At 40.1% G+C, this 69514-nt stretch overlaps 1 protein-coding gene across 1 annotated transcript; it reads left to right on the forward strand.

Moving 5' to 3' along the window:
- The first annotated feature begins 2878 nt into the window (after positions 1-2878).
- tgm2b (transglutaminase 2b) lies at positions 2879-32147 on the forward strand. Its single transcript, XM_088937380.1, has 13 exons — positions 2879-2957; positions 15456-15635; positions 17903-18133; positions 21494-21612; positions 22102-22230; positions 22761-22938; positions 24019-24154; positions 24496-24599; positions 25159-25398; positions 26260-26535; positions 27571-27731; positions 28279-28415; positions 29790-32147. The coding sequence occupies exons 1-13, from the start codon at positions 2948-2950 to the stop codon at positions 29935-29937; spliced, it is 2049 nt and encodes a 682-aa protein (XP_088793506.1). The 5' UTR covers positions 2879-2947; the 3' UTR covers positions 29938-32147.
- Positions 32148-69514: the final 37367 nt, after the last annotated feature.

Below are 69514 nucleotides of genomic sequence, written 5' to 3' on the forward strand. Positions count from 1 at the left end.
GTCCTTGGGAACTGTGTTCCTTTGGGAACTGTTCTGCCCTTGAAAACTGTGTTCCCCTGGTAACTGTTCTGCACTTCCCAACTTGTGCTGCCCTGCGAACCGTCCTACAGGCGCTCTGTGTTGCCTGTTTTACCTAGAGGAACTGCAGGTTGTTCGTTGTTTGAAAGTTTCATGGGCATCAGAGACCCACATGGGGTTAACCTGCCCTAACGGTTCCTGATTGGCTGATGATGAGTAACCATGCACTCTGACCTTAGGGTTGTAAACCAAGCTTGAATTACACATTCCCTTGGAATCTCAGACTTTTAGGTGCTGAAATGACATTTGTTAAGGTGGTTGATGTGTACCAACTTTTGGGAGCTGCTCCTTATCAGGACACTCTATCAGCTAGAAAAACTGGTTTTCCTAACTCCAACATCAGAACTACAACTACAGAAACTAAAATTATCCTGCAGCTAGGATCTCACCTTTCCCCTTCTCTCAACGACAGACTAATTTTCTTCTAAATTCTCTCTATTCATTGTAGGTCTCATTTCACACCTCTCTTCACCTATCCTGACTTCACACTACCTGATTGGCCACTCTGTCTGTGCTCTTTTCAGCATGGAACAAACCTATTAAATCTTAAGTCTTTAGTTACTTATTAAATTTAAAAAAAATACTCTGTTTTTTTCATACATTCCAATATAATTGAAATGTCTACATACCTAAAACAAGTGACAAATTGTAGGATGCAAGTGGAAATGGGGGGACAGAATTCAGAGTTGAGGTTCAACACTGCACCAGTTGGACATTAGCAGAGGGGGTATAAGAAGTCTGGGGACCTATAGTAGTATTCAATGGGGCTGCAGATGGTTTGGACACCAGGGGCGGGGAGGGAAGAGAATGAGGAGACTAGACCCAGTGTAGACTGCTTTTGTGTGCTTTCATCCTCTGGGCAGCACATCAGTGATCAGCGAAAAAGAGATTGGAGAAGGGGGTCGAACATTCAGTTGGTTGGGCAGTAAAGGAAATGGAGAGAAAGGGGAAGAAAGTGGGAATTGTGGAAAATTAATCAGGAAGGGAGAGAGAAAGTGAAATGGGAGAGGAAGGGGACACAGTTGTTCTGGAGATGTCTGTCTTTGGAGATGCAAGAACACTGAGAACTAGAAAAAATGCATGCAAGGGGGTGCTAAGCAGGTAAAATATTTAGACATAATACAATGTAAATACAAGATTACAATTTGAATTCTTTCTGAACTTCTGTTTAACAGCTCCATTAATACAGAACTTTATCCTTCCACTTTCTGAGGCATGGTGTTGACTTCTTCCTTAGAGAACACCTAAGTACTGTAACATTCTCATTTTCTAGAAATTTCCCATTATTGTCCTGATTAGGGCCAGATGGGTCAGATGTCTCATTCCTTTCTAATTTGGCTTCACCTGTGACATTACCAAAAAAATGTTTTCATAATCCTTAAAGATAAATCTTTTTCAAATATTTTAGTGAAGCTCTAAAACAGTTTTCTACTGTGCTACAATATTGACCTAAAATGAGTCATGTTGACACAAAAAAAGCTTTTTTTCCCCAATTGGTACAATAGTCAGGTGATAATATAATTCTGTGCCTAAACACAAAATGCACACTTCGTATTGAAAAGGATCACAAAAATTAAATGAAGCCATAAAACAAAGATTTAAATTCTTTTTAGATTAAAAATGAACAGCACGAGAAATCAACAGTAATGCTGGTGTTCACGGACTTAGTACTTAGTACTTAGTATAGGTATAGGAAAGCAACAAAGTTGTTGTTTGCACAAAGGTAACCATTGCCAGGCATGAATTCAGGGGGATGCCAAATATGAACCTGAACACTTTTTCACATTCAGATAGCACTTAGGGACTTGTCAAGAATGTGGTAGTGGTTAGTTACAATAGTATAATTAAATGAATTTTCTAAATAAAATCACCCTTTTTAAATCAATCACACCTTTGACTTCAAACCGAGCTGCATGCGTATAACAACTCCATCATATTGTAACGCTTACGGCCGACAGGCACTGTGTAAGAGCCGGCGTGTGTTAGTGTGGATAAAAAAACTGCATATAATAAAGGGGATTTATCCTGTGTGTTGGTTTCACAGAAAATCCGTCAACTATTTATTCTGGCTATCGACTCTCGAGTCATTAATTGCACTTATTTGTTTTCATTGGACGAAATATTAACCAGTCGTCTCCCTTATATTATTCATTACTTCAGGACATGTAAGCACGCAAAAATTAAAAAAAAAACACAAGCAGACAATCAAAATGTAACAGATGTTATCAAGAAAACAGTACTAAAACACGACTGGGACTTAAAAAGAAGCAAAAGCAGGTCAGTCTTCTTGAGCAATTGATGTATCATTGACAAATATCACTTAATTTACAGCTTTCGGTATTTGTAAATTTAAAATTAGTGTTTTGTCACAGGTCGCGGCGTGCCACTGGACAATGATTTTCTCTGATTCATAAAAAAATCTTTCATTTAAAATTTGGTATTGCGTGAAAAAAAGAAGTTCGTGACCCTCCTAAAAACGTGAACTCACTCTGGTCTTCCCGGCTGAACGTCATTGTCGTTCACTCATTGACCACATTCGGTCACTGAAGATGGGAAGAGAAGTTAAAAACGTCGCCGCATGGTGCTGCATGTGCATCCGCCTTACGCTCTTACCTACTTTTTTACTTAAGAAAAGGGTCACTTTGAGGAAAAAGAGGTGGATGAGAAAAGACGTGTTTGAGTGAAAAAAATGTTTCCTGAAGAAAAAAAAATGTTTTCCTGGGGTTAGATGGGATGTGTTTGTTGCTTAAAAAATCCAGTGACGCGTGTTTCAGACGCGCTTATAAAGCGGACTTTGGTCTCGCTGTGTCCATAGCAGCACTGCAAGCGAACACAAGCGAGCGCATCTTCCACTCTCCACATTTCAGCCATGGCACCAGGTAAGGCTCAGTTTGCGCTTAGCCTGCAGAACTTAACAATATGTAATAGTAAGGTATGATGCTTAATTGATGTCGTGATGTGTGTGTTCTCAGAAAAGACTTTTAACAGTATGTGGACTGAAATCCTCAAAAGAAATTCAAGAAAAACGTTTTTTCCAAAACTTCGCAAAAGGGCATTTTGTTTGTACATACTGTAGCTTCAGAGCAAAAATTTTGAAAGCTGAACTTTTTGGGGTGTCCCTGGATGTATTTTGTTCAATTAAATGTTTGAAATAATCTAATGTACAGTATTCTGACAACTCCACAGCTCTGCAGGGAGATTTAGAAAATAAATCCTGTCTTCTGTCGTGGGTTTGTGCGTTATGTGGATCCGCGCAGGCAGGAACAAGGCAGAATTACCGGAGTGTGTGTATTCGTAAAACTCATGGACTGACTGCCTTATGCACAGTTTACACTACTTTTTCCAATGCATCGTGAAAACTTAATATAGCTTTTATTACTGTAGCAACGTACTGTAAAGATATATGCCTGTTTTATTTATTGCAGAGCCACTCTAATGTGAAAACCTGGATGTTGTTTTCCTTGAACTATGCAGCCTTTTATTTATGGTCTTCGAAAACAAGGGAAGAAGGCTCCACAGCCGAAACCTTCTTCTTTACCTGTTCCTTTCTAGTCATTATTATATTAGTAGAGAAGTAGTCGTCTTTTCCCGGGGGTGAATAAATACAAAAAAGAAAGCAAGAACACATGTCCAAAATAAACAAGTCAGTACAGTTAAACGGCAGTTGCAAGATTTGTAATTAAATATGTGCATGCATCTATCTGTCTACATTTTTTTGTAAACATTTACAAAGTAATTCATACATTTTAAACTAATGATGAAAAATCTAAGGATAGCTTAGCACTGTAATGCAATTTTAAGTCAAAATTCAGTAGAACAACATGCAGTTCCACTGCCAATAATTAAAGGTAATGAACTTTTCAAGTGGGGATATTTGCAGCTGTCCATGATATTTTAATTTTAGCATCTTATAATGTAATGATTGGGCGCACCGGTGAAAGGAAAAACAATATAGCAAGAAATATTGTTTTTAATCACACCTCCACCTCCAGTAGGTTGTTTAAAGGAAAGTTTATAAGGTCATAGCTGCTCTGGGCATGTACTGTACATGTCATAGCTCAGGGTCTTGTACTGGCACTTCCTGGCTGTGATGCCTGTGGTGACTCTCAGACAGATAGTGATGTAATATCCACACAATGTGAGATTCTGTATTTGTGCTTGGGGGGAAAAAAAAAGTTCCTTCTTCCCTTTTAAAGTATGCACTACGTATTACTTATTTAGTTTGACCTCATACAGTCTTGTGTTGTCATATAATGGGTCTGACCAAATGCAAACCACAACATAAGGTGATAAGAAAGGCCCTTCACTCCATCTGGATCATGTAGTTACTAGTTACAGCTGTTTCTTGAGAGAAGCCAGAGTTTTGGCTTCAACCAAAAGTTTCACAACTTGTTCTAGACTCACAACTCTTTGTGTAAAGTAATGCAGGCATATTAATTTTGTGTTGGACAATGCAGATTCCTGCACCAAGCATTTTTTAAATAAAGCAAGGGACTCAAATAAGTTCAGAGAGGCAGTCTGTATTAATATTGCATCTTGTTTGTTTAGCAGAAAATCAAAAGAATATCTTTTTAGCTTAAGGTTTTTGTGAGTACTTAAGCCATTTGTAGCAAAATGCAGCTTAGCAGAACAAAGTTATTATAACAAAACATTGCAGAGGCATTTTAGGAAGTGTAAGTCCAGTTTAATATCATTGTAACTCAGTCATTAAAGGTTGACAGAACATTTTAATACTGTTGAAAAGTAGTAACTGAAATTGCATGAAAAAACATCTGAATGCCAGATCTCTTTTGATGTACGCAAAGTAATCTTCTCGGGAAATGCCTTCAAGATTCAGGTCGTAAGAATAGTAGTTGCAGAAGTGCCAGAATTAAAATACCTGGAAAAAAAAGTTTACGCCTGTTTGTTTTGTTTGTCCTTTTAAATACCTGAAATACTTTAAAATAATCTTTCTTTAGGAAAGAAAAATCCATTGATCCAATACTCTAAGTCAGTGTGAAAGGTTAGCTAAAAATGGGTGTTAGGTTTCATGCCTGCTTTGCAAAACATATTTTAAATGCCTAAGTGTTGCTAGATCTGTTGTAGTTCTGGGTCCTTCAGGCTTTTATTAGCCCTGGAAAATGGCAGCTGCAGCACCAATTAGTCTGCTAGCTTCCCTGAAGCTGTGTGAGATGAGAGATCAGATGAGAGCCGTCTGCGCTTGGGGAAATTCATGAGTCCCCGGGAGTAAAAAATACTCTGACCGCTTAGCTTCTTGAGTAAAAGCTCTGGTATGTTGAAAACAAAACATGAAATACAGGCGGTCCGCTTGGTGAGATTTGCGATGCTGTCTCACAGCTCTAGGAACCTGAGTGTAATTCTGGCCTGGGGTGTCTCTTTGCAAGGAGTTTGCAAGTTTCTTTACGGGTTTCCTCTAGGTGCTCTGACTTCCCAAAGACATGCTGGCTGGGATACCTGATGTCTCTCAGTAGTCTCTGTGTGTGTGTCCTGCACTAGAAAGGTGCCCAGTGTATGGTGCAGTCCCACTCTGGGAGATGGAAATCTGTCTCTTTTGGTCGTTTCTATTGGAAATGCAAAGATTTTCCTGCTCCAATTAATGTATCAATAATGATTGAGCACTCCTGTGTAAATTTGGGGCGGTTGGCCTGCTGGTACATGTGCATCGTGATACTTTGAACAAGATCAGTGTCCCAGCTAAAACAGTGTAAAACACTCGTGAAAATTCCAGGAAACCTGGACACAGTTGAAATTATATTTTCAAAACATACCTGTTTTGAAGAAAAATTCCAGTGGGTTTGAATATACAGTTGTATGCAAAAGTTTGGACTCCCATGGTCAAATTGCATGTTTCACTGAATCTCTTTAGTGAAAAGAACACAATCGCTACAGGTTACAATCGTAAACATTACGTATTTCTGCACAATTACTGTTTATTTGCTGAATTTAACCAAAAATAAAATTAAAACAGTGTATGTGGCATGTGCAAATGTTTGGGCACCCTGTTAATCACCTCCTTTGCCAGAAATGACATCTTCCAAATGTTTATTTTTGACAGCTGAGTGTCTTGCTATTCTTGCTTTAGAATTCTTTCCCCCCCTCTTCCTTGTAGAACTCTTCTAGTTCAGAAATATTCTTAGGTTTTCTTGCATGCACTGCATGTTTGAGATCTCCCCACAGATTTTCAGTAATAGTCTGGGGACTGTGAAGACCTTTCCAAAAAATTTAATCTTTCATTTCTGTAAGGTACTGTACTTCAGAATCAACCATTAATTAGTTTTGGATTGTTTTCTTGCTGAAATATCCAACCTCTTTTCAGCTTCAATTTCTTCACTGACTGTGGAACATCAGCTTCTAGGATTTGTTGAGATTTAGTTGAATCTGTTCTTCCTTCCACCAGCACAATGTTTCATGTGCCACTGACCACTACACAACCCTGAAGCATAACACATCCACCCCCATGCTTAACAGTTGGCAAGGCGTTCTTTTCTTGAAATGCTTCACCATGCAGAGCATTTTGTGTAACCAACCACTACTCCGGTGCCAGATTAACCTTTCTGCAGGCCTTTTGCAGTGATATGTGGGTTCTGCTTAGCATATCTGACCAGTTTATGAGCAGTTCTATCAGAGATTATCTCTGATTATATCAGAGAACAACTTCCAGATGTTGCCTTGACTTCAACAGTTCCCCTTAACTTCCATTTCTTAATGATGTTTCTGACAGTGGAAATTCCAAGCTGGAAGCATTTAGATATTTTTTTATAGCCTTCCCTTGCTTTGTAAGAGACAATTATCTTTATCTTCAAGTCTTCAGGCAGCTGCTTAGAAGAACCCATGCTTGTTGAGAGTAGACGACATCCTGTGAGGTTAGAAGGGTCCGAGTATTTATTCGACTCTGGAATTGTCTTCAGCTGGCGTAATTTAATGCCTAAAGAGTCAATCAAGTTTTGAGACCTTAAAAGAAAGTATTAATGAATTGACTGTATGGATGTCCAAACTTTTGCATATGTCACATTCACTGCTTTATTTTTTCAATCTGTTAAATTCAGTAAATACATTGTGATTGTGCATTAAAATGTACAGAAATATGATTGTTTGTACCCTGCAGTGGTTGTTAACATTTTTTCCCCACTTAGAGATTCTGTGAAACATGCAATTTGACCAGGGATGCCCAAACTTTTGCATACAACTGTACAGTAGACACGTCAGTAATATTAAAGTTTCTATTTTCCTCCATGTTTAAATCCCTTATGTAGGCTCCGTTCAGTTAAGGCTCGCTATACCTAGGATTAAATGTCAGATTTTTGGTGACTATCGTTTGTGTCGCTGCTCCATTGTTAAGCAATGCCCTTTCTTAAATGCAGCGGGAGACAAGTTCTTTGATTCTCTTTAAATCTAAACTCAAAACTCATCTTTTTACCAGGGCCTATGTCTGATTGCCCTACATTCTATCTATATAACCTGTATACTCTTGTTTATTTTCTCTTTTACTTTTTTTTTTCAAGTGTCTTTTGTGATACTTCTCCTTTTTGTCTAAAGAAGAAAAATCGATGAGAGGTTTGTTGTCAAGAATCTCGTATACTGTGGTCAGACACGACAACCCAGACTTACCACTTAGTGCCTACATACTTGCACTGTGCGGTTCAGATTGGTAACTTATTTTATTTTGCTGCGTTCTCATTTTTTGTTCATGAGAGCATCTTTCATTTGTGCCGTATTTATTCAGAAGGGTTTTTACTGAGGTAATCTTTTTACTTTACTGAGTCACGTACAGTGTTTTGCTAAAGAATACTTCAATTCAATTCATTTTTATATAGAGCCTTTCACAAAAAGGTTACCCCAAGGCGCTTAACGACAGCAGTGGTCTAACCAGAATGTGAACTTGCAACCTTAACCACTCCTCCACACTACTGCCTGAGCCAATGGGAGCAGAGAACAAATAAAACTCCCACTGTGAACCAAAATTATGTCCTGTGCTTTTATAGGAGAAAGCGTTTACTGTAAGCCTGGTAATGACAATCATAAGTAGGTATATTTTAGGTTTTTCTTCCTCTTAATGAATAGAGTCACTGCAATGCCAATTAATCATTTGCTAAGGCAATGCTGAGCAGGAGATGTAGCTAAGCTGTGATAATATTAGAGAGCACAGAAATGAATGCATGCAAAATGTTGGTTCATAAACTCTGCACCGTCTTCCTGTGTTGGCTACATTACAGGGTTTGTAAAGACCTATTTCAAAGGCCCTGTCCATAAAACTTTTCCATTACAGCAGCGCTTCCTTCACATTGGTTTTCATTGGCAAGAATCTCATTTGGAAACGGATTGCAATGGAAGAGAGTTCTTTCATGGCCTCATCCCGGGGTCCACCATTCAGCCCAGCTCCTGTAAGACACAGCCATTAGCCAGAGCCAGGAGTGTATAAGCAGAGACTCCTTTCTTTCCCTGCGGCAACACCGCACCCTCTGTAGTAAATGGATTTGATGGGAAATTTTATTTTTAATTATTCTTATACTTATAGTGTGCTTTTCTGGAAACTCCACTCAAAGAGCTTAACAGGTAATGGGGACTCCTCTCCACATCATCATCAATGTGCACCAGTACTCTTAGTGGGGAGGAGAACAGAGTAATGTAGCCAGTTCAGAGATGAGGATTATTAGGAGGCCACAACTTGTAAGGGCCAATGGGAAATTTGGTTACACCCCTACTCTCTTCAAGAAGTGCCTGGGGATTTTTAATGACTATGGAGATTCAGGATGTCAGCTTTACATCTCATCCGAAAGACGGCACCATTTTACAGTGTCCCCTTTACTATACTGGGGCATTAGGACCCACACAGACTGCAGGGTGAGCACCCCCTGCTGGCCCCTCCCACCTCTTCCAGCATCAACCTTAGCTTTCCCAGGAGGTCTCCCATCCAGGTACTGGCCAGGCTCACACCTGCTGAGCTTCCAATTGTGATCTGCAGGGTGATATAGCTGCTGGCTGAAAAGATGTACCTGGTTGCAGGTCTAGTATTGGTAAGGCATTAGAAATAAAACCCTGCAAAAAACTGCTTTACGGTCAGCAATACTGCAGTTGCCATACCACACTGTGATGCAACCTGTCAGTGTGCTTTCGGTAGTGCATCTGTAAAAGTTAGTGAGGATCTGGGGACATATCTTAGCCTTCTTCAACTGTCTTGGGAAGTACAGGCGCTGTTGCACTTTCTTGATCAGACAGGTGGCATTGAGAGACCATGTGAGGTCCTTGGTGATATGGACGCCAAGGAATTTGGAGTTACTGACCCTTTCCACTTCAGTCCCATTGATGTGGATAGGGGCATGTCCGTTTTGCAGTTTCCTGAAATCAGTGATCAGCTCCTTGGTTTTGCTGACGTTGAGGGTGAGGTTGTTTTCTTCACACCACATTGTAAGGAGATTGACCTCCTCCCTGTAGGCCCTCTCATCATTTTCTGTGATCAGATCTACAACTGTGGTGTCATCGGCAAACTTGATGATGGAGTTGGTGTTGTGTTTGGCCTTTCAGTCGTGGGTGTAAAGGGAGTAGAGTAATGGACTAATCACACACCCCTGGGGGACCCCAGTGTTCAGAGTTAGTGTGCAGGAGGTGTGGTTTCCAAGCCTGACAGCCTGAGGTCTTCCTGTCAGAAAGTCCCGAATCCAGTTGCGGAGGGTGGTTTCGAGACCCAGTGCACTGAGTTTCTTGACTAGTTTCTCTGAAATGATAGTGTTAAAAGCTGAGCTGTAGTCAATGAATAGTAGTCTTACGTATGTGTTCTTTTCATCCAGATGGGATAGGGCAGTGTGTATGGCAATGGACATTGCATCATCTGTGGATCTGTTGGGCCGGTAGGCAAATTGGTACAGGTCCAGTGTGTTTGGAATGGTGTCCTTAATGTGCTTCATGACCAGCCTCTCAAAGCACTTAATGATGACAGGTGTTAGTGCCACTGGTCAGTAGTCATTAAGACATGTCACTGTGGTTTTCTTCGGTATTGGGATGATGGTGGTTGTCTTGAAGCAGGTGGGGACTACGGCTTGTGCCAGAGACATGTTGAAAATGTCTCTCCCCTCAACAACTGAGCTGGGGATACTCTTGTTGATTTTTACCATTAATACAAAATAGTTGTAATAGCAAATTGAATTCTTCATTTCAGTTTTTCTCTCTGTAAATGTTGAACTCTGTTAATGGCAATTTCACAGCCTGTCTTCTTTCAGTACTAAAAAAAGATTAGGCTGATTTTTTGCACGAATCTTTCCAACTCTTTTCTTTTTCTTAGGAAGAGGGATGAAACTGGGTCAGGTTTGGAAGGGGAGGTTATGGTTAAGTATGGTAGAATATATAATAAATGCCAGTGCCTGTCTCATCTCATGATGACTCCGAGGTTATGATAAAACTGAAATGATGATGAAATAAATTATGAAGCACTTGTGTGTGCTTAAACAAGAGTAATGTTGGCTTTTCGGCTCCATGCCGTTACAAGTGATTCTTCATTACATATTAAAGTGAATTCCAATTTCACTGCCAATTAAGACATTAACAATCAGTTATGTAGTTAGTGTTGGCTGGATTCAAGGTTTGTAATAGCCTGGAAAAGCCAAGGCAGACTACCCATTTTGGAACATATTGTAACTTGGTATTATAACCTTTTTGGTATTTTGTATTCAAATCGACCTCTCTGGATGTATTTTGTTTTCTTTGTAAAACAGCTTTGAGTAATGTTGCTAATAAGGGATCTAGCATGGGTGTATCGCTGCACTTAGCACAAGCTGCCAGTTCCAGGCATAAGTGTCCTGTCAGAGTGGAGGAGTCTGAAGCATTAAAGAGCTGCTTGTGCCTCAGATGGGAGTTGGCTGTTTTCGTAAGGTTACTGTGCAAAGCAGCAACTGACCTTGGAACTAACATTTGTTCTTCCAATAACAGAAGCCTGGAGTGTTGGTGTTAAGAAAATGGATTAGGATATGTTTTGGTCAAATGCCAGACCTGTTTCAGAGTCACAACACAAGTTTAAGAAGAAAATCATCTGTTAATGTACTTGGTTTGGGAAGTCAGACTGAAAGGAAATGGGAGACTATGAACTGGGGCAGGACCAAACTGCACAAACAGCTTAGTGTAACCCCTCAGGCGAATCTGAAGTCCCTGTCACTGTTTTGCGACTGAGTCAACAGTCACCTTGGCCCAAGTAAGGAATCTTTAATAAAAGTTTGAGACATGGTGAAGGGGGGATTTAATAACTTTAATAAATCTCAAATGGCAATGAAGCTCCTAGGTCTTACTAATGTATGTCACATAGTTTACTGTATATGGGGGCTAAGCAATGAAGTGAGATACTGTATACATTCATATTAATAGATTTCCTTCATATTGTCCAATTGTTTTTTTTTAACCTAGTCTTTCCCCTTATGCAGTATACTGTATAACAAGGTTCATATTAAGACAACTGTGCTATTGCAGTGATATATGTTACTAATGGTGTCTTGTGTTACTCTATATTTTTTTAGCTTGAATGTGTATATCTGCAGATTTCAAATTTAAGAATTACTGAGTCAAGTGATGTTTCTCATAAACAGTCAGCATTGGGCAGAAGAAAAATAATTACTGCTCAGGATTACTTCCCTCAGGAATTCTGTCCAAAATATTTCAAGTTTCTGTTCATGATCCTTTGAATAATGCCATTTATTTAATTAATAATTTTGAAATGCATTACAGTAGCAGGTCCTGTAGCCGACTACGCCTCCTAGCAATTTTAAATGAGGACTCTTCTCCCCACACAGATGCTCAGATCCCCCAGAGCAACCAGCACAAGATGGGCAAGGTTTAGCCTAATGTGCTCCTTGCAGCCATCATAAGGTATCACTGTACATGCACCAGAGAGATAGAGATCACTTTATTGGCCATACACAATTCCTTGCATTAGGAATTTGTCTTTTCGCATACCCCAGCTTGCTCTCCATGAGACACACAGACAGGGAGAGAAGCTTGGGGTCAGAGCGCAGGGTCAGCCATTTAAACAGCGACCCTGGAGCAGTTGGGGTTAAGGACCTTGCTCAGGGGCCCAACAGAGTAGGATTCCTCTGCCGGCTGCAGGATACGAACCAGAAACCTTCCAGCCACAGGTGCAGATCAAGAGCCACAGTGCCACCGCTCTGCCCCAAAACAAAATAGTATATTGTAGCGTATTCTTGGGTTTGTGCCCTTGGGGCTCCCGCCCCAGTTTCTCCCTCATTGCATGGGCTCGAACCCGGGTCTCCGGCATCATTCAACAGGGGTCTTGCCGGCTGAGCTAAAGAAAACATTAAACACTGCAACAACAATGCAACTACCCAGTCCAAACAACCATGAGAAAAAGGACAGTCACTGACAGAAACACAGTTCCATACTGGATCTCTCCATCTCGTGCCAGGATGAGTTTTTTTGTAATGGAATATCTCTCTGCCACACAGAAGAAAGGATGCAAACTGCTTAATACTTTGGCTAGCTAGCTTCTTCGTTCATTCTGACAGTCCCAGAGAAGTACAGTCCCCAGTCCTGCCCTCTACACAGTCTCAGGGGAAGGGAGGAAGAGAGAGCACCTTCGTCCACTGGCCAAGGCTTATATGTCCTCATTCTGGCCAGATCTCCAGGACTTGAATGAAGGGCTGGGAAGGCCTGGGTGATCACAGAGGAGGGCGGTAGGCAGACATAAACAAGTGGGGGGCTTCTTGAGGATGGCCTGTGTGCAGATAACCAGGCGTCATGGTGTCTCTCCTTCCTTTCTCCTTTCTCCCCCGGTCTCAGCTGGCTCCAAACCCTCACACCTCTAATGACTATGTGGTAATTGGGTGTCCAGGCAAACAGTGTGTCACTCAGGCTGTTAGGGCTGCCGCCTGCTATACTGTCTGTGCGGGAAAAAAAGACAGGGTGTATTTAGAAGGAGGGGGAAGCAGACACAAGAGAAAAAAAGACAAACACTGACAAAAACATTGGTCATTATATGCAGAACTTAAGTAAATATAACTTTCCAAGCCACTGCCCTACTCCCACTTCTGTGACACTTCTGTGTTTTTTCCAAAACAAGTGCACAGCCCTCTGTAAATGACAAAGCAGGGGGCAGACCTACTGCAATTAATTCATTTGCACTAATGTATCTTTTCTAACGAATTCTCCTCTCCAAAAGTGTCACATCTCTCTGTCAATTTCATGGTTATCATGTTTCAAAATGTTCTGTTTCACAGTTTATAATGTAGTCTTAAAGTCTTTTGTTTTTTTAACAAAACAAACATTTTAAAACAGCAAAAGAAATTTCAACCACAAAGTTTTTAATTAGGTTTTGTGGTTTATTTGTCCTGCAGCTACACTCTGGAACATTGGTATTTAATGTTGCTTCTTGATGTCAGTGACTGAATATGAGCACAGAGCACCCAGCAGAGACATTCCAATTTGATAATTGGTCATTTGTCCACCAACTGTCAGGAAGGAGACTTCACTGGTCATATGAGAGATTGTGCATTGAGGTTTTGACATTGCAAATTATTTCATGGACAATTTACACCAGGAATGCACAAATGCTTAGGCTTTTAAAGAGTCTTGGTAATTATATTGCTTTTTTCTGGCTATTCTCAGACACTCAAATTTAAACTAAATCTTTGAGGAAAACGGGAAAACAAATCTTGCGAAAGTGCTCCAAATCCACTTGTTACGCAAAGTTGAATCGGAAACAAGTCATGCAAAACTGAATTTCAAAACTGAAATTCAAAGAAGGAGTTTTCAGCCTATTTATAAGGTGTGAGTTAGTGGATTTCAACTACTGGGTAGATGTACTATATAATAAAAGCTGCAAACGAGATGAGCCCACTTGGCCCATCTTGATTGTTGGGTAGTGTAGTGACTGAAACCAAAGTTTTATCTGGTTATTGTTATCTCCCCAAAGAAAAGGGGAGCCTGTAAATAGGTGTTCACTTTTCTCTGACATAATGAATTCATTTTCAGTTGTGACCCCATGTCCCTGTTTTTCTGCCCAATCTGAAGAAGTATCCTGGGTTGACCCTAATATTATAATGTGGTATGGTGACCAAAGCTGAGCCGAGCACCTTATTCTAAACTATAAACTTTCTAATGTAAAATCCTTCCATTTTCTAATTACTTTATCCACTACAGTGTCATGGGGGTGCTGGAGTCTATGCTGGCAAGCAACAGGTGCAAGGTAGAATACACCTTGGATGGGATGCCAGTCCATCACAGGGCACACACTCATGCCAGGACCAAGTCAATTAATGTATTAGTATGTCTTTGAACTGCTACGTTAATTGGCTTCTGTGCTGTCTAGTTAAGAAGATGTGATAAGGCTTTCCCTCTCTAAATCCATGTTAGCCATCTCTTAAAATGCTCAGGTTTTGTACATTTTCTCATTTATGTATTTAGTTTTCCTAACATCACCGATAACAAAAGCAAGACTGAAAGCTTAACTAGCTCCTGGTTCAATTTTATCCCCCTTGTTAAAAAAACTGGTGTTAAAAATTGCATTTCTCCAAACGGTGGTTGTAGTTCCATTCCTTAGATTTAAAATATCTTAACAAAAGGTCTATGAATAACATTTATTATTTCCTTACTCAGATACCATTTAGGCTCCAGTGACTTACAGGTTTATTTTAAGTCGTTCAGCCCTTTAGATCTTTTGAGTCTGCTATCTCTTGCTGGAGGCATGTTATTGAGGTTTTGTTGTAAAGATCCAGATGAAATATTTAGTTGTTATTATTTTATTTACATCTGTTACCATCTTAGTAGTAGTATTTTATTCTACTATGACAGTGCATTTTTTGTTGAAATACTGGGGGAAAAAAAGTTTCCATTATTTTTTGCCTGTGCTGAAATGTTCTCTTCTGTCTCTGCTGTTTTTTATTTATATGCACCTGTATCTTTTCTGCCTCTTTTTCTCTTTTTGAGCCCACTTTCCAATCTGGAGAACTTTATCCTTACTCTTTTTTTTTTCTTCAATAAATCCATTTTGGCCATATTTTCCCAGTCTTTAATTATTTGATTTAGGATAGAATATGTTGTGAGCTATTGTTTATGAATTGTAACCTTCCTCTTTTGACTTTGTATCCATCTGTTCCCTGTTTGGAAACCATGCATCTATAAACCAAATTACGTTTCTTTTGCTTTTTCCAACTATTTGTTCCACTCAAGTTCTGATCTCTGACAAACGGCTGCTGTGGAATAATGAAATAACAAGGCAGTTGAGCTCGGAATGACGGCCTTTTTGCTAAATTTGGCTTATAACCCTTTGCCACTTTGTAGAGATTGAAGATGCAATCATGCTTTGTAGTTTTCTGTGCAAGGATTAGTTTTGGTGTCTTTGGAAAAATACGCTACTCTCTGCCCGTCTCTCTCGTCTCTCTCAGCTTTGGACGTTGAGCGTTTTGACCTTCAGTATGAGTTCAACAACACGGATCACCGGACGGACCTGAATGGCGTGGACCGCCTGATTGTGAGGAGAGGCCAGCCTTTCACCATCACTCTACATCTTCGCTCCGGGACCTTCCGGCCAGGAGTGGACGCCTTCAGCCTTGTTGTTGAGACAGGTACGCTTGCCTCTCTCAGGTACTGCACAGGAGGCTGTGCCAAACTGTAGAATCATCTGAGCAGTGCTACTGTCTTTCATCACAAAGATACAACTACAACATCTTTACGTTAAAAAACCTTTGGGCACCTATAAAAGGAGGCTCTGAAAACTGTTAAGGTGGCTTGGAGGTAAGGAGGGAAATTATTTTTTCTAAAAAAAAATGCTATTTACTGTAAATAAACACCACACCTTCCTTGCATTATTTTTCTCTCTGCACTCACCAGTGTACCAACATCTTATAGGACAAACCGCTTGCTCCCACACACACAGGAAATGTGTTGTCCCAGATAGCAATTTCCATGGTGACTGGACTGTGGAAATGTTTATAGAGGGCTGAGAAATGAACTTGCAGGTGACCTTCCTTTGGAGTTTTACAGAAAGAAAGCAAACAGCCCTTTGCTGGACTGTAATGGTGGTAATGTGAACTGGGGTGTGTTTGAAGGTCCTGTCACTTGGAGCAATTCCCAGATGGAGCACAATGGAATTCCTGCGTCTGTGTTTCAGTTACAGCCCGCTGCAGTCACAGAGGGAAGAGCAGTCCTCTCCTTTAGCTGATTAAAAGCACAAAACGTTTTTGCAGAAGAGCGAATAGCAAACCGTTAAGCTTTTTTTAGCACAGTTCTCTTCTTTCACCATAAAAGGGAGAGTCATGGTTTCTAAGTTAGCCTGCAGGATGCCCCAACCCAGATGTTACCATTTAAACGAATGGTAGTATCTGAAAAAACAACAAAGAAATTCTGTGCAATGCAAATCTCATTTCCAGCTAGACATTTTTTCAATTTGTGCTCATTTTTACTGCACAACTTTCTTCATGTTAAGTTGAGCTATTTCCACAGTTTGCAAGGCAGGGATTGTAAAAAACACTTAATTCACACACAGTCCGTTAAAGGAATAAATACTTACTCACAGTGTGGAATTCTCACTAGCATGCCTGGACTTTGTCACTACACCCTTCACACTCCGTGTCAGTGGCTTATGCTATCTCATTGTAGATCTTTCTAAAGATTAGCAAAAACTAAATTAAGCAAATAAATTAAACCATGTAAAACTCCAATTCCAGTATAGATAGCGCATGTCTGGAAGTAAAAACATCATGTGTGCTGAGGATTTATTTGAGCAGTACAGCCAAGTTGTGAAATCAATCTGTAACAGTTACTGCTGTGCTGACGCTCGTTTGTCAGAGAACATCTGTGATCTTGGTGCATCCTCGCATTTCTTTTAAGACCTATCTAATAAAAACCTCATCACCTAAAAACTATACCCTCATGAACATAGACATTTATAGCCTTGTAAAATTAATTATCTGAATTTAAATAATCTTTTTCTGCCACTTAAAACAATGAGATTTGATATTGTATGGCCAGAGAATACAGGCCCTATCTTCAATTTAAAGCTTCTAAACAAATCACTACGATTTCAGTTCACCATACACCAATATATTGAGATAAGCTCACTTTTTGGCAATATGCAGTTTCTTAGATTGCTAATATGCAGTATTAGAAATTTGTCTTTTCACATACCCCAACTTGCTCTCCCCAAGACACACAGACAGGGAGAGAAGCTTGGGGTCAGAGCATTGGACCCCAGCCATTTATACAGCGCCCCTGGAGCAGTTGGGGTTAAGGGCCTTGCTCAGGGTCCCAACGGAGTAGGATTCCTCTGCCGGCCATGGGATACAAACCGGCAACCTTCCAGCCACAGGCACAGATCCTTAGCAACAGAGCCACCGCACTGCTGTATTAATGTATGCATCTGAAGCAAAGTTTAATTAAACTTACATTCTGTGTCCTCATCAGTGCCCATATATATTAAGGTTTCAATTAATACAAAATTCTAGACAAATGTTATTGATCTTAAACTAAACAATTAAGCTTATTGCTTATTGTAATGCACCAGTAATTTCCAATTTTTTTATTTTAAGTGAGAAGGTCCCTTATTCATTTCTGACTGCATTAAATATGGAATTTCAAATAATTGTGCTGTGGCTTTAAAGTGTTCTAAAGAATGGACCACACCTACTGTATGCCGTTTAGTGATCTAAGAATCTAAATTGTTTCCTTAATTCCTATAAATAAAACACTCCACTTGTGAAGTAGTGCCCATTGGTGTTTATCTTGACTTCACTCATTTGAATGGCATTCATGAGGCCTTGAGCAGCTTCCTGTGTTTGCCCAGACTGATCCAGGAGGGCAGTTCTAATGAAGCCCTTTCTCCCTTGGTTTGCAGGCCCATGTTTTTCCCAGGCCAGTGGCACCATGGCCACCTTCCCTGTAGGAGAGTCTGTTGACCGCAGCCAGTGGAGTGCCACAGCGTCTAGCTGTGCTGGAACTGAAGTCAACCTGTCCATCTGCTCTCCCCCGGACGCTCCCATCGGCCTCTACTCTCTCATCCTGCAGGACAGGGACACTAGTGTCCCAGCTGGGAAGTTTGTGCTGCTCTTTAACCCCTGGTGCTCAGGTGAGCAAGGCTTGCTGACTGAACTGATCTCCCTCTGCAGTAGGATTGCAATCTGTGATCTTTGGGTCTCTCAAGACATAGGAAAGTGCAGGGTATCCAAAGGTAAAAAGGAAAACCCATCACATTCACAAGCCCATTACACTTTCAAATAATTCAAAGGTAAAACAAAATTGATATCAAGAACTAGACTGTGCAGCTCTTCTAGACACCACCTTTTATTACATAAGAATAAAATGTGTTTTTGATGGACGCTATTTCAAATGAAAATGATTATTAGAATTCAACACTTTAAGGATATTAATATTTTTTGTACAAAAGGAGTAGTTTTGAAGTTTCATACAGACCTTCCCCACACATACACTGGGAATGACCTTTAGGCAAGAGAAACCGCAGTGGTAGACATGCTTAATGACAGCCTTCTTATCCAGTTGGCACATTTACAAGAGGAAATGCTTGTATATATCTTCTCGTTTCAAACAATTAAGACAGAATGAGGCAAGCAGAGGTGAGAAAGCCACTGGGGAACTGAGATCATAATATGTTTTGAAGTATATTTTGAAACTGTACAGGTTCAGCCCAAAGCCAAAGTTGACAATTTCCTGAAAGCAGACTTTGAAGAAATGAGGCACAGTTAAAAAAGCAAAATGGGATAGGATATACAGTATATGAAAATGGTGGAAAATTGATGGCAGCAGCTTAAACAGTTTGTTACATTAACAGAACAATGAGTAAAAATTTTAGTGAGTAAATTTTAAAAGCAAAAAAATAAATTTGGTGAAGTGCTTTATATTTTTCCATTTCTTGAACCACTGTTTATTTTTAATGATTAAAAAACAACAGTTTCTGGTAAAAGAAAAGGAGAACTATGAATAGAAGCACATGTAAAAATGGATCTGGTCTTAGAAAGACCAAAAGATAAATTGAAAGGTAAAATAAATGAGGTTATTTCAGCAAAAGAAGCTCATCAATGATGAGATCAGATATATCCAGGACAATAATATGAAACTTCTTGACAGTGAAAGGAAAATGGCTGATGTACATGATGAGTGTTTTGCTCAGGTGCAAGTAAGGAAGAAGTCAACAACATGCCTAAGGCAGTGGAGGGACAAAGATCTGTATTGGATACAGCAGTTTCATCGTAGAAGAGGCAGAAGAGTTTTGGTACTGAAAGCACTCAAGATGAATTAATCTCCAGGGCCTGATTGTGTCTTGCCAGTTTTGCTTAAGAAAATGAAATGCTATCCAGAAGCCTCTAACAGAACTATTCCAACGGTCGCTCAAGACAGTGCCCAAGGAGTAGAGAATTAGAGAAGTAGTAAGTCCATCATTAAGCAGATTGATAAAACTGAGTCCAGTATCTATAGCCCAACATCTGACTCTTCTGACTTGTAAGGTCAAACAATTATTAGAACTAAACCAGAAGATCGGCTGCATGAAAATAACATCCTAGGGAATAGTCAACATGAATTTAGAAGAGGTACCGGGGAGGACAAAAAAATGGATACATCTAATGAAAAATTATTTGTCAATGAATTACAATACATGTTTCACATTCATTTCAGTAGGAATTACCAGTATGTTTCTGCTATAAAAGATGTTTTAAAATCAACACTGTAATACTGTAAGTGAATTTCTAAAGCAACAGGAGAGATGTAACATATTTTAATAGAGATCAAGTAGTTGGTGCCTGAATTGCAAGTGTGTCACTCATAGAGGGAAAACAGCATCGGGAAAGAACAGTGGTCGCAAGTTGAAGCTCACAGGCAGGGATTGATGGACACTTAACAGGATTGTTAAAATCCACAAAATCAGCCTCGCAAATGATCACAGGACAGCCTATACCTCTGTGACCCAGTCTTAAGATACCCTGTATGTCATGAGATTCATGTCATGAGATTGGTAGGACTACTATTCGGAAACCACTTGTAACCAAGGCAAATGCACAGCATCACATAATCTGGTGTAATGAGCACAAAACACAGACTTTTGAGCAGTGGAAGAAAGTAATGTGATCTGATGAGTCATCTTTTACTCTTTTTCCCAAGTCTGCTTGGGTTTATATTTAGGGAACGCAAAAGGAAATATTTAACTCGCACTCCCTGTTCCCAGCTGTCAAAAATGGTAGTGGATCTGCTATCTTGTTATATGCCATCTCATGAGAGTCCATGAGTCGTATTATTCCTCTGCATGATAGAATTAATGTCAAGGAATGCAAAGCCATTTTAGGTGACCTGTAGTGTAAACATTGTTTCCAATGTTCCACGGCGATAGTTCCCACATAATACTACTAAATGGATCAAAAGTGGTTTCAAGTCCAACATCTTCCATGGCCTGTCCAGTCACCAGATCTAAACATCATTGAACCTTCATGGACAGTTGTGGAACACTGAGTGCAGAGATTTTCGGCTTCTTCATCTTGAAGAATGGTCCAATATCCCAGTAGAAACAGTTCAAAACCTGTATAACAGTATTCCAAAAAGGACTTTAGGCAAATCTCAATCCTTCTGAAAATCTAAATACGATGCATTTTTTAAGAACTCTTTAACAAGTTGTTTAGGCAAGACCTACAGGAGGAGGACAAAATAATGGAAACACCAAGCAATATATGAGTATTTATTAATAAGGAGTTTGCTTACACTTACATCATGTAGGAAATGTGGGCAAGTAATTAAAAAGACAAAATTCTAGGCTATCTACTGTAGTTAAAAGCAGATAAAAAAAAGCATTTAAAATGGAAGTTCCCGATCCTGATCCTGGTGGGCCAGTATGCAGGTTTTCTAGTTCTGTTTAAAACCAAAGCAACCAAATTATGGGGAGAAGCTGTTAAACTGACCCATGTAAGCCAGTAATGGGCTGATTCAGGTTGTAACATGTCCAGCTTGACTGAAAGTCTGTAGATGCACCAGCCCTCCAGGACCAGGATTGGATCCACATGTTAAATTAATCTTAAATCTCAAATTGATTGGCTCCATGACTCCATGACATATGACTACCTTCATATGTGCTAATAGTAGTCTTGCAAATCCACAGTTACAGATGTGTTATACTAACACGCACAAAAGGAGTTGTTGCAGACAACAAAGGAAAGGAAGGTTGTATTTTTTACAGACATTAAAGGCCTTTAAAGGTTAAAAATGGAATTAACAATGAAAAAACATCAAAAGGACCAAAAGTAATTTTAATCTTCCGCTTGTGTTATAAGCAGTTTCCACAGCACATTTTGGGCCCCAACTGCAGGATTATGCCCTGACCCTGAAATTCTGAAGACCTGGCAAATTAAACATCTTAGAAATCAAAATGTTAACGTGATTTCTTGTAAAGATTCTATATAGTAATTGTTTGCATGAATGTTTTTCACAGAGGATACTGTGTATATGGCTGATGAAAAGAAACTGGAGGAGTATGTTTTGGCCCAGGATGGTCTTATTTTCCGGGGCAATTACAAATTCCCCGTTCCAACCCCTTGGAACTTCGGACAGGTAACATGATAGCTAAAATAATTACAATGTCATAAATATGGGCTCAGTACACCCTCTCAATGTGTAAAATAACCAAGTAATAGATAAAACGCACATTAGATCAAAATTCCAGCTAAACTGTTTAAAATTAATTACAAGTATTAAATTAACAATACTTGTTATGCTATCCTGTAACAAGGTGGAATTTCTGCTAAATTGGGATCTAGTGAAGTTCCAGAGAGTAAAATGTAAAAGGCAATAAAATAAACCCTGAAAATGTGAAAATGCTGTGAAGTCGTAATTATAATGGTGGTGTTCAGGTGTGGGGCAGGGTGAGCATCCTTTTAAAAATCCCCATGTCAGTGTTTTAAGAGTCAGCCTGTTAGCCTGAGGAACTGCTAACAGGTGTGGGGTGAAAGTACTTTGGCTAATTCACCTATTTAAGGGGGGGTCAGCCAGTTGCTATAACCAGAGTACCTTGTTGACTCTGTCTGTGCTCACTCTTGTCAGTTCGAACCCGGGATCCTGGATGCCTGCCTGCGCATTCTGGACATGAATCCCAAATTCTTCAGGAATCCAGAGCAGGACTGCTCAGGGAGGAGGAACCCTGTGTACGTCACACGGGTTGTGAGTGCAATGGTGAGCAGTACCTTATGACCATGCTTGTGACTCCTACTCACCCACCTCATGCCTTCCTGCTTCGAACCATGAACTCATGGGCACACCCTCTGCACTGTGCTGTACTCTTTTTCTGCAGTGGGCCCATCACGGTCCTCAATTTCCTCCCGTTCTCTTTAAGACTTGGTTTTCAATAGCTGGGATAAAACAATCCATAATATAATCATGGCTTAAACACATTCCATCAGATATCTGTTTGTTAAAATGAGTGAAATCTGTGTTCCCAGTGTATTGATGGGAGTGCATTTATTGGACCAATCTAGATGATACAGGAAGTAGCAGAGATCTTGCAAGGTTTTGTCCTTAATGCCATCATCTAACATTCTGTTGAGGTCTGTTAGCGGTGGAATGAAAGCCATTCATGTTGAAAGAAACTAAACCTGTATACTCTGTAGCCAGAGTAGAGGTACTACACTTCAGTCAGTTTAAATCCCAGAGTATAAACTGAATTTTCTGTAGATATTAAACTGAGTGACTTTTCTCCATTCTAGATCAACTGCAATGATGATAAGGGGGTCCTGTATGGCAGATGGGACAACAGTTACTCGGACGGAGTGAATCCCAGCAGCTGGAATGGCAGTGTGGAGATTCTCCGCAACTGGGACTCCATGTCCTGCCAGCCTGTGAGATACGGACAGTGCTGGGTGTTTGCTGCTGTGGCCTGTACGGGTAAGCATCTTCATGGCTTTACTGCACTGGATAGACTGGGGAAGATCCTGGCCATTCATCACAACCAGCACAAGTGTTAAGATAAGATCGCTTTATTTGCCAATTTGCAATTGCTCTCCATGAGATACACAGACAGGGATATGATTAAGATAAGATCACTTTATTGGCCATATACAATTTCTTGCATTAGGAATTTGTCTTTTCACATACCCCAACTTGCTCTTCCTGTGACACACAGACAGGGAGAGAAGTTTGGGGTCAGAGCGCAGGGTCAGCCATTTATACAGCACCCCTGGAGCAGTTGGGGTTAAGGGCCTTGCTAAGGGGCCCAACAGAGTAGGATTCCTCTGCCAGCCACGGGATATGAACTAACAACTTTCCAGCCACAGTCGCGGATCCTTAGCTACAGAGCTACCGCACCACCCTAGGAGCAACTAGTGCTTGATTAGCCTTAAAGTAGTACTGACGGTTCCTAACATCATGCTGTAAATAAATGAACAAGTGCAAGTATTTTACATACATTATATATATTAAATGGCTGGCGCAGCAGTTAGCATTGTTGTCTCGCAGACCAGGAGCCCCAAGTTCAGTTCCCAGGGTACTGTGTGGAGTTAGTACGTTCCCCCCATGTTTGCATGTGTTTCCTCTGGGTGCTCCAGTTTCTTACCACTGCCCAAAGACATACAGTACTATGATGATTGGCTTCTGGGAATATTGGCCCTGGTGCGAGTGTGTGCATGTGCCTGTCTGCCCTGCAATAGACTGAAATCCAGTCCCGTTGCTTGCTGGGATAGGCTCCGGCTCCCCTGCGACCCCATGCTGGATGAAGCTGTTAGGAAATGGATGGATGCAGAGAAAAAAATTTGACCCAAAATGCTAATCTGGAACATTGGGGGTACAAAATATGACACAATAGAGATATTTACCATCATTATTTTGAAATATACTATATTATTCCAAATGATGTAATATTTTAATAGCTAAAAGATTTTTTGCTGCATGTACTATGTATTGCTGTATTTATTACATTGAAGTTAAATAATGAAGCAACATCATCTGAATTTTGGAACTGTTTGGCAGTTCTTCGAGCTCTGGGAATCCCAACTCGCGTCGTCACCAACTACATGTCTGCTCACGACACCAATAGCAACCTCGTCATTGAGCGCTACTTCGATGAAAATGGGAGTCCGCTCAAGAAAACCCGAGACATGATCTGGTAAGGAGGTTGATGAGTTCCGCAGAATTGCAGAATCACACTGGACTCTGAAATTGTCTTATCTGCACTGGATCTCCACAAACACTATAGGAACATAGTTTATGTACAGTACATTTAAGAACATTCAAGCTAAAAATATGCCAAACAGTATTGTTGAAGTTTCAGTAGGTATTGTTCTATTCTTTTCACAGCCAAACTGGCAAAAATATTGAATATGAAAAAATTGAATATGTTTGCTTCAAATGTCAGTCATTCCTGAAGGACAACATGTAGACAGGTTGTAAAACAAAATGGCTTTTCTTGTACAGGGGAGGTCCTGTTAGGCTTGTGTGTCATTGCAGGAACTTTCACTGCTGGGTAGAGAGCTGGATCAAGCGCCCAGATCTAAGTCCAGACTTCAGTGAGTGGCAAGCTAGTGACCCGACACCCCAGGAGAAGAGTGAAGGTACTGATGACGATGAAGCCTGTTTTATATAGCACTTTCCAAAAGCACATTTCACAAAATCAATTACAATGTGGATACCGAAGATGCTTTTTGGGATCAAGTTTTCATGCTAGACATTAAAGCTTTTTAAGGAATGAGAGCCTGATTAATTTTGGGATGGTGTTAAGAACAGAAGAATGACCACTGTTCTGATCAGTTTGGTCTGGAGGGTTCTGTTCATCCACTGTGAGCTGGGGCTCTGTGCATAGATGAACGACACTGACACACAGCAAACCAGATCATCAGATTTAAGTCATGAAAGGAGGAGTAACTGGGTAAGCAGATACTGGGGAACCAAGCCATTTTTCTTCACCTATGCATGTACCAGCTTGATTTTCTCTGTACAGAGAAAATCGATGTATGCAGTTCCTGCTGAGTACTTGGAAGTTAGTTAGACATGTTTGTCAAGACTGGAACCTGCTGAATATAAAGTTTATTTTTGATTCAGGGGAATTTTAAGAACTTGTTAGAGTTGTCCTTGGACTGCTGGGTCATTCTTTCAGCCTCTTTCTGTCCACAGGTGTTTACTGCTGTGGGCCTGTCCCCGTAAAAGCTATCAAGGAAGGAGAGCTCACCTTCAAGTATGATGCACCCTTTGTATTTGCTGAGGTCAATGCCGATGTGGTCAGCTTCATAAAGCGTAAAGATGGCACTGAGGACAAGATCAGAGGCACCGTCACAGTGGGCCAGTCCATCAGTACTAAGAGTGTGGGCAGTGACGACCGGGAAGACATCACCCATCTCTACAAGTACCCTGAGGGTAGGTAGCCCAAAGACTGCTTTCAGCCTTCACAAATGGCTCTGAGTCAGTGACTCTCAGCCTCCTTGCAGCTCTGCACATATAAAGCAAGCCACTGTGCTTCATTTGATAGTCAGTAGATAATTGATTCTTATCTCATCCTGTTATGAGAATCCAAGATGTACACTACAATGGGATAGGATTTTTTGGGGACAAAATGTTTTTTAAAAAGATTATTACGACCAGAGTTCCATTATGTATGAGCACTGCTCTAATGGAGATGAAGTAAATTTATACATAAGAGACCAACTAAACTCTTGCTGTCCACCTTTTTTTTCCATCATATGGTTGTGTCTGGTGCTTGTTACAGTGGTCGTGTGGCTGTGAGGCTCGAATTGCTCCATCCTGCACTCCATTTGGCTTCACATCAGTGCTGGGAAAGCAGTTGCCCCAGGGTCATGTGTAGCCCTCAGAGACACATTTGGTGCTGCCAAAAATGTTTGGCAAGGGTTTCAAAAACCTTTCAGCCATCAAACGTTATTTGCACAAATTAAGCACAGTGTATGTTTGTTTTTGGTATGTCTTGTTAAAAGTTTTTATTAGGGGAACCTTGAGCTGGGAATGTGCTGGGATTTTAGCAGCAGATGCTCTGGTGTCTGTGTGTGAAAGCGGTGTCTGTTATAGCTATTGGCATAGCCTTTGGTCTTGAACCATGTTTATTAAACCTCCTCCCACATACAATTAATTACAGCTATAGCTCTAAAGTTTAACAAACTGCCACATGCCTGACTATTCTTCCTGCTTGAAACAAGAGCCAGAGTCCTTGCCTACCTCCTGTCTAAGAATCAGACACACAGAGTTGGTCTGTTTTGGGCGTTGCAGGCTCAGAGGAGGAGAGGCGGACCTTCAGGAAGGCCAACCACCAGAACAAGCTGCTGCAGCCTCCCCCTGAGCCGGGCCTGCACCTCAAGATCAAGACGTCAAAGGACATGAAGAAGGGCTGTGACTTTGACGTGTTCGCTGTCATCTCCAACAACACCCCCATGGCCAAGCTGTGCCGCCTCATGTTCTGTGCCAGGGCTGCCTTCTACAACAGCACCACAGGCAAGGAGTGTGGCATGAAAGACCTGCTCAACGTGCAGCTCTCGCCCAGTGAAGGTGAGGAATCGGCTGGCAGATTTCCACACAGGCTCACTGGCTTGCTGTTCTCTGTAGAAAAATAAGCTTCTTCACAAACCATGCTGCTCAGAGGATCACACTGAATGTAAATAAGTGACGCCCTACTTGTGTTGCCCTCAGGATGAAGCCTTTTGGGTGTATGTGTCCTCAGATCAATTCCCTTCCACTCTGAGAACTCCTACAAAAAACTTTGTTTTAGGGGGAAAAATACCATTTGCATTTAATCTAACAAAAATAAGACAAGGGAGTACATTGCATTTAAATGTGTTTTATGTCTCCATACTTGATTTCATTGGCTGTGACATTGGAGTTTTTATAGCGCCAATCAATTGGAAAAGCTAAAATTGCTTGAAGGTAAAAGTCCGCAGATCTGTATATTCTGCCATTTTTCCGAAATAACAGGAGTGCAGTGAATCTCCTGTTGGAATTCTGTATTTTTTTTCTCAGCCCATCTCCAAATGCAGTCATGAACCTTGTGTTTGAAAAAAACTACAATTGAGGAGAAATGAGCAGTACTAGTAATTGAGTGAAACTACCTTTCTTGAATTGCTACCTGGAAAGCAAATAATATCTAGTATGTTCCACCTACAGAACCAGGACTTTCATTTTCTAAGAGGTTAGTTTTCATTGTTTTTAAATAAAGCATACCCCCTTTAAAGCAAAAATAGTTTGTTCTGTCAGTCCTTTTGGTTCATTTTGTGTACATTACTTAGTAACGTACAGTTTTTTGTTGAAAGTGCTTTTCAACAAAAAGGAGGTTTTCTCTCATGTATTTTTCCATTGTGTAGGTATAAGCTGTGTCAAAGGAATGAAAGTCTTTGCTTTCACCTATTATTAGTTTTAGTCCTCATTTTGGGAACAACTTCAAACGCCACATCTGCTCCAGAATGGAAGAGGATAGAAAATAGAATTCTGGAAGGAGTATATATACTGTGTATTTTTTTTATTTTAATGCTTTGTATTTCATTACTCATGCTTTCTTCCTCAAGCAATGTCAATGTGTTGTGCTTTTAGAGAAGACCATTCCTCTCAGGCTGAATTACACAAAGTATGGGGAGGTCCTCACCTCAGACAGCCTCATCAAGGTCGTGGCTCTGCTCATGGACTACCACACCAAAGACGCCATCCTGGCCATGCGAGACATCGTCCTGGAGGACCCACAGATCAAAATCAAGGTAAAGCCCCCCTCATGCAAAACCTGTCAATTCTGCATGTTTGTGTGACCTAGCAGAGCTCCCAGCATGGAATCTGCTGATTGAACTCCCCTGCAGATTGACTATGAGGAATTCAATACAATGACTGTAAACCACGCACACATTACGCAGTCTGAACGACCTGAATACCTAATGTAAAAATTAAAAAGAATTGCACTGAGGCCTGAGAATATCAACTTCTTGTGTACACAAAGGGTGGGTGGTATGTTGAACAAACTGCCTGGCCAAGTTATTAGAGATGGTTCTCTGGGATCTTTAAAAAGCTGGTGGGGGGAGAATCCTGGATCAATAAGGTGGTAACCATTTCGCCCGGGGGGGGTTGTTTTTCTTTCATCCGTCACCTTTCTCATTTCCATATGGGGGATGTTTCAGAAAGTGAGGATGCGTCTTTGACTGTAAAATGCCTTTTGGGAATATAAAGGTTAGAAAGGGAATGCGTGTCTGAGGTGGAGGCTGGGTAGGTAAGGATGTCTGGCCTCCGATCTCCAAGCCGTCTGCCCCTTCCTAGATCCTGGGGGAGCCCAAGCAGAACCGCAAGCTGGCCGCTGAGATCATTCTGCAGAACCCGCTGGCGGAGCCCCTGGAGAACTGCACCTTCTGCCTGGAGGGAGCCAACCTCACCGGCGGGAGGACCATCAGGGAGACGTAAGTCCGCCGCACACAGGGAGGCACAAGGCTTCACTTTCCTTACCTGTGACCCTTGGAAGAGACAGTGGCGTACGAAGCTGGAAGCCCTGGAAAGGCTGGTATTTCACGGCGCAGTAGTGCGATAGGTGTTGTGGTGAAATAGTTTAAAGCCCAGGGAAACGCCGTAAAATCTCGGAAATCATCTAAAAGTTAACCAAGTGAAGACGAGTGCATGAGAGGAAGCGGGCTCAGCTTTCCAAATGGCATTTATATGGAAGGTGTGCTGGGAATCCACTATGAAAGTCCTTGGCTGCTGCTCTGGGGGAGGAGGAAGAGGTTTTATCTGTCGCCCGCTTTGTCTTTCCACCTTACAAGGTGCAAGCAGACAAATTTAAAATAGACCTAGAGGATACTGGTCCTCAAAGTGCAGATACTGACACAGACATGCTGGCGTTGCTTGTTCTGTGCTCTTCTGGAGCTGGGGCCCTGGGGGGAGATTGAGTCTGAGTGCCTTCAGTGATGTGGAAGAACAAAGGCTGGTCATTTCTTACAGTGCCATCGTCCTTTAACATTTCTGAATTACATATATAAAGTGGCAAACTGGGTTGTTTTTAAGAAGAAATTGGATTTAAAGGTCTGTCAACTGTTTCTCTGTTCATTATTGTTTCACTTTATAAAACAATGTCATTAAAAAGGTTGATCAAAACCTGTTGTGTTTAAACAGAACTAATCCATGAACTGAAAGATATAGTGAATGTCATGGCACAATGCGTTTTTGTGGGTAACAGTAGATTTTGGCACCAGCAGTGTATTTGAAATTGAGATAGTTAAGCTAAGAGCTTATCTAACAAGTAGCTATAGTAGGTACTACATGAAAACAATTAGCTTCAAAAGGAAACAGAGCGCAATGGGCTGTGCAGTTACATCAGGTGGCCGAGAGCACCTACCAGCTAAAGGATGTTGATTGTTTTCCTCACTCTCATTCTCATTCTAGTCAATCTGAATCCCCTTCTGCTTTTTTTTGCAAAGCATGTTAAATCAGCCTGTTGTCACCAGTGGAACCAGGCAAGGAGGATGTGGAGACCCTGATGTAAATATCAGATTAGCAAGGCAAGGCTGAGAGCCACAGAAATTGTTCCATGGCACTTTACACGCATTTAAGAAGACTGTATTGGCAGGAAAGAAGGTCGTTATTAACCACCAAAGGATTAGCGTCCTCGCCAAGAGTTTTTGCAATGTGGAACACAGTATGTCAGAATTTTGAGATTTCTGAAAGTACTGAAATATACACTTAATCCTGTACATTTTTTTTGCATTAGCGCTGGGTCGGCAGCCTGCTCGGAGCCCTGGGTGTACTGACCGCACTGACCGTGCTGTTTGTTTTCACTGCAGGATCGGTTCCGTGGGGCCTGGCAAGGAGGCGAAGGTGAAAGTCTACTTCACCCCAACGCACTGGGGCATGAGGAAACTGATGGTGGATTTCAACAGCAACAAGCTGCACGATGTCAAGGGCTTCAGAAATGTCATCATCGGCAAGTAGAACTTCAGCTCTGGAGAAACCATCCCAGGCCGTCTGACGGAACAGTCCTGTGACAGATTCGAGCACCGTGAACATCTCTACAAATGTATCTAAACTCTATTACTGTCTTTTTTTCCCTCCTGGAGCTGTGCTATATAGTACTTTTCTTACCACAGTTTTTAATATCTTGTAATGAAAATTTTGATATTTGAACTTGATCCAAAAGCTGAGAATTGACATTTTTCTGGTCCATTTAAAAAGACACTTCACTAAAAATTTGCAAAGAGGCTTCCTTCCTGCTGAGAAGTGATGGGTTTATCAGATGAATGACAAAAGGAAGGTATTAAGGAAGAGCCCCTGAGGCCCTGGTCTTTCAGTGTTAAATGAAAGTTTCACTAGTGAGACAGCTGCAGTTTCAACTCCTGTCTAAGTAGAAATCCCTATATTTTAGAAATGGATGCATACAAGTGGCAAACTCTCCACACACATGGCAGCAAGGAAATAAAATCAGATTCAGAATGATACATATATCTATGTTGTGCAGTTCCAGAACTGTGCTTTCCCAAGATGAAATAAGACCACCAGGACACTCTGAGGCAGGACTGGGATTTGAAATTGTCCTTCAACCGAAAGCAATGAATGTGTAAATTAAGCATTACTCTTGCATACATGGGTGTTCCTCCTTAACTGCGTGCAATACATGCTTAATACTGATCAGCCATTCAGTATAACTGCTATAAATCAGAACAAAAATAAAACAGGTAGCACCTAAGAGCAGTTAACTCTTCGAAGAATCAAAGTGCAAATTAGGTCTTGTATATAATTATTCACAAATGTTATTAATTTCATAAAAGTTAATTACATAATTCAAGCAATGATACTCAATCTCACAGAGCATTCAGACTTTTTAAAATCCCTTCCTGTCTTTGTGTCCCAGTAATCAGTCCTCCAGCACAAGTGTTCCTCATCGTTGTGGTTCTGAAGCTGTTTTGTCAAAGTATGCCTGTCAAATACATTCTCTTCTCACTGAGACCCAGAGTCATTTTTAGGAAGAGTTCATTTAGTGAGAATTTCCTTATTTTCTTTTCCCTCAAAGGGAACCAAATACCAAATATATTTTTGTAGGTTGAAGGTTGAAGCAGTACAGCCTTCCAGCAATAGCTTATAAAATATTTTATATGACAGCTTCTCTATGAAATAGTTTTCTATACTTCAAAAATGTGAATGACAACAGAGTATTAAGAATATTATGCATGAAAAATGTGCCTTAATCTGTTTGTATTGCATTTTATTTTAACATTCACCCTCTGGTCTAAAGTCCTAGTAGTCCACCCAGACCACTGTCAAAAATCAAGTATCTCCCACTGCTGCTCCAGGCCACAGATGGCTGGATTTGTGGTGGGGAGAAGATATTTTCTGTCCGATCTGAAAATTGTTCACTTCTTCATGGCTCAGGTTGACACCTACTGTCAACTGTGGCTGAGACACCACAAATATTGATACATGACTGGTCAAGCATCTCGTTTGGGCTCATGATGTCCTCAGCTGTGTAGCACACTGATATTCACTGCTGGTCCATGATTTCATGTGAAATGATTGTTCACTTCATTGGTCTTTTTTACCAGATCTTGACCCATTGAAACCTGGTGGACTGCTGTCCTCCAGGACAAGGGCCCAGGAATGTGTTGCTGGCATAGGAGTAACCACTGTGGCTGGCCAGACTCTTGGGGTCCTGATTTAACCACTGCTCTGTTGAGTGTGAAAATTGATAGGCAGCTGAATAGTATCCATCCACAGAGACAGGCTGGTATGAGACCCATCAACGTGAGCAGAAATGACTGATGACTAATAAATCCAATTTTGGTTGGGGGATAAATTAAAATGAGTTGGGACAGTGGGGCAGTGGAAAGCATTGCTGCCTCGCACTGCTGGAGCCGTAGGTTCAGTTCCTGGGGTGCTATCTGCATGGAGTTAGAAAAGGGATGGATATATAAAAACACATGTGTACTACATTTAAAAACAAGAAACCAGTTCAAGAAATCTATTGATCATTGGCAGCATCATATTGCTTCACAGGAATAAGCACAAATAAGCTTTTACAGAAGGGATGCAAATAAACTTGACCCAAAAGGTGTGCATGTTTCAATCGGCACTGTGTGCAATTGTGTAAGAAACCATGGTGACTGTAAACTGCATTACAAACAAAAGCTTCAATAAAAAATTTAAAAGCATGTTTACGTGATCTGATTACTTGTTTCTCCTGTTTGCTGAAGGCCTGGGATATGTATCCGAGTGGTTTTTACCATTTTGTGGAACTCGCAGTCGCAGATACAGTGTTGTGAGCAGCTGTTGTGGATAACCATGAGATTCAGACATGCACAACCAACTCATCCTGACATATTCCCAGGAAACCCCCTTAATAACTAATCAGCGCTTGTGTACTAAATAATCATTTATTGTACCAGCTGTGGAAACTTGGCAGAGCTGGACAAATATTTTTCTAAATGGGAGAATTGCCCATTGAGAGATCAACCGGAAAATATGTTGGAGCATTGAGGATTTAAATGATAAACTGAAAGAAAAATGAAGCACCGGCTAACAACAAATTGCGATGAATATTAATACCAGAGGAAAATGGGTGATGGATAACTGTATATGTTACCATACTTTTGGCACATTCTTAACCCCTAATGAAGTCAGCTGTTCTGAGCACTTGACTGTAATCAGTCAGCCAGGAGGAATTCATAGTTCACAGAGCTGGACTGATTGGGATGACAGGCTAGGAATGCTTTAAGTCAACAGTCTGGAGTGTGACTTTTACAAACCTATAGTCTGGGCCGCTGGTCAGCATTACTCCTATTGGCCTTTCTCATTTGCTTATTTTCAAGATGTCTCCTGAAGCTTTTAGTTGTTAAAAAAGTAGGACAATCTACAGAAGCAAAGTAGATCATACCTGATAACTGAGGAGCCAGAAACATGCCCTTGAAAAGCATGGAACATTGTCCAAAAATAAGAGATGTCCAAAAATTGTACATTAAAGGGGCAAATGGAGGAGGCTCCCAGTGACATCACCATCAGCAATGGCTGCTTAACAGTTGTGTTCTGGGAATAGGAATCTCAGGATGAAGAGGGAAGTCCCCCAGCTAAGCAGGAGAAAGACATGAGTCCTTGGAAAAAATCTGCTCTGAACTGAGAGACTTGGCCCAAACCCTGTGGATCTGTGCTGACCGAGATCCACTATGATCAGGTTTTTGAGATATAAGGCCACCTAGATAAGAAGTAATCCTGAAAAAGCACGGGTGAAAAAAAAACTACATTATGAAAATAAAAGGGTATACTTTGATCGTGGCCATGTGCCCAGTGTAACGCGAACATCTGGAGAATGAAGGAATAAACACTCCCCCTCTGGTCAAAAAATGTCAAGTAATCCACCCAGAACACTCTTATGCTAAAAAAATAGCATAAACATTTAAAACACCCTTCCCAGCCCACTGGGGATGTTTTCTGACTCAGGAGTCTTGACTCGCAGAGGCTTCAGTGCCTGACCACAGGTCTGGCTGCAGGAGAGGATGAGAAAGGACACCTGGCAGGAGGGGGACAGGGGAGGGAAGCACAGTGCACAGAACCTGACTGACCGCGGAACAGTACCAGACTGCAGGCTTCAGCAGCCCAGTAGGACTTTACTGACACAGCACCACTGGATCAGAATAACTCATACCTGCAGTAACCTGCAGTAAAAGCCTCGTCGGGCTCAGTAGGGAGTCCCTTTTTTCCATTTGCTTAAATATTGCTTTTTACTTTATCTATTCGAAGTGAGCAATGTCGGTGTTATATATTTCAGTTTTATAGCTTCACTTTAGATATGATTAATGTAATATTGCAGAATAAATCGGACTTAGATCAAAAGGACTATTTAGAAAAGGCCCTCTTTATTTAGAGAAGACAACGTTTTTGTCTGTTCATTCCCTATATGCCCAAGACTTCTGCTTGGAAATGTTGGACAGCTCCCCACACCTGAAAATTATACAGTAATTTACAATATTGTTCACTGTTTTCTTTAAAATACCAAGAGTACTTTGTTTTGAGAGATGAGGAGTTAGTGACTTTAGGATAAAAAAGTTATACAAGAATGGCTTTACAAGACGTTAAAGTGATTTCTTTTAATGTAAATGGTCTACACAACCCGGTGAAAAGAAGTAAAACTTTAACAAAACCTAAACAAGATATTTCTGCAGGAGAGTCGTCTTTCCACACTGAGCATGTTAAATTAAAACAATGACGATGGGTTTTAATAAAGTATTCTATTCCTCTCATAAACTGGGTCATAAAAGAGGTGTAGCCATAACAATTCTGACTGCTGTGAATTTTGAATATTTATCGGAGATTAAAGACATGGGTGATGGATTTATTTTAAAGGAAAATAGAAAATTGTTTCATCACTTTATTTAGTGTTCTGCACAACTGGGAAGTGATAGATTTTTTTTTTCAAAAAATATTTGAATAGCCACATAAACAATGGGAATACTAATATCAGGAAAGGATTTTAGTCTTTATCATAAGCCCAAATTGAAATCATCCAATAATCATAATAAGAAGCCTAAACTGCTGATAATATGTAAAATAGATCTATTGCAGACCGGATATAGATGTATATTGTATATAGTATATAGATGTATCCTGCAGAAAGGGACATTTTTCTGCCCCTAAAAACCCATATGGTAGACTTGATTATGAACAGAAAAGACAGAACCAAATGGAACATATAAATGGAACAATTGATCTATCTGACCGTGCACCCATTACTTTAATTACTTTAATATTAGATTAAAACTAGAGGAAACAGAACAATCTGTGGGAGATGAACTGCATTGTTTTAAATGATAGCCATATCAAGGAGAGAACTAAACAGGAGTTTGAACAATTTGTACAAAACAATGATACAAAAGGGGTTTACCCAAAAATACTATAGGGTATAGAAAGCAGTGCTTTCTCTATTGGTACATACTGTATAAGTAAAAAGTAATACAAGCCAAATCTGAATTACTGTCAATATATTGTAACGCATACGGCCGACAGGCACTGTGTAAGAGCCGGCTTACCAGAGCGGTGACGTCACCGCCCTTCCCTGTAATAGCAGGACTACAGCCACTGGACTGTGAAGAGATCTCTCTTTAGCTCACCAGGCTGGGTCCCTGTTGAGTGACGCCGGAGGCCCAGGTTCGCGTCCCTGATGGTGCGGGGCCGACCTGTGTAGGCAGCAGGCGAGGGCGCCCACCTGAACCCTGTTGCATTACAATATGTATAACAAGAACACAAAAAACACTTACCCAGGTGATATGCAAGAAATTATTATTTAGAGCAGAAATAATTTGCAAGCTGTTAAAGTAGAAACAAAATCAAATGAGGAACCAAATCAATGAAAACATTAGCAAGAACTCGACGTTCACAAAAGCCAAACCCCCACTCCATAAAATTATTGGGCCAGTTCCAAACAAATTGCATCACAAACTAGAGGAATGCAAGAAACCTTTGTGGAATACCTCAAAAATGTGTACTCCTGAACTGAAATTGTATTCTAATATCTCCAATGAAATTACTAGAATCATTAGAGCTTTCCGATCTAAGTGCTGAACAAAACATTAATTAATTAATTGATTAATTAATTAACTAACTGCAGGAATAGTGAGGAAATGTATAAAACTATCTCTAACCTTAAATCTAACAAATCACCAGGGACTGATGGCTTTCCAAGTGAATTAAATGGATAAAGAACAATTAGTAATTAGCTCCTTAACTTCTGTCCATGTGTGATTGGATAAAGGAAGGAGGAGATCTGGACCCCACATAGAGAAAGGCTATTATTTCTATTATACCAAAGGAAGGGAGGGACCAGACAAGATGTAGGTCTTTTCGTCCAGTTTCTTAATGTGGATTATAAAATTCGTGATGCAGTTATGGCCAAAAGAAAGAGTTCTACTTGTAACTGATTAATCTACATCAAACAGGTTTAATCAAAACAGATAAATAGGAGATAATATTAGATTTATATCACATATTGAGAAAAGCTTTTGATCGGGTAATACATTTCTAAATGCAATTGAAATAATGTATTCAAATCCTGCCTCACAAATTAAGATCAATGGTTATCTTTCAAACAATTTTTATAAAGGTATCTTTTATAAAGAGGTAAAAGACAGCAATGTACTCTACCTCATCTATTGTGTTCTGTATATATACTGTATGACCCATAGAGGAACAGAATAGACAAAATCCAAATAGTTAGGCAATAGAAATCAATGTACCAGAATATAATATTGCCTTATATTCCAATGATCCTCTTATAATTAGATCAACCTATTGAATCTCTTATTATATGGTCAAATATCTGGTTATACAATTAAATATCTGAGTACACAATTAACTGTAGAGAAGACAGACTTTTTTACTTATAATTACAATCCAACAGATACTGTAAATTAAAAGGGAAATTTAAGGTAAATTGGAAATAAGCCTCATGCTTAATATTTAAGAGTACACATACCAAAAGACCTCTCACAATTGATCACAATCACTTAATCTGCAAAATAAAAGATGATCCAGTTGGAATTTGGTCCCTGTTTCAATAAGATCTGGAGTACAGGCCATTAAATTCAATGTGTCACCAAGACTGTGGTATTTTTTCAGTGATTTCTACCGAATGTTTTAATGAGTGGAACAAAATAATCTCAGATCTTGTTTGGAATGGAAAGAAGCTAAGAATTAGATATAAGATGATACAGTTAGCTAAGGAGAAGGGTGGTCTAACCCTACCTTGTCTAGAGATGTATTATGACTTATACTCTTAGCTCAAATCTGTGTTTATTGCTGTGATCATAATTACAGTATAATGCCAAATGGAAGGAGATAGAATCCTTGGTCACAGGCAAATTTCTAATACAAACAATCCTGGGAGATGAATTATTGGCAAAAAGTATATATGAGACAGCCAACTCTGGATTGTTACACCAATTAAGATATGGTTTAAGGTTAGAAAACCTAAAATTGTAACTTAGCGAATGTGTAGCAGATTTCCTCCCAACTCAAAACATGGACAACCTCCGGGATTTCATCTGAAAACTTTTGAAGAAATTTAGCACCTATATAATTGGGAAAAAAATACATATGGGTGTTATAAATCTTTAACTTTATACTGGAGGTTTGTATGAAACAAAATATGGAACAGAATAACAAAATGCTTAAAATCTTTATAGCTGCTTCTCAACGCCGTAATAAGAAGAAAATAATTTCTAGTAGTGAGGACATGAAAAAAGATTCAACAGAATATATTAAAATACAAGGGGGAAAAGAAAATGAGAATACGATATCTGCTGATCAGTGGATGAACTTACAGCAAGCAAATTTCAACAAAGTGCTACTAGTTCATATACATGGAATATGTATAGGAACATGGATTTTTAATCAGCCCCAAAACACAAATTAAACAGAAGGGAACCACTTCACAGTGTTGGAGGTTATTTGGAGAGCAAGTAGCACACATATTCTGATCCTTTCCACAGATACAGCAGTATTGGCAAGTTTTACAGATGGCCCTTAACAAGACAGTAAACTTAAATATAACTTTTGAATTTTCAGTTATTTGGGAAACTGATGTAATATTTATGTGTATACCTTTCTTTATCTTGATTTGAAGTAATTATGTTTCTGTATTTAACCCCCCTATGGCTGCAGGCACAAAGTAACCGCTTCTAAAATATGTAAATTAAAACTAAAAAAAAATGATGGAAGAAAAAAAGCTGGTGATTGTATGCATATTTTACATTTACATTGCTTCTACAATAAATAAAAAGTTGAAAAAGGGAGCAGATGGAAAAGACAATTTCAATCAGCAACAATGAAAGCCGTTTCGATGGTCATCTGACAATCCGTTGACCTCTGTGTTTAAATGCAAAAGGTGCCCATTTACCTGCCTGGACTCCTGGCATGTTTACCATTACTCGCCAATGCAAATCAGCCCTAGTGAGTCAATAAGTTTTCAATTAGCTTTGAAACGACATGATAAAGAAGTCCAGTTTAATATTTCTTAATCTGCAGGAATTAGAGAATAATGTCATGCCAGAAGAAATGTGCTCATATTTTTTTCTGTGGCTTTCAATCTAGGCTAAAGCTTTTTTGCTGTCCAAGGCTATGGTGCCAAGTTCACTGTACTGTATAATAGGCCACAACATTTGGCCGTAGCAAATAGGTTTGGCTGGGAAAGTGTATGTTAGTCGTGGTCCAGTCCTCAGAAGCAGTTACAAGTAAACTGCAATTTGCAGCATGTTCAGCCGCATGGTTTGAGGCTGGCGACTGGAGATGAACCACAGAGGAAACCGCAGGAGCAAATGCAGTTGTGCATCCTGTGCAGTGCCAAGAGCTTGTAGTCAAAGTGGGAAAAAAAGCCCTCACAGTTCCAGCACAACAGACTGAACCTGGCTCCAGTCATTGCAGTAATAGCATTTGGAAACAGTCCTAAGTCTGTAATGTATAAATCCTATTTAATGTAAAAAAGGGATGACGTACAAAGAAAAGCTGCTGATTTTTTAATGTAGAATTTTGTTTACTATTACTGGATGCACAGGAAAGAACCCACGACTTCGGTCAGCTGCTACCTTTATGTTCTTACACCCAAAATTTGATTAATTCTCATTTCCTTCTGGGGCCCCACAGTGCAAAGATGGATGTATTGTGTACATTATCTTTAACAGTAACAAATTGTGTAAAGGCAGCACAACACTTTAAAGAAAACGAAACTTACAAATCTGATGCTTTTGAAATACATTATGTCTTCAGAGGCAGGTCATTTCAGAGCCCCATTTCCACTGAATTTGCAAACACTGAAAGAGGACTCTGTCAAGGTGCAGATGTGAAACAGAAACAACACTGGTCTGACACCTGCAGTAAGGCACCGGGTCAGAGTTATGCCCAGAGGCTGCAAGGTTTCAAAGCTCAGCAGGCAGTAGGATCCACTATCAACATTCCACAAACAGAATCAAGGGTTTAAAACATTCCATACATCTAAAACATCATACTAAATACACAATGCACCTTCTTTTTATTTTAGAGCATAGAATTCCTTTCCCAATTTATTAAATGCATTAAGAATTAAGCTTTTAAATATTGTCAGAAATGTTTTGTCTTTAATCGTAACTAAAATGTTGAAAGTAATTGGTATTCAAGCAGCAATGGCACAATTTGTGATAAAAATAAAAAAAAAAACAGTTAAAAACTATTGCTTTCTTAACAAATGTTTTTCAACACAATGGAGGAAAATAACAAGAATTTCACTGACTGGATATTTATGTACTGTATATATAATGTCCTCCTTTAAAAAGATAGTTTTAAGAGAAATTTAAGAAAAAAATCTTCAAATTAGATTTTTTTTCATTAATACCCAAAACATTGAAACATTGAAATAACAGACATCAGAGATCTCTTCAATGTATCAATAAAAGCTGATTTTTCACATTTAATCATCATTTTATTGATTAGCTATCAGTTGATAATGTAAGTGAGATATGTTTCTTCTTTTCTTTGCCGAGGCAAAATAAAGTCTTATCCAATAGTCCCTTTTAGTTCTCAGAAGTGTTTTTTAAATTTGAATCACCAGTCGTGTTTTTCTGTCTGAGATAGCAGGTACAAACCCTGTCACCACACATGGGAATAAAAGGTAAGTGTGGGCAGACTTCTCTTTCAAGTCCTTTAAAGGGTAACTGTAGTCCCCATTTCTCAGAAAGGTTATTAAATCTCAGTAACCAAATAAAATGATGGTATCGCAACATTTTACTAATTCCAAATTAAACACAAAATCGTGAACATGGATGTCATGTTCTTGAGAGTTTGCATTAAATACAGAAGCTGCCCTTCCTGCTCACTAGTTCTTGTAATAACTAATGTAATGTGATGTATGATTGAATAGGTAGGCATTTCACCACAGAAATGTTCCAATGTGATCTGCATGCAGAGTTAACAAGTAAGTACAGTAATTGGCAAAACCATCTCGAAGTCGAGAGCAATAAAGTATTTCTATTGGATTAAAAGAGATGTATTCACAAGTCTGCTTGTTTACAGTGTAATAGGGCTGCAACCGGACATTTTGTTGCCTCATTCTAAATAACCAACAGCAATATGGCACTAGAATTTTCATCTATTTTGTGATATAAATAGGTTTTACATGTTACTATGTAAATTTTACTTTTATTGTGGATTAAAATGCACTCATCAACACTGATTCTTTCTTACTCTGAAATATAAAAATTGAGTTGCAGTTTTCCTTTAACATGTCACAGCCCCTTACAGCAGGTTTTCAGCTCCTATTATAAGAGAGGTGTATCCCTTGACAGCACCTCAGACCTGCAAGCACCTGGGAGTCCACAGAAGGCGCTGTGTAAGGGCAGATAGAGACCTAGGACACTAATCCTACTATACCCTCAGCAGTATTCAGCCAATTATGCACCCTTGCATGAGGAATCCCAGACATAATTCTCTAATTATATGACCCATTCTCAAATGCGTGATCCTGGAGCTTAAACTGAGATGGAGAGAGCACCTGGATCAGGTGATACAGGGTTGCAACGTTATAAATTACAAACATGCCAATTTGGAGATGCAACACACTTCCTCTTCCTGAAAGTGCTTCCTGTATCATAAGGCATGATACCTTTTGTGCTAACCAAACCAGTCTAATTGTACACCCATTTAGTAATGTGGCTTCTTAACAAATAAGAATTGCTTACACATACAGTACATGGTGCTTTTCTGGACACTCCACTCCACTCAAAGCCAGAGTAAGCTCACCATAAATCAGCTCTCAGTGGGGTGGAGAACAGAGTGATGAAGCCAGTTCATACAAGAAGATTATTAGGAGGCCATGATTGGTAAAGGCTAAAGGGACTGGCCAGGACACCCTACTGTTTTCAAGAAATGCCCAAGGATTTTCAATGACCATGGAGAGTCAGGACCTCTTGGCCATTAAAAATCCTAAGTTTTACATCTCATCTGAAGGATGGCGACCCAAGAAGTGTCCCATCTGGGTACAGGAAGGATCACATCTGTTTAGCTACAGTGAGCTGCCAGTTGTGAGTAATATACAGTAGCTGCTGTCAAGGAGGAAAGCAATCTATAAAAACAAAGTACCAATCTGTGTGCATAACTAGATGAACTGTGATAATTAGCTTTTTTGTTTTTTATTCAGTAATGTTTGCTTGATTATATGGTAAAATCACATTCATATCTATAATAATTCTGATATTTTCAGGAAGACTGAGCTTCATCTCCAAATCAATGTATATGTTAATTAATAATTTAAAATTGCCCTCTAAAATATCCACAGACTAAATCAAATTCTTGGTACTGTAGCCGCGTCAGCATGCGTAGGCTGCAAAGGAACAGTTAAAGGTTTATTCCATGCTTAAAGGTAAAGAAATGAGACACAATATTTCAGCTGTAGAACCTTCTTCAGGCGTGAGGAAGAGAGGGACATCAGCACATAAGTAAAATGTGGAAGAATAGAAGACAAAGTAGTTCAGAAGGGGCTGGGAGCAGGGGAGAAAGAGTATCGACACTCAAGGAGGACATGAGGACAGGTGAAGACAAAAAGTTGTCATTAAAGGGGAAGTTGTCATTAAGGGTGTTAGGGAAGCATCAAAGGAATGAGGTTGTGAGTCTGAGAGTGTATGCAGGGTATACAATCCATATATGTATAAATGTATATACAGTATGTATAATTATTATAGTTATAGATAAACTCTTTTTATGGATGTTGAGGAATTGTGTAGTACTAATCACATCTGTTTGAGAGCATCTTTTATCCCCTTGCCTAAAATTTAAATTTACTGTTCATTCAGACAATGTATTTTATGTTCCAGCTCAATTTGACTTCATATGCCAATTTGCTGATTTTTCACTGACATAAACACATATATATCCAGAATGGGTCTACTGAGGCTATAAGCAGAACTACAATATTAACAACAGCAGCCGCAGAGTCATGTACAGCAAATACTAAAGGTCATCATTGGTAAAGTACAAGACACAAAGAGGAACATTAATTCATTCAGGAAGGCACATAGTGATACCATGTACTCAAACCCAACTTTTTTACCTTTATCTTAAGCAGCGGATCACATAGGCTCTGTTAATAAATATCATTTTGAACGCATTCCCTGAATAGGGATTTAGAACATCTGGGATTCTTAATCCTCAAGTGTCAGCCTATGTTTGAGAATTAATGACAGTGGATTTTTAAATTAACCACAGAGAATGCTGACTCCTACATGCCGAAGATGGATAAATAGGGTTTTTCAGACACTCAAATGTCAGCATTCCCCCATAAGGAATTCAGCAATGTACTGTATGTTGAACCAGAAAGAGGCTGCTTCTAAAATGGATGAAAGGTCTTTTTACTAGCAATAGTTCCCGTTCAGGAAACCAAATATTCCCAGACATGGAACCTGTGAAGTCAAGAGACAAGAAATGTTTTTTTTTTGTAACCAATAAATCACAAAAGTAAATTCTCAGGACATTTGGTCTATTGTTGGCTTTTTTGCAAGTACATGCTAAAGTGTGCCGTTACCGTCTACTTTGAACAAACTGCAGTATATCCAAATTTCAGCAGCCAGAATCCTGACCAGGTCTAGTGCAAATGATCACATTACTCCTATCCTGGAGGCCTTGCACTGGCTTCCGGTCAAATTCCATGTAGACTTTAAAATCCTCATGCTCACCTATAAGGCTCTGCATGGCTTGGCACCTCAGTACCTGTCTGAACTATTATCGCCCTACTCCCCACCTCGCAACCTTTGCTCTTCTAATTTTGCTCTCCTTACTGTCCCCCAAGCTCTGTTTACATTGTATGGGTGACGGGGCCTTCTCCTGTTATCCCCCCAAGCTCTGGAACTCTCTCCCCAAGGTTATCAGAGAGTCACCTTCTCTAAACTCCTTCAAATCCAGACTCAAAACCCTCTTCTTTAGAAAAGCCTTAACTTAACTGGTTCCATTCTTCACCCCTCTGCTTTTCTTAGTACCACCATCCACTGTCTCCTCTATACTGTATATTGTAATTGTGTTTTATCTTGCGTATTCTTTTTATTTATTGCTGTTGTCATTTTGTAAACCACTTTGAGAAGCCACCTATAAAGGCGCTATATAAAATAAAGTTTATTATTATTATTATTATTATTGTGCAACATGTATTAATGCTTGAAGAAAAAATTAATTCCATGCTGAAATGTTGATAGAAGAGATACCAACATTTCAGCATTTGATCTTTCTACATATGTCATTACATTTCAGTGTGAAATGAAGCATTACTTGTTCCTTTGCAGCCAACACATGCTGATACAACTCCCCATGTATTGTATTTAAAAAAATGGACAAAGTCAAAATTCAATTTTGCTTTGATGAGTCTGTAAAGGTTAAGCAACCAACATGATCAAAACACATCCCTGCCCTTAAACACATTCATACACATCCCTGCCCTTAAATCTACCACAAGCTTGTTGTAACTCCAGTTAAGTTTTCTTTTAGTAAACCATCCAGTGACAACACAGTACCAAAGAAGCATGCAGATCTGTCAGCGTTTAAGACATTTTCTTTAAATGCCAGAAAAACTCACAGGTCCATCTAAACACATATTAAACCTGGATGAAAGCCTATTTTTTTTCCCTCCAAGATTAAATTCTGTTTGGCTTTAGCCAGATCTCTCAAATTGACTACACCACCAAAAATACATACCATTTAAGGGTCTAAAATCACAAGCTAACATTATAAAATACTTCATCATCTTTAAATAAATATTTAGAAACATAATATATTCTCTTGCTTTTTGGAAGTGAGAAATTGTAGTGGTTTGCATTACTGTAATTTATTCATTACAGACCACAAGGCAATTATAGTGATGGAACTGCAGTGCAGTTCTAATGTATTCTGGCTACTATAATAGAAAATATCTGTGTTTCTTATTCACAGATTCTGAACATGCCTTATAGATTTATTTTAAAATTTAAGTATTTATTATAGATATATGTGCATCTGTAGATAAACGAGACATCACCTATCAAAACTCTGTAAACCTTTTCTATGATAATCTCTAGAAAACCTAGTCATTTGCCATGACATTGTCTAGATGCCAAGCTGATCACTATCTCAACCACCAAACCGCATCAACAAGTAGGAACAAATAAGCCCAGGAGTCAGAAAGCCACATTCAAACTGAAATGTGATTAGATTGAATGTGTGACTGAGTGAGTGAAGATGATAAGGACTGAGTGTCTCAGAGCACATGCATTGCAGTTCCACAGGAGAGGCCTGGTAACCACATGGTAAACAAATATTCCTATATAAACATATACAGATGTGTACTGCCTGCCATTACTGACAGTACTGTCATTTGTAAGTCTTTGAATGTTTACTTCACCTGATGGCAATCAGAAAATTAATTGAAATAAGCAGTGGCATTTGCGCATGATACTTAATGCAAGGCAATCTGTATGTTTTGACAATTTTTGGAGAAATCATAATTTTTCAGACAAGTGTTTTTATGATATGGCCACCCAATTTGGCATCACCAATTATTCTGGAGGTTTAGTTCGCTGGTAACTTCTTCTACACTGGCTTGGTAGAGAAGCAGAAACACAGACATAGAGGAAATCGTTAGGGTGGGGAACACTCCAGAGCAGAGCTTGTTATAGGGGGGTCTCTCAGTCTCCCTGTGAAAGACAAAGGTTTTACCTCCTTCCCTTCTAGGGAGGCACTGTAGTCCTCTGATAGCACAGCAGGATTCCCGCTTAGGTTTAATTCTTCATGGGGATTGGAAAGCAAAATCCCAAAATAACTCTTTATAGACATGCATCCTCCTGTACTTCCATTCATTACTTCACACTTAGCTCCCTGATGCTGACAGGAGAGTTACCACAGACTGGACAACTGGTGTTTTCCTCATTGACAACACTGCAATCTGCAGGAGCTGCTGTTTCCTAGTCAGCAAGCAGGGCTCTGTCTGACAAACCCCAACCTACTCTTCATTTCTTAGCCACCTTCCCAACACTGCCCTAACGGAGCCCTTCGTTTTCCAAGGATCCAGTCATCTCAGGCTCCTTCTGGGAGCTCTCTCCATGACTGTGCTGTCCAGAAGCTTCCAGTAACTGACAGGGGACCAGACAACAGGTCAGATGCAGGACCCGTTTTCAGCAGATTTCTCCATCGGCCCAGTCCAAATGGCTCCTGGGTCTTAGGTTCCATCAGTATCCAGGCACTTCCTTGGAGAGATAACCTCCATTAGACCATGCTGACTCCAGGTGCGACAGCTCACTCCTGGCCAACCCGCGAGGGGACCCCCCTGACAGCGTGTGCCTAGAACTGACCGGCTCCCGGAGCTCCCTGACTGGACCACCACGACAGAAATTCCCTGCCTGGCCTGGGAGGTCAGACTCCTCCACACAGAGAAGCCTGCTGGACCAAGCACAGCTGTGGGTTTTGTGGTTTTCCCCTGCACAACTCTTTCCTGTCCTTCAGTCCACCAGTACGCCTGTCTGCATCCCGGACTATTCTAGTGGGCTGACCACCCGGTCCATGTGGTCTCCTTTCCCCAGGAGCCTGGCTGTGGGAACCCACTCTGAAGCCAGGAGAGTGGACACCCTGGTGACTAAAACTCCCTGACTCCAGTTGGCAGACGTTGGCAAACAGTTTCTCTGCAGGCAGGCAATGCTTTATGCCAGCCTCTTTTCTCCACCCAAGGCAACCTGAGCTGGGCTTTACCTGGACTGTCGCACAGAAGAGGAACAAGAAGAACAAGAAGAGTGTGAAAAAGAAGAATAAGCAGAACAACAAGAATAAGAACATTAACAAGAATAGTCTATATATTATAAACAACTTTTACTTAGAAAATGTCTTTCTAAACCCAAGAACACAGTACATACTGTAGATACAAAGGACAATAAAAAGAAAGAAAAGAAAAAAACAAAGCAGGGCAATCAGACCTAGTAAAAGGTGACTTTTGACTTTGCATTTGATGAGAGTCAAAGACTTTGTCTCTCAAACAGAGGAAGGGCGTTCCATAACAATGGAGCAGGGTAGAAAAACCACAACCTACAGTCAGGGTTTTAGTCCTGGGTACAACAAACAAAGGACCAGCCTCAACTGAGCGGAGTCTATGGGGGGAGTGTAAACATGAAGGAGTTCAGAGATGTATGATGGAACCAGATTATTTAAAGCCTTAAAAGTCAGTGATGGGATCTTGTACTGAATTTGTGACTTTATAGACAGTCAATGTGGAGACTTAAGTGTATGAGTGATAGGCTGCCAAGGTCTGGTGTGAGTTAGAAGTGTAACTGCACTTTTGAACGCATTTCAACTTATTAAGAAGATAGAGTAAAGAGTTACAGAAATCAAGCCTTGAAGTTATAAATGTATTAATCAGGCACTGAGGATCAGACATTAATGGGAATTGCCTAATGCAATGAAAAAGACAGGTAAGGACTGAGTGTGACTCCCAGATTTCTGACTGTAGCTGATGTGTGAGTGGGGAGCCCAGCCACCATTTCTGTGAACCAGAGTTAACCAGTTAAGCAGAGCTTGATGTCATGCAAGCAAGAGCTAAGCAATGGAAGATAAATGGGTGATCAGAAAGAGATAAAGTTAATACCTAAATCTGAGTAGCATCTGCATAACAATGAAACTGAAGACAATGTTTGCATATAATCTGACTGCGAGGAAGCATATAAATAATAAAAAGTCAAGGGCCCAAGACTGAACCCTGCAGCACAGCCTGACTGATTAAGCCATGGGGGGTTTATGAGGACCAAAGGAAACAAAATTCTGCCTGCCAGGCCAATAGTGCAGAACCAGGTAAAGACACAAATGTCGGCAAGTGATTGAGCATCACTGTGTGATTTCTGAATCAAAAGCTGCACTAAGATCAAGGAGTATAAGGACCCCAGACTACGTCTGACCCCAGTCACACTCCAGTCAGATGCAGTAAGTGTTAGGAATCCCTGGTGGGAAGATACAAGGATCCTGTGCAGACGCAGGCATGGGTAGTAGATGAGGCAGGCAAACAATCCAAAACGATAACCGAGTACGTGGTCCAGAGGAGAAGGGTGTTTCAGTAACCGGGAAGAGCGTTAGAAGTGAACAATCCGAAGCAAGAGGCAAGGTCGTGGTCAAAAGGCGTAAGGTAAATCGTAATCCGGGGAGAACACAGGTGGCAAACAGTCCTAGGCGAGAGGCGAGGTCCAAAGTCGAAAAGGCAGAAGGGGAGTTCAAAATCCAGAATAAACGAGGTACGGGAAAAACCCCAGATAGAGCTCTCAAGGAGTAGACTCAATACCGAGCAGCGGGAAGCAGGTTAAGATGGTATAAATAGCACTGCGTGCCGCACGGTAGAGCGTGTGCAGGTTGGTTAACTCGTGCGGCGGCGTTTGTTAATAATAACCCGCTGCTGGTGCTGATTAGATCGCTTAAGAGTTGGTCTTTGCTGGCTGCCGGTCGTGACAGTAAGTAAATCATTCAAAACCCTGACAAGGGTCAGAGTGGTAATGAGGCTGGAATGGTTTAAACTAATCATTAGTTATTATGAGCATGTTGTTAATGTGTATCCACATATTCTAAAACATTAGCTAAGAATGGTAAATTAGAAATTGGTCTGTAAGTTATCATTATATAATAATACATAATAATAAACTTTATTTTAATATAGTAAATTTAAAAGTAATCTCTCAAAGTGCTTTACAGTCAGAAAAAAGTTAACCAAATGAACACAATTAAAAGGGTTTAGAAAGCAGAAGATGATGCAAAGGGCATACACAAAGTGGATTAAGTCAAAGCCTTTCTGAAGGATGGATTTAAACACACTCAGAGAAGGTGATTCTGAGATCCTTGGAGATGAGATTCTAGAGCTTTGGGACGCAGTAAGAGAAGGCCCTGACATCCACAACATGTACTGTAGACAAGCTTGGGAGATGAATGGGAGACCAGAGTCAGACGAACAAAGGTTGTCATTAACACACAACTTACCTAGGTGCTCTAGGGTAACTTTTACATTTTTGTCTGCTCAAGGGACACCCCAGACCTCAGCAAACATCCGCTCTGCTTTGAAGCTAGAAGTATTGACCTTTCCCAGTGTCGGAAACTTTATCTAAAATCTAAGGGACACTTCCCAGTCACCTAAAGTTGTAACACTATATATAAACTTAGAAAATAGAAATTATAGAAGATCAACATAGCTGCATCACAGTTCATTATTTAACTGGTATAATTTACACAAGCTGGAAAACGTGGACCCATTTCTTCACTGCCAGCGTTAGAGGGATAATGTAATATCTTGAGTGAGGAAACCACCTGGGCTTAAGCACAGAGTCTTGAGCACTGTGCCTATCAAGAGGTTGGGATTCAAAATAAAGTTTCCACATCTTTCATAGACAAAATAATACCTACTATATACATTCTGTTCTGGTAAAATGTGGTGAGCTTTGTGGTCAAATTAACAAACCTTATTAGCTTCATGAAATACTTGCACCTACTGTAAAACAACACACTGGGGGCTGTAAATGGGAAGCACTTCTATGCTTTACACAGACATTTGTGAATGTCTGAGCAAACCATCCAGCATCCAGCAAGCTGACCCTAAGGGCGAATGTGGTTCTGGGATGAGTAAACTGATAAAAAAATGCAGATCCCTGAGATCTTATGTGCGACGCACTAAAAGGCTATTCAGCTCTTCATAGCCTCCTTTTTGCAATCTCTCTCTGTGAAAAGTATTCCACTGCTTCATGTGTGACACGTTGCTACTGTATGTATGTTCCTGCTGAGGGGATTTGGTTTCTTCAGAACCAGAACCCTAGCTGACATGCTTGGGCTGTTGTCACATTCTTCGTTGATTTTCGTTTTTTAAATGCTCTCAGGCACGGTTTCCATAAGGGTATTCTCTTCCAAGAATAATAATGCCAGAGAAAAGTATGCAGATAAACCAGTGGGCAGTAATCCCACCTGTCCTTTCCTCGCTGTGAAGCCAGTACATTAATCTGTCAACAGCTCATTTATCTCAAAGGCAGCTAATGGATAACAAGAAGTCCTTGATTTCCAGAGAAAGGCTTTTCTTTCTTTTCCAAAAACACAGATGTTTTCTCGATATTTTTTTCTAATTGTAATTATGAAGAATTGTGCTTATATTTTTGTAATTGTTAAATGGCACTTATACAATTCTTTTCTGATACAAATTCATGGTTACTTCTATCTGGGTGATGGGTTTATTTTCTTTCTCTAAGTCCTATCAGTGGTCAGCTGTACTGAAGCATTAACTAAGAGATTCAAGCTACATAATAAGTAAAAAAGAAAAATCCAAATGCTAAATATAGTTGTATTTTAAATTATAAGAGTTACTTACACAAACAAATTCTTCTCAAGGTAAACCCATGACTTTTTATGCAGGATCTGACAACAGTGATGGGGCTAACAATAACATCACTGGAATGCCTTTTCTTTCTAAAGAAACAGCATTTAAAACTTGTGATTATAGAAGGATAAGACTCATTAGACTCATTATTTTAAAATCGCTCTGTGACAGATCACTCTTTGATGGTAATGGTATCTGATGGCAGCAGCGTAGGGATCTGAACACACTAACCTTCTTGTTTACTGGAATTGAGGTGAAGGCCAGACCTCCACTGTTGCAATTTACCTTAATTAACCTGAACTGTTTCTCTGTCTCATACCTTGCAAATAAGTAGAGGTGGAATTTTCCCTAGACACAGTTCTTATTTGGCCAGACCCACTCCACCACCCTCTCTATGTTACCAGCAGGCAACAACTAAAGCTGCTCCTCCTTGAGAGCCTTCCCTGCTCTCAAAACCATGTCTGCCTAGCAGTCACCCTACTTTGAGACGACATACCCTGAAACCATGATTCCTGAGCCTTTTGCAACTAAGTGTCTCTCCCCAAACTCCAACAAAAGGTCCTTTCCAATCCCCAGCAGACAATAATCAGGAGTCTCTCCGTGAGACTGTCTCTCGCTCAAACCTGAGCCAACACTTCCCTCAGACCTTCCCTTACCCCAAGAACAGTATGTCAGTAGAATTCAAAATCCCCAGTCCCCTCCAGGATTGCTGCTGTGATCAGCCTGAGGTTACATCTTTCAGGCTCTCAGAGACTCAGATTCTCACTGTCATAATTGACAGTGAGTGTCTAATCCAAACCTGAGCAGACAAGGACTGGCTACTCTCTTACCCCTTCTATAAAAAGAATAGGGCTATATAAGGCTATATACTGTACAGTATATAGGGCTTAACACAGGTGATGCTAATCTCATAACCTCGTGCATATTTTCTCCCTGTTTCTGGAGTGTCTTTTACACCACCCTCCTGTGGACTAACCCAATTTTGACACTCCTAGATCCACTGCTTTGATACACACCACCTGTCTAAATATACAGTAGATACTGTACCTTTTCAGTGCCATACTCCCTCAGTGCTGAAATGGGATGATTATTTCATGAAAATGAGCTGCTGGGCTGTCTTGATGTTCTGGCCTACTGGTTGAACAATTGGTATCTTCAAAACCTTGGTTGTTACACCCACAGAAACTACAAAGTGTTAAGAGTATTTCAGGTCTACTGATGGTACTCAGCTGAAACAAGATGCAATATGAATATGTCAAAATTTAAGGTCTGTGCTTTAGATCTTGTGATACCAAGCCTTGAGAACGTTTTCATCTGCAATCAATAAAAGGTTTTTGGAGAGAATTCATGCAGTGTGCAAGACTGAATATTTGCTGAATGACCTGCTCTTTCTCAGGAGCCACTTTTCCTAGCACCACACAAATATACAGTGGAAAGAGTCAGAAATTACATCTTACATCATCCATGTAAAATATCAGGAAAGTACATGCAACTCTGTTGTCTTTCGCCAAATGTCTTGGAAAAGAAGAGAGCAAATCTGGAATCTGGCTGATATCTTCTATTCAGTGTTTTAAATGAAGAATTATTAATCTGATTCCATTTTAAGTCCAGTTTGTAAGCTGCTCACAATTACAATGGTTACACAGGAAATTCCAAGCTAGTAAGCTGCGCCATTGTAATGGAAAACTCTTAAAAAATCACTCCATGCGTTGCTAAACAGGGTGCAAGTTATGGGGCCTGCAATTTGGAGACATGGGCTGAGAATATTCATAGAGGTGTTTTACCATTCAGTCCATATAACAATAAAAGCTCCATTTGAAAAACAGCGTTACAAGCTGATGAAGCATGTTTGAGTTGGTATATGTACACAAATGTGATTCTTCAGGCTGCATCTGATTTTTAAAGGAAGTAGAAAATACAAATTATTTTATGTTTGCTTGTTGTACGGGTGTTATTGTATTAAAAATCTAACTGATGAAGTTTGATGCACATTTCACATTTCTAAGTATTATGATGTAGTTTTATTAAAGGGCCGGGCCTCAACATAACAGGGTTATGCATAACAGGAGAACATGTTCCACATTATACAGTACCTACACTAGCTTGCAAATGGGAGCAGTCTGCTGGTGACTGAGAAGTAAAGAAATGTACGTGAGAAAGTTATAGTGCTCTGGCTCTGAACAGGGAGAAGTTGTGGGCATGTCACTTCCAGAAATGAGGCAGGGAAGGGCTGTGAACAAGGTGAAGTATTGGAAGTGTGACAAGACTAAGTGCTGTGCTGCAGTGCACTGTACCTGGGCTGTAATAGATGTACTCGAGCTGGATTGTGGAGTTAACAAGGACACTGTTTGACTAGAGTGAAAGAGTGAGGGTTATGTTGCTATGTTCTCAGTGCACCGCCGATCGCCCCACACTGGAAGCAGTGCTGCTGCAAGTTTCTGAAAAATAATCCATTACAGTTACTTGTGTAAGGGGTTACCTTTTTAATGAACTTGATGGAACTTGCTGTAAAACACTGACTATGATATGCTGCAGTTGGTGCCTTTTGTTCATGAAATGTCACCGAAGCTGTAGAGTTTTCAAAATAAAAAGATAACAGTATCTAAACAGCAACAGGGTATAAGGATATTTGGTTTAGGGAACTGCTGAGAAAAAAAGTTCCAGAACTTACTGAGAGAGATAGGAGTTTATTTGCCATATGTACATGTATACTGGTATTCTTATTCGCTCTGTTCTCTCTGGACGTGCCTCCACATTTATTTATACTCCCTGATAAAATGGAAACAAAAACATCATATATAAGTTATGGAATGGATAATGTGTTTGTGACAGGATGTCAGCTATAATTGCTGAGAGAAGCCGGCTGTTGGTCCTTACAATCGTCATACCTGACAGCTGGGCTCCTCCCTGTTCAAACCTGTGTTCCTTCGTAGCAGGAACATGAGGTAACTGGCAGAAGAGCGAGAGAGACCGCGCTCTGGGCTCAGGGTGGAGGTAAAAGATAGAGAGGTAGAAGTCCAGATGGATGATCAAGAGCCGAAACTGCTGAGAGCACAGCTGTGGGCTGACAGAGGAAGGAAGGCACAGAGGCAGACTAACAAGCATCGTTGAAGTGGTGAATGTATATTTGACACTTAAAGTGTAGCGTCATTGCAGGAGGAAGCAGAAGACTGAAAGCAGCAGGTAAAAAAAAATGCGGAACTTGATTTTTCATTATTTTGGAAAAAGAAGTAAAAGTGGCACTTAAAGAACTTTCTTGCTCTTCCCTGGTACAGGGTATTAACTAAAAGAATTCTGACATTTTTATGATGTAAACATAATAGCCTTACACAGATCAAAAAACATCTGTCATAAAATAACTGAATTCCAAAACACAAGAGGGTAACATTTTTTACACCTCTAAGTGTCCCTTTAAGGAAAGTTCAAGAAAAAAACAAGTTCAGGAAAATCCACAATAACATTCTGCTCTTTAGAATTGCAATGTTTGTTTGTAATTGTAACTCAAGATGGCAGTTCACTAATTGAAGCCAAAGTGTCAGAAAGACACCCAGTGAACATTTCAATGAACAGTGTTCGTGAAGATATTTTTAGATTTATTTTATAACAGAAGTACAGTAGACATGAAACATCTCCTCAGCGGTGTCCCATTCCAGTGCTAAACAGGCCCAGCCCTGCTGAGCTTCTGAGATCAGGCTAGAAGGTGGTATTGTCACTGCAGGTATACAGGTGAGTGTAAACTATCAAACACGGAGCTTCCTGATGTAGCCTGAGGTGATCAAACTACAGGGTGGCTATGTTGCTGATACTGTTGACACAAAGAAAAATAGGAAAACACAACTGGACCAAATATTGTAAATATAAAAAAAAGTGCTGAGAAAAGCCAGTTACCAGGTTCAGACAAGGAATAGCAAGGTCTCAAGAAGAGACAGGCTCTTTTCACAGGGTATAACACGTACACAATATCTTTTAATTTCACATGTTTTCCTGCTATGCTCCAAATGCAATAAGGAAGGGCTTATGAACATACATGGAATAGCAAGAACCACAGAATGTATCTTCCAGCTGTTCAGGAACATCACAAAGTCTGCTGAACACCTAAACTGGTTACACCCTTGAGCCAATGAAGTGGTGTCTGACCTCAGTTTCACACTGCTGCAAAATAAAGACTCAGTGTGATTCAAAGACTCTCTCTATTGCTGCTGCTTAGGTTGAAATAACATTCAAACTTGGACCCACCCTCCTGTCACATATTTACACACCCATAACTGACAGGAAGCCTGCTGTTTCTTAAGGGCTGACTGTATCTGCCTTACAGGACACTGTCATCAGTGACTGGACATAGGAGTGGCATCTCATGGGTGGGTCGAAGGTCTTGTTAACTCCATGTCCGAATCAAAGAGGCCAGACTGGCTAGGCGGAATCATACTTTTCGCCAGGAATCTACAGCGGTCAGCTATTAGCTCCCATAACTAAAAATAACTTGTTACAGTGTATCTGAGAGATCTCTTATACAGTAGCTCCACAGAGAAATAATTAGAAGTATGCACTGCCCTTCAGCTGATTATCCCAATGCAGCAAAGACCTCTTTGGATAAGAAAATTTGGATCTGAATATTCCTTAGACTCAAAATCCCTGCACAATTTATATTTTGAATAGATTTTACAAGCTTCTGTTTAAAAGTATGCATTTTAAAATGGAACTCAAAATAATCTTACCTAAGTTATATAGAGCATTAAATCATCCATTTATTCCACGTGAAATGATACATAAACTGCCCTGTGATGGACTGGCGTCCCATCCTGGGTGAATCCTGCCTTGCGCCTGTTGTTTGTCGGGATAGGCTCCGACGTTCCGTGACCCTGTTTTTAGACGATGTGGTTGATAAATAGATGGATGGTAAAACAAATTAATTAAAACTAACTTTAGTGGCATGCAATTTGACTTACTTCAGAATACATATTGTAAATATCAGTGTTTGGAAGTTAAATGAAAACAACACCATGCAGCTTTTCACATGCTGATATTTAACAGAGAAGCAAATACTGACAGAATTTTGTTCATGTTGCTTTGGAAGTGCCAGGTTTTCTTGGCAGGGGCTGAAAGACAAGACAGCACTGGACAGAAAGGCCACTATACTCGAGCCTTCTGACGCAAAGGATACAAGGTAAATACAGAGTGAAAGAAAAAGCCGCAGAGCAAAATGAATGAATGATCCTCATTTTTCATTCACACAGAGCAACCAGCAGCAGTTTGCCCTCCTCAGAATTCCTCAGTCAGTCGTCCTCCAGGATGGAGCCTGTCACAAATAAGAGCTGATGTACTGCTAATTCAGGGCCACTATACTCTCTACACCCACCAACTTTCAGTATTTAACTGTGGTATGAATAAGCACACTGTGTTACTGTGTCCAAAGAGGACAGGACAATTAAATTACCACCTATGATACAGCTTCATATCATTTGCGTTTCCTTCTGCCTTGCTTGGGCGAGGCCTTCCACCTGATTTCTTAATAAGTTAATAGGACTTATTAATAGACCTCTTTAGTCCAAATAGAAATGTCCTAAGCAGCTTCACTTAATAGACATACTTGTGGAGAATATCTCTAGAAAATTCCCAAGTATTGAAATCAGAATGTTTTAGGAGCAAAATCGTTTTTTTCAAGTTCCAAACAGAACCTTATTATTTCTAAAAATGATTTAGCTCTAGTATTGCAGGCCACCAGACAATGACCTACAAAGAGCAAGGCAACGCAGTCCACCAAAGGGCTCATATCAAAATAATATCCATCCATCCATTTTCTAATCACTTTATGCAATACAAGGTCAAAGGAGAAGCTATCCTGTCAAGTAATGGGTGCAAGGCAGGATACACCCTGGACAGGACACCAGTCCATCGCAGGGCAGACATACACAGACACAAAGAAACACACACACTCATGACAGGGCCAGTTTTCCAGCATGTATCCAGCATGGTCCCAACATCCCCAGATGTCCATTCTGGAAGTGTGAAACAAACTGGGTGCGGCTGTGCCAGGGATGCAACTTTTTTTTAGGAACACTGTCCCTGGCCAAACAGAATCATGGTTATGGGGAGAAATTAGTGGCTCCAAATCAACAACTGGTGATCGATAAAGACTACTATACTGTCATGGTAGTGTTAATTAAAGAGAGGATGGAGAACCTGTGTGGAGGATGCAGTTGTGCTCAATACTCCAGTGTCCCATTGAGACAGGTCACTAGTGAACAATAAAAGTGCAGGCCAATGCACCAGTGTCTCCCTGAGACATGGAGTAATCGAGTGGAATTATCCTGTGCCTGCTGACTTACAGTAAGAGTGACAGATAATTAAAGAGAAACTATAGTGACCCCTGTGAAAAAACTAAGATCAGTGCAACTGAAAAGAACTCAGAGTCTTGCAGTCTTTTCTGAGAGTTGATCACTGTTAGATGTAAAACCCTGTAAGGTGTTCGAAATACAAGGACAGAGCACTCAGACATGAAGAACAGGAGTGACAGGCTGGTGGCGCTGGCTGTTTGATACTGTGTGCTGGTGGTTATTTACTGTACAGCACTGACCTTCACCTCCACTCCCCCAAATTCCTGCAGCATTATTGCTCTCAAATACTGAAGCTGAAGAAATTTTGTCCAATACCTCAATACTACTGGAGTTCAAATGGCATATGTTGCTGGGAAAAAGACACCTTGCTGTGCATTTCTTACACCAAAATAGATTGTCCTTTCCAGGAATAACATTCCATTCACATTAGCAGCATATACTGTATAAAGTCATGTATTTCCAGCAAGTCCCACCCACATCGTCAAGAAACATGCAAGATAGAAGAGAGGCTGTTTTATAAAGCAAACAATGGCTGCATATTTCTCTGGGAGCTAATTTCACAAATTCCACAGCCTTCATGTCAGAACATAAAGTATTAATAGAGAACTTTTACAAACCAGTGGCCCATCTAGCTTCTATGTTTTTTAGTAACTAAGAATCTGAAGATCATTCAGGCATTTCTGGAAGGCAGGTGTTTGGTTTCAGCAATGAGGCTGGGTGCAACAGCTTGTTCCAGACTCCCCCCAGCCTTTCTGTTCTTTTCTGGAATGAGTTAACCATAATTGTGCACATTATTTTAACTGGGGTTGTATTTTCTTAAATACAACGAATAGGAACCATCAGACCCTGGAAATTTGTTTCTCTTAAGTGCTTCAAATACCTGTAACACAGTTGTCTATTCTATGACTGTATCATTTATACTATATGTTAACGGTACTTTTTCCTTTCTTCAGCTTTAGATGTGTTATTATTTTCTTCCTTGATAAATACCTAAGTGAAATATTAATTGAATGGATCAGTCATTAAACTTTCATCATTTGAAAGTTTCATATTTCTTCTCTAAGTAACCTAATTTCATCCCTTAATGTTCTCCCGCTGTTGTCATATTAAACTTTAATTTAGCCTCTATTGCAATATTCCTTTCTCTCTCTCTCTGCCTTTCTAATATATTTTTTGTTTACTTCCGTTCTTTAACTTCTTCATTAACATGTTATAAATGTGTTTATTTTTACTTATATCAGTCTTAATTGGTTTATTCAATTGGGACAACTCATTTGGTTGAGGTTTTCCTTACTCTTCAATGGAGATCCTGTAGCCCCCCTTCAATTGGGATCTGTGTGGTTTTTATAGCCTAATCACAGTTTATAAAGTGCCTTCTACCTTACCCAACAAAAAACAGTGTCCGTCTGTATTTTCTGAATCACAGCTGTGCAAGAATTACTTTAGAGAACTTTGGCTGCACTTTGGCTGTCCACTGATTAAGAAAAATCGCTTGTTTCTTATTCTTAACTGTTGAAAACCCTTTAACAGAACTTCCACAAAATGTTTATTTAGTTTAGTTTACAGGCAGACGTAAGGTGACAGTGGAGATGTCTAAGAAGCTAGATAAAGTGTGTAACATCTGGCCTTGCAAACATTTCCAACTTCAAAGCAGAGGGGATGTTTGCTGACACGTAGGGGTTCGAGAGTCTGTGATCAAAGCAATCAGATAGTTTGCCTTGGTTTACCTTAGTTAATTAAGTTCTGGGTAAAAGATTAAGTGTCAATCAGCAGTCCAGAAACACAACTTTTAAGATGCGATCAGAAGAAAGAAGGGAGAGAAAAGGAAAAAAGAGGGTCAGAGGACAAGAAAGAGAGGAGTCAAAAGGAGTTAGAACTTAAAGCTTGAGCCTGGTGAGAGTCCCTACTTGATGATCATCCCCAAAAAACTGATAGGAGCTAAGTGTTTGAATCTTGCTAAGAGATCTTACTATTCTGTAACTTTTAGGGAACTTGGCGTTCCTGAGTGAGGAATCCCTCAGATTAATACCACCTGTTCTGCTAGTGGGTGCATTTTAGACTAGGGAGATTTCCCATTTATTTTGTGGCATCCCAGTTAGAGGGAGATTTAACATTAGGTTGCATTGGATTTAGTTTAGAAGGCAGATTTAGTTTAGTTTTATCTCTTCTGTAGCCTCTGTAGTCATCATTTAAGAGTCAAGTGCTTGGTAGCAGCCTGAGGTTTTCTGAGTGGACTAGATATAGGACTCTGAAATGCCTTGTCTATAAACTTTTAAACACAATAAACAGTGTTGTATGTTTATGTTGAGTGTAGTGTCGTGAGTGTTAGTGAGTGTTGCTGTCACTGTTGATAAATATTTGTTTAACCAAGTGTGCCTGGATTATTACTCTTTCCACCAAATCTGTGCCAAAGAACCAAAAATTTACGTGCCTCTATCTATAACAAATGCTCGGGTGTATTCTGGCAAAATCCTCACAATTTGGGGATTTTGATAATTTACTTTAATTATTGATTAATCCCTTCAGCCTTTCCATGTTTTTTCCATCTTTATAAACCCCCATTTGTAACTTATTGTAACCCCCCATATTTCTTCATATCTATGCAGTGCCCTCATCCACATTTTCACTTCCATTTTCTGTCTTGATTGTCATCCCTCCTCTTAAGGGCGCTCTGACCCTTTCGTATTTTAGTTCATTACGTGCACCTGCCCCCTGTTTAGTCTGCCATTATTCAAGATTAGATAAAATAAGATCACTTAATTAGCCCTATGCAATTTCTTGCATTAGGTATTTGTCTTTTTGCATACCCCAACTTGCTCTCCATGAGACAGACACACACACAGACAGGGAGAGAGAACAGAGCACAGGATCGGCCATTTATACAGCACCCCTGTAGCAGTTGTGGTTAAGGGCCTTGCTCAGGGGCCCAACGGAGTAGGATTCCTCTGTCAACCATGGGATTTGAAACGGCAACCTTCCAGCCACAGGCGCAGATCCTTAGCCACAGTGCCACCACTCCTTAAGCCTAGTGATCCTGTTATTCCTGGCTCTGCATTGGGAGATGGACGCCCGGAAGCCTGCTTACCAGTGGGTCCAGGAGAGACCCAATGGCATAGGCTTCATCACGGCGTCCTAACCATCTAAGTCTGGGGCTCGGAGCTCCTGGCCTCGTTGCCCTGGTTTTTGTTCCTGTTTCAGATCCCATTCCGGCTTTTAACTTTGTTAAAAGTTTGGACTGTCAGAACTTGGTTGCCTGCCCCAAGCCCCCCAAGCACCGGATCATGGCTGTCACGCCCCCCTGTCTGTCAAGCCGTCCTGATCTTCTACGTCTCTTCACTGTTGTCCTTCTCCAGTTACTTCTGGATTATACTGTCCTATCCTGAACTACGCTTCACGGGAGCTTAGACTGGCTTCCATTACATTTTCTTCACATTTTGTTTGTGACTCTTATCTCATCCCTCCTCTGTGAACTGTTTTTTCATTTAACAGCACATGATTCTGATATTTTCTGTAAATATACATAGTATTCACTGTACATTTTATTACTCAACTGTATATACTTTCAAATTGTACATATCACTGAGATTTGTTTTTATCTGTAGATTTCTTTTTGTTACTTTTATCTTATTGGAATTTATGTCAACATCTGCACTAAAATAAATTCCTTGTATATTTTGTACTTGGCAAATCAAAATTTCTGATTCTGAATGAAATGTCATTAACTCAGAAAAGCACTGTAAGGTATGCAATGTAATCTCCTACTTGGCATTGACTGCCCACTGATAAAATGAAATATCTTTCTCACACACAGACTGCACAGGAATGGATTTCTACTTATCAGGATTATGATTCAAAAAGATGACAGTTTCCAAGCATTATTCTTTTCTCTTGGCACATTCTAGGCCCTGGAAGACCAAGCCTCTTCTTGCGTACTGGACTTGTGTCCAGTTGTGTCTGTTAAGGATCTCTCCCCGTAGTAGACAGCACTGCCTTTCTTATCCAGGCTCTGCTTTCAACACCATTGAATCAGAAATGGAGAAATCTATGAGCGTCAGCATTTTCCATGGAGGATAATTCCCTTAATCTACCAAGATTATTTATCCTTCATATGTTTTTCCATGACTGTCACTAAAGTGAATTAAAACTCAAGCAGCACTAAGGAATTATGAAGACACAGTAAATAACTCAGGCAGATAGAGGAGGTCCTACTACCAGGAATTAACTAGGACTGGCCACTGGGATTCTGATCAAGGGTAACATACAGATTTTACACCAGGTTTATGGTGAGGCAGTGAGTTCAGGTAAAAACAAAGGCTAAATGAGTTGATGTCACAGAAGTGAAAGGTCAGAGATACCAGGGAACCTTCATGGTCTGCAGAAGATTCCTAGAAGTCAGCAGGACTGCATCATCTCCTTCTGTCATGGTCTCTGGACTGCGACTTCTACACCTCTCTGTAAGAACAGTTCTTTCCAGACCCTATGCGGACGACACAATTCGGAATAGTGAGGTAACAGTGGGGGAAAAGCCATGCAGGAAACGGGGATTAAAACAGGGGGGCGTGTCCTTGGTGCGCTGGTGTTCAGGGGGGTGAGTCCGGGGCAAACAATCCAGTAGAAATCCAAAGGGGGAATCCCAAACTAAAGCAAAAGTCCAGAACCGGGAGGTCCTTCCAAAAACAGACAAGATAAAAACTGGAACCGGCGGAATGGGAATGGGAATGGGAACAGAGATTAAAACCTTAACGGGACCAGGCGCTTCCAGGTCCTGGACTCGCACGATACATAAATCAGTTGCAGAGCCGGGATTAACATCAGTGCCTGGTTTTTAAGGTGGACTGGGAACAGGGGACAGGTGCACAAAATCAAGTCCAAAGTGAAAGGGCCGGAGCGCCCTTAAGGGGGGAGGGACTACAGTCATGACACTCTCTGCTCCAAACATTCGCTTCATCCTCAGCACTGCAGTGCTTGACACCTGCCACAAAGACAAAGACGCTGTATACCACTGCTGGATTGGTGCTTAGGCAAACAGGATCCTCCAAAACATTTTTGGTTTTGATAAAATCCCAGTTTGGGGTATTTTAATAAATACAATTACTTGTGTCCCTCTGTCACATTGCAATACATTTTACTGTCCACTTGGAGTTCAGATGGTAGCCTTGCTGTATTATACACTTATTCAAGAGTATTTCCAGGCTGCTGCAATGCACAGCATGATTTTATCATGGCTGAACCACACCGGCCTTCACCAGTAATGAATATATGAAGAAATGTAACATTTCATCTAAACTCCCACTGCATTTGTGAAGTACATGTTACAGCCCGGCTCTTCAGCTCTAGATGCAGACAGCATGAAGCCCTTCGTTATCAGTCGAAAACAAATGTCATGCTCCTTGTCTGACATGCATAAAAGAAAGAATTTGGCAGAGGCCTGGTTATCACCTAAAACAAGCAGAAAAAACCTCACCTCACATCTAATACAGAACAGATGCTAACAGCTGGAAATGGGTTTATCTGCACCAAAGAATTTCAATTAGAACACCCATCTGTACATAACCATGCACTCCCATGTTTTACATTACTCCCTCCAGATGAAAGCCACAAGTATGTTTTTTTCTTAGCAGATCCTCCTCCTCAGGCTCATAGTTACTGATGTTACATTAAAAGCTCTCGGTATGAAATATCATATACATTTGTTATATCATGAATATAACAATTGACAAATATCATTTATTATTTTTGTAATTTGATTTTCTGCATAAAGATTACATTCTAAAGGTACAATAGTCAGTAGGGGTGAGAGGCTTTATCACCTTATGTGAGGTAACTACTATCTGTAATGTCAGTCTCTCTCGATTCACCTTGATTCTTCTGTGTTTTCAAGGACAAAACACTGGCCATGCACAAAAACTCCACTGTGACTGTCTGGATGGCTTGCAAACACAGAGCCTAGGAATGTTATTTACAAAAAAATCAAATACTGCATTAATGACATGTTTTCTGGTTAATGTTCCTGCTAAACCAACTATAATAAAAATAACAACCATATGCGATTAAAAACACCAGTTTTGCCATGTGTACACTAAAAAATAATTTGGAGCTATTGAAAACACATAGGAGGAAATTACTTTTAGGACAACAAAAGTACCAATTTAACATCTGCTGTATTGCCTTAACTGATAGAAAGATGCAGTAACTTACATAAATACAAATAATGGACTTATAAATGATCACAACCCTACAGCTAAAGTACACGTGCTAGAATACATTAGCAATCCTGACTCTTTTTAAAAATGGTTTCTTCTTTGTATAGCTGAGCACTGAACATGCTTTTATTGTTTTATTATTGCAGTGATTGCCCACAAAGATCTTAGTGGTCCATTTTTTGTACCCAGAATGCTGCATAGTTGAAGGGCCTCATAATTCTCTCTGAGTTGCATTAACAACAACAGTGTGACAGCCCATTGAGTATAATTTGGGGATATATATTTACTGTTCTTAGAAACCATAGTGAATTTCAAACTAAAACAGCTCCAATTTTTCTCAAGTTCTCTGTGGAGTGGGGCTAATTTTACTAAATAAATAGTAACAGAATATTAAAACATCAAGTTGGATTCTTTTTTAACACATTTGTTCCTTGCACACACAGTTTTTTGTAAGAGTATTTTAGAATATATTACCTCACAAGGGACAAGTTCAACCACATCCAAACAGCATGAATGCATGATCATAGACTGTACTCTCTGAGACAGATTCTTAGTTGAGCTACCCTGCTGATAAACTCTGCATGACTTTTGCTTCCTGGACTCCTGAAATATCTTTTAACATCCTCTGCATCTGAATGTTCATTTGACAATTAAGGCCCTTAGGTGACAGTTTATAGTTCTTTCAATCAAAAGTTCATGGTATTGCTGGGTTTAAAACTATATATATAAATAAAAACAAGCCAGCCTACAGTAAACGTATTCCTTCTCCCTTTGTCAGTCAGTCAGTATTTTATGTTATATCTCTGGCGCTATGGTACAGAAGCTTATTAGCGCCATGGAGAAAAAACAAAAATCAAATTTATTCGAGACAGTATTGCATTTATATGAGAAAATCTCGTGTATATGAGCAAATTATTGTGTTTACACGAGACAATTATCTCATTTATACAAGCAAATGATTGTGTTTAAATGAGAAAATTATTGATTTTAAACAAAAGTTAATTTGTGAAAAATGTTTTTTTATTAATACTGTACAGTATATGCCATAATATTGTCCCTTGCAAAGTAGCATGGACTTTTACAACAGTAGAATATGGTCACACTTCCCTTCTTGGAAAAAAAAATGTAAAGGAGCATGTGTACTGTCTGTTTATATACATAAAGTACAACACCGTGTCAGTGAGCATTCCCAGGCTAAACACATATTGTTTTTGCCATTTCCGAGACAAGTAGAAATGACACGGCTTTCCAAACGTTTTTCTCCTTTTCTCCATTTTTCTCCCTGGCACTAATAAGCTTCCACAGTACGGTCATTAATTTGAAAAAAAATAAACTGTTTCTAACTGAATTTTATATTGGCTATAAGACTGGTGTCTCTTATTAGGGTTGCTGGCTGCATTTGACTAACTACTGTATATGATCATTTTAGATGACAGTAGAGATGTATTTGTTATTTCTGTTAACTGCAGATTTGTATTTTTGTCAATACACAAGGCCCACGGTTTTATTTTAATGTTTTGGAAAGAAAAACTGGTGCGTGGCTCCAAAGCTCAGGAGGTCAAAGGTGCCCTTAATGAGGATTAGCTCAAGTAGATCACCTTTGCAAAGGCTGCAAAGGAACAAGTAAAGGTTTATTTCATGCTGAAAAGAGAAGAAAAGAAACACAACGTTTCGGCGGTGGAGCCTTCTTTGGGCCTACTTTGTGTTTCTTTTTTTTCTCTTTTCAGCATGGAATAACCCTTTACTGGTTCCTTTAATGAGGATTGTCAGGGTTACACATATTTCTCTAGCACTGGTTATACAGTGCCTTGCAAAAGTATTCACCCCCCTTGGACCTTTTCACATTTTATTGTGTTACAGCATGGAACCATGATGCATTTAACTGAGAATTTTTGCCACTCATCAATGCAAAGTACTCTATAATGTAAAAGGGAAAAAAAAACAGACACTACTAAATTAATTAAAAATAAAAAAACAGAAAATAATTTAAATGCATAAGTATTGCATTGACACACCCTTGCTTTGACACACCTAATTTACAGTAACTACTGTAACTCTGTTCTCCAAGTCACATAATTACTTGACTGGAGTCCACCTGTGTGCAATTGAGGTGTTTCACATGATTTCAGCAGCCATATCACCCTGCAACTCACAACTGGCAACCCACTGAAGCTGAGCAGGGGTGAGCCTGGTCAGTACCTGGATGAGAGACCTCCTGGGAAAAACTAAGGCTGCTGCTGGAAGAGGTGGGAGAGGCCAGCAGGGGGCGCTCACCCTGCGGTCCATGTGGTTCCTAATGCCCCAGTATAGTGACGGGGACACTGTAAAAAGGTGCCGTCCTTCAGATGAGATGTAAAACCGAGGTCCTGACTCTCTGTGGTCATTAAAAATCCCAGGGTGTTTCTCGAAAAGAGTCGGGGTATAACCCCACCGTCTTGGCCAAATTTCCCATTGGCCCTTACCAATCATGGCCTCCTAAAAATCCTAATCTATAAATTGGGTTCATTACTCTGCTCTCCTCCACACTACTACCTGATGTGTGGCGAACGTTCTGGTGCACTATGGCTGCCGTTGCATCATCCAGGTGATGCTATACATTGGTGGTGGTGGAAGGGAATCTCCATTACCTGTAAAGCACTTTGAGTGGAGTGCCCAGAAAAGTGCTATATAAGTGTAAGAAATTATTAATGAATTATTATTAAACACACCTGTGTCTGGGAGCTTCCCCACTTAGTGCATTTCCAAGGAAACACTACACCATGGAGATCAAGGAACATTCCAAGCAGATCAAGGTTCTTGAAAAATACCAGTCAGGGCAAGGATATAAGAAAATTTGCAAGGCATTGAATATGCCTCAAAGCACAGTGAAGTCCATCATTAAAAAGGTGAGAAAATATGGAACAACTGTGAATCTGTCCAGAACTGGCCGTCCTCCAAACCTGAGTGTCTGGGCAAGAAGAGCTGTAGTAAGGGAGGCCACCAAGAGGCCTACGGCAACTCTAAAGGAGTTTCAGTCCACCATGACAGAGATGGGAGAAATGAGCATGAGACAACAATAGCACACATACCTCATAAATCTGGATTGTATGGAAGGGTGGCAAGAAGAAAGCCTTTGTTGAAAACTCATATCACAACTTGGGTGGAATTTGCCCAAAGGCATTCAACAATTTGGAGGACGATTGTATGGTCTGATGAGACCACAATTGAACTTTGTTTGGCGCAAACCTACTGTAACACAGCACATCACACTGAGAACACCTAACCGACAGTGAAACATGGTGGTGGCAGCATCATGCTTTGGGGATGCTTCTCTGCGGCAGGGACTGGAAAACTCATAAAGATAGAAGGAATAATGGATGGAGCTAAGTACAGACAAATCCTGGAGGAAAACGTGCTACAACCCGCAAGAGCACTAGGACTTGGAAGACGATTCATCTTCCAACGGGACAATGACCTGAAACATACAGCAAAAGCCACACTGGAATGGCTTAAAACCAAAAAGCTTAATCTCCTGGAGTAGCCCAGTCAAAGTCCAGACTTCAATCCAATTGAACATCTGTGGAATTGACTTAAAAATTGCTGTTCACAAACGGTCCCATCTAACTTGATGGAGCTTGAGCAATTTTGCCAAGAAGAATGGGCAAGAATTCCAGTGTTAAGATGTGCAACGCTGACAGAGACTTACCCAAAGAGACTCACAGCTGTAATTGCTGCCAAAGGTGGTCCTACCAAGTAATAACTTAACTCTGGGGGGGGGGTTGGGGATACTTACGCAATCAATTATTTTCTGTTTTTTATTTTTAATTAATTTAGTACAATGTCTGGATTTTCACTTTGGCATTATAGAGTACTTTGTGCTGATGAGTGACAAAAATTCTCCATTAAATAAAATGTGAAAAAAAGTGAAAAATGTGAAAAGGGGGGGTGAATACTTTTCTAAGGCACCGTAGGAAAAGCCTTTCAGAACTGGTCATACTTTTCACTTACCTTTTCCAAGGTAAGCCTGATCAACCTGCATCATATTTAATATCTGTAATGTGTACAACTACTAGCCAGGATGTCAAACCCACCAGCCAAAACTTTATTTTCAGATCTCTAACACATTACTAAAGATATTTTTACTATAGAAATTAAAATCGCAGCTTATATCTGAGAATATTTTCAAAATCCTACAATTCTAAAACTCTGATAAAATCATCTCTATAAAGTTGTAAATTTCATATACTGTATAATGTACTGCATATCTATTTTACATTTTCAATCCTCTCTCTATCATTTAGTCTGGCGTGAAATGCAGATTAATAAGGTACGTGAGACGCACTCATCTTCTGATCTGATTAGCACTCTGGATGAGCAAACTAGCATTTCATTATTTATGGTGAGTAATTTTGCATGTGTGTGTCCCTGTTTCTTAAACGGACTAAAATGAATTGTATTTGAAAGTACTTAAGGACCTTTTCAAAATCCCATCAAGGTATTCTTGAGTTCTAGGATCAAATGTTAGCAATACTGTAACACCGAATTCCACTGAATTTACATTCTCCTGTATCCTCTTATACTTAAATGCAACAGTGCTGTTTCTGTCTCAAAATCAAAAAATTTGTTCAGAAAATGGCAACAGAGCTCATTGCCTCTGTAGTTTACATCTTCTGTTCCATTTTTCTTAACTGGTTTCTCATAAACATTTGAAATCCTTTAAACTAATTTTAAAACACACATTCTAAAGCCACAGACACACGGGGATTAATGGTATTTGTGCAGTAGTTGGCCACATTTTCCCCACTGAAATGCCACAGATGTGGACTTTAAAGCACTAGAATCTGACTTTCTTAAAATAAATGCCCTGTTTATGATGGCATTTTTCCCAAGGAGGAAAATTATTTTGAGCAACATGCTTAATGACAAAACAACATGATTAAGCTGCTCTATTATGCTATCACATGAACCACCAGATGTGACTTCTCAACTAGCAACTGTCCAGTGTCCACATTGAAACAAGGAATATACGTGTTTCCTCCAGATGAACATACAGCCCAACCTTTGCTCACAGATATGGATTCAATTTGCCAAACCCTCTGGGTCCAGTCTTTTGTTCTCTGCGTGGGGTTATCAGACTTGCAGATCTGGTCAGGCTTGGAACCTCAAGCATTCCTTCTGCAAGCTGGAACATTTCCTGAAAAGACCGAAGGACATTCTCTTTCGGAAGTGCCTCTCTTCCCCAGGGGTAGACACTTAAATATTATGCCCTGTGGCAGCCTTACGTGTCTTCAGTGTAATTTGTCATTTATTTTCAACATGCAACCCAACACTAAAGGCTTGATAGAACTTTTTGTTTACATTTTCTGATCTGACCATTTGCAAAGTAGCAATGTATTGTTTTTAGTAAGAGAATTGTGTTTTCTGTGGCCTGATCAGGTCTCATGGAACACTGAGATTTTGAGTCAGGAAATTATATTATTTTCTGATATTACTATGATTCTCAATATAACACAAGGGGTGCTTCTAAAATAATAGTTGATAACAGTGGCTTAGCAGACACTACTATCCAAGGCAACCTGCAGTACATGGATGAAATGTGCATGAGATATATAAAACCATGTACTTACTGTTACGCCCCGACGAGCTCCAGCACCGCTGCATTAGCTCCACCAATTACCAGTGCGCATTCCACACATGCTAGAGACTCATTGGGGCCATCCTCTACAAGATCAGGCTGGGCCTATTAGGCCAATTAGGGAACCTTGCACAGTATTTAAGCCCTGAGGAACAGATGTTGAGTCACTAGCCTTGCTTTGAGGTTGTCTCTATTTCAGGTTCTCAGAAGTATTTCTTAATCCTCAGTTTCCAGTTCCTCAGTCCTCATTGCCATTAATCATCTCTTCATCACCTCAGACCTCAGCCTCTGCTCTGCCTGCTTCAGCTGTTTCCTCAGTCTCAGCTCTGTTTGTCCTCTTCAGTGCTGTCATCGAATAAATTATCTTGGTTGCCACATATCTTGGCTCATTGACTCTAATTTTCACCAAGCCTGCTTCAACACCTTGTCGGGCCCGGTATAACACACTCATGAGTTAATACAATAAAAAATAAGTTGAACACAAGCTGGATATGCAATGCACACTCTGTTGGGAAAGATGAAATAAGATTTCATCAAGTTTGCAGACAATGTGGATACTAAGCAGCCTGGAGCATTAACTTTATGTTCACAGGCAACAGGAGCAATAAGCAAAGCAAACCAACAGATTGAGAGTCAAGGACACACTGAGAAATGGAGCTGAGAGCTGAGAGAACACAGACACTATTTAAACAGACAAGTTTTGAGCAAACACCAGAAAGGAGGTCAGGGACAGAGCAGTTCTGATTTCTGTGGGTGGGTAGCTCTTTCTATCACTAAGGTGTGAAGATGAAAAAAAAGAATTGGGCTCTGGAAATGCAAGAGGGAAAACAAAAAGTCTGGCAGAGGAGGAGTGGAAAGGGCAGGATGGGGTGTAGAAAAAAGACTAAAGGTACAGTAGGTAGAGCAGAGGGTTTGAGCAGTAGGCGAGATCTGAATAAGATGCATGTGGCAATATGGAGAGAGAGGGATGGGAGTGAGGCTGTAACGTGAAAAGAGAGGATATATTTTTGGATCGGAATGGAGTGGACAGATAGATGTAGAAGAGCTTAGGTGGAAATTTATTAAAAGACTGGATGACAGATTGGAAATAGAAACCCTTGGCAGAGTCCAGTGCAATTAAGAAGGATGAAAGAAGTTCAACACTAGAGGTCTAAAGTGGAGAGCAATTTAGATCACTTTCACTTCTTTACAGCTGTCTTTGGTAGAGCAGAGTGCAGAGGAATAGGGCCAAGAGTCAAGTCAGGAAGAAGAAGATGGGAGTGGACAGAGGGAGTCCAGTGATGGGATAACAACAGAGAATAGAATGATAGATAGCAGAGTCCACATTATGTCTGTAGGAGTCATCAGATGGAAGATGAGAGAGTGTTGGAGAAGCAATAGTATCGGGACACACAGAGTGGAGGACGTGGCAGAGAGAGAAAGTCCACTGTGGACTATGGACAATGTAGACTAGGAGATGCCAACATCTACTGCCACACTCCCCTATGAGGAGCAGGAGCAAGAACATGCAGGGTGGTTAGTAGTTTCACCACTGTAAGGTTGCCATGACATCTCTAGGTGAGAGGCTCTGGGTCATGTTTAGATCATCCAGTGCCTGCCCCTAATTTTTTTTTTGCCATAGTGAGAGAGGGTACTAAGGATACAAGACACCCTTCCTTTTCTGATCCAGCAAATTGAGTCCCTGTTGCTGAAGAAGATGAGCTCCCAGACACTGGGAAGAAGTTTTTTCTATGGTGTCATTTGAAAGGACTGTTTATAACTGTAAGCAGTTATAACTTATAAACAATTTCACATCATTTTAAATATTTATCCATTTAAGCCATTTTATTTATTTTTGAACTTTAAAACAAAAACAATGTAATGTTTCATCACCCATTACTCACCACCCCCAGTACCATGAATCTGAGCAGCAGTGGCACAGACAGTACTGGGTGGGTTCAGTAGTACCAGTGAGGGAATCTACAGGGTCCCAGGACAGAGTCAGTGTCTGCCTAGCTGTGCCCACACTGGGCAGCCTGCT

This window comes from Atractosteus spatula, chromosome 19, assembly GCF_055471065.1.
Source record: "Atractosteus spatula isolate fAtrSpa1 chromosome 19, fAtrSpa1.hap1, whole genome shotgun sequence".
NCBI lineage: Eukaryota > Metazoa > Chordata > Actinopteri > Semionotiformes > Lepisosteidae > Atractosteus > Atractosteus spatula.

Bases quoted from the DNA above. Each gene is read 5' to 3' on its own strand.
- tgm2b (XM_088937380.1), top strand. The intron at 24,600-25,158 runs GTACTGATGACG...TTCTGTCCACAG, and splicing joins ACCCCAGGAGAAGAGTGAAG to GTGTTTACTGCTGTGGGCCT. The intron at 26,536-27,570 runs GTGAGGAATCGG...TTGTGCTTTTAG, and splicing joins GCAGCTCTCGCCCAGTGAAG to AGAAGACCATTCCTCTCAGG.